A 72089-nucleotide genomic window follows, 5' to 3' on the forward strand; every position below is an offset into this window, starting at 1 on the left:
GCACCTTTTGAAGCATTGTACGGACAGAGATGTCGTAGCCCATTAAATTGGTCAGAAACAGGTGACAGTCGTATCTTCGGCCCAGACATGCTCAAGGAAGCTGAGGAGAAAGTTAAAAAAATCAGGGACCGACTCAAGACAGCTCAAAGTCGACAAAAGAGCTACTACGATCGAAAACATCGTGAGGTCAGCTTTGAACCCGGTGAATATGTATACCTACGAGTGTCTCCTATGAGGGGCCTGCAACGGTTCAAAATTAAAGGGAAGCTAGCCCCGAGATTTATTGGACCCTTCTGTATAGTCGCACGAAGAGGCACAGTAGCCTACCAGCTGGACCTACCCAAAGAGCTGTCAGACGTCCACGACGTGTTCCACGTCTCACAGTTGAGAAAATGTGTAAGCAACCCGGAAAAGCATGTATCTCATGAGAGCATTGATGTGCAACCAGACCTCACCTACAGAGAGCGGCCAGTAAAAATATTGGAAGAGTCTGAAAGGAGGACCCGTCAGAAAACAACTAAATTTTTCAAGGTTCAGTGGAGCAATCACACCGAGGATGAAGCAACATGGGAAAGAGAGGATTTTCTTCAGGCAGAGTACCCACATCTATTTGAGGATCCGCTGAAATCTCGGGGACGAGATTTTTCCTAAGGGGGTAGGTGTTGTGACACCCAAAAATTTTATTTCGCTTTATCAAACTTTTATTTGATTTGAGGGAGGTTATTTAAAATTTTCTTCTAAAGAACTGTCCCTCTCAAAAATTTTCTTTTATGACAAGTATTCTGTTTGGTTTCATCCAAGACTTGATCTTTGGTCTTGGAGGTTTTTCATCTTATGTTGGCTCAACACCAATGTTTTCCATTGGAAAAGTTTTTGAATTTTTTTTCTTTTTTTAAATAGCCCTATGGCATTTGGAGTGATCTTTTCCCTCTCAAAAATCTCCTCTTGCCATGACATGAGTGGAAATCCCCTCCCAAAAGCCATCTCCCATCTTTGTGTCAAGATATACTTCAAATCCAGCAAGTTGAACTTCCCCATGATTTTTCTTCCATTTATTTCTTATCAAAAATATTTTCTGCCTTCTACTTTGGCTCTTCGAGATTTACAAAGGAACTACCATTTCTCCTTTGAGTTTTGCCTCCAAACCATTTTCCCTGGCTAGTCCTTAGAGCCCTCAACCAAGATCCATGAAGATCCACTGGTCTCCAATTCAAATATTTCAAATTGTGCTTGCTGCAAGTTTGGACCACATTTGTCAAATTTGATGAAATTCATTTGTTTTCTCCTCCTAAAAATCTGAGAAAATTCAGGCAGCCTCTGGGTGCATCGAGAGGTCACCTCACCAAGTCCCAGCTCCAGAATTTTTTTTCCTCATGCCAAATCATTTTGTCGAACACCTGAAGAACACTGTTACTGTCAAGTTCAGAAGTTCAGAGATACAGTTTCAGTGAGCCGCTGTCGTTTTCTTCAGAACCTATCTCGATCTCGCCAGTAGCCGCGGTGGCGCCTTGCGCCCTGTGCTTCCTTCTTATCCCTGCGCCGCACGATCGCCTGGAAGCTTGCGGGCGTCGGCGACGAGCTGGTGGAGGTGCGCCACCCCGTGAGCGACGGCAGCAGCGCCCTTTGCGGCTGCCAGAGAGGCGCAGCGTTGGACGGCGCCGTCCAGCGCCGCCCAAGCCACCAGAGGCCACCGCGTGGCCTCCCTCTCACCTGTGCACGCTGCAGGTCCGTCTTCGTGAACTGGTGGGCGCGGAGCGCGCTCCCTGCTGCCGCCGTGCCCGTACGGCCGTTCCGTCGAGGGCCAGTGCATTACGCAAGCCGGACCGAGGTTTGAGCAGCAAAACGGCACCAGTGATCCTCCACGATGATGCCTAGCCACCTAAACACCCTGCCCAACCTCTGCCTCGCCGTAATTTCTCGCCGGCGTTATCCCGTTCACGGCCACCCCCCCCCGGATTGCCTATAAAAGGAGGTCCCGAGCTCGAACTCGAACCCGCACCACCTCTACACACCACTAGTACCACGCCAAGCCACTGGAAGAGCCCCGAGGGAGTCTTCTTCCCCAACTCCAGCCGCCTCGACCCGCTTTGGGACCCAGCTCGATTCACCCCCGTGCGTACACCCCTACCCCTCAACTCTTGCCAGCAGCCTCCTAGTGCATCCACATCTCTGACCCGCGCATCAATTTGGAGTTTGCAGCACCCACCGGAGCATTCCACCATCGCCCGAACCACCGTCCACCGGAGATAGTGTCGCCGTCGACGTGGTGCTCTCCGACGGCCAAGTCCACCGCCCACCGATGCGGAAGAACACCCTGAACCCGTAGGTACCCTCCGATCGCTCTGCCTCGCCGTGGTTCAACGCCGGCGACCACCGCAGCCTTCGGGCGCCGGCGAGCTCCGTTGGAAGTTTTGAACCTGACGGGTGCGACCCCCCCCCCCCCGTCAGCCTCTCTCCTTCCTCCTTCAAACCGTTTTCTGAAAGCGCCTTCGGGTGAAATGTGTTTTCTCTCTGGGCTGGCGTATTTCTTACCGAACCGTTTTCTGTTTTCTCAAACAAGTCCCTGGATCTTTTCTGTTTCATCACAGATTAGTCCTTGGACTAAAACCCTTATATCTTTTAAATAAAAGATGCTTTTGGATTGATTCTTTTTCTGTCAGTCTTATATTTTTGTCTAGTTTTTTATAGTATTTATTTGGAAAAAATTTGGAACACTTTTTATACACGCAACGGTTTTCATGTTAGTATACGGTTTCGTTATACCGTAGGTTCCGGAGGAGGTGACGGAGCCGCGAACTTCGCCAAGCTAGACTCCGACTTCTCCGAACCAGGCAAGCATGTTTGAACCTTTGATATGATGAGTGTTTTGCATGTTTGCTTGAATGGTTTGTGCATGTCATATGAGCATCGGTGAGTATTACGTTGCATGCAAGGCAACTAACCGTGTGCTTCGAAGTTACTGTGATCTTTGATGAGAGATGACCTGATCATGTGGTGACATGAAAGGTAGTAAGATGGTATTGTTGTAGCATGCCAGTCTTACGTCATCCGATAAACTCCGACGTTAACGTGGACTGAGCCACGTTACCGTTCTTCCCCTTTCGTGCTGCCACATGTTTTCTGCAAAGAATACGGTTTAGTAAGTTGCTAACCTCTTTCCTTGTACACACCAAATAGAGGGGCCGGGATGAGGGTTCCATGGCCCTAGATTAAAGCTACTCATCCGGTCAGGGGGCATGGGTGTTTCCGGTTGGGACCGAGAGGGGGGCACCCCTTAGAGCGCACGGTATAAATTTGATCCCATGCTACGCGAGGTTGTAGCCTCCCCGTCTCAAGGTTTTTCTTGAATGTTGCTTGGGGTGATTCATGGAAACGGAATGTTGAATGGGTGTGTACTGGTTAGACGTGTTTCTCCTAAAACACCGTAAACGGAACTAGTCCCTTGTGACTACTGAAATCCGTTGGCTGTGGTTAAATAGTACAAGCTCTGCAGAGTCAAATCCTTCCGAGTTAAGGATGAAGAGTAGTAACTCGAAATGGGAGTTGCATAATGAACAAAAACTAGTTAAGGATGAAGTGACGATGTGTATTGGAAGTGGTTCCAAGATTGATATGATCATCATCGGATACTCCCCTTACCTTCGGGATTAGTGTTGAACCTAAATAAATGTTATTTGGTGTTTGCGTTGAGCATAAATATGATTGGATCATGTTTATTACAATACGGTTATTGGTGTGTGCGTTGAGCATGAATATGATTGGATCATGTTTATCGCAATACGGTTATTCATTTAAACCGAAGAATAATTGTTGTTCTATTTACATGAATAAAACCTTCTATGGTCAGACACTCAATGGTTTATTGAATCTCGATCGTAGTGATACACATATTCATAATATTGATGCCAAAAGATGCAAAGTTGATAATGATAGTGCAATATATTTGTGGCACTGCCGTTTAGGTCATATTGGTGTAAAGCGCATGAAAAAACTCCATGCTGATGGGCTTTTGGAATCACTTGATGCTTACGAACCATGCCTTATGGGCAAGATGACTAAGACTCCGTTCTCCGGAACAATGGAGCGAGCAACTGACTTATTGGAAATAATACATACTGATGTATGCGATCCGATGAGTGTTGAGGCTCGCAGTGGGTATCGTTATTTTCTGACCTTCACAGATGATTTGAGCAGATATGGGTATATCTACTTAATGAAACAGAAGTCTGAAACATTTGAAAAGTTCATATAATTTCAGAGTGAAGTGGAAAATCATCGTAACAAGAAAATAAAGTTTCTACGATCTGATCGTGGAGAAGAGTATTTGAGTTACGAGTTTGGCCTTTAGTTAAAACATTGTGAAATAGTTTCGCTACTCGAGCCACTTGGAACACCACAGTGTAATGGTGTGTCCGAACATCGTAATCGTACTTTATTAGATATGGTGCGATATATGATGTCTCTTACCGATCTACCACTATCGTTTTGGGGTTATGCATTAGAGACAGCTGCATTCACGTTAAATAGGGTACCGTCTAAATCCGTTGAGACGACATCTTATGAACTGCGGTTCGGCAAGAAACCAAAGTTGTCGTTTCTTAAAGTTTGGGGTTGCGATGCTTATGTGAAAAAGTTTCATCTTGATAAGCTAAAACCCAAATCGGAGAAATGTGTCTTCATAGGATACCCAAAGGAGACAGTTGGGTACACCTTCTATCACAGATCCCGAAGGCAAGACATTCGTTGCTAAGAATGGATCCTTTCTAGAGAAGGAGTTTCTCTCGAAAGAAGTGAGTGGGAGGAAAGTAGAACTGGATGAGGTAATTGTACCTGCTCCCTTATTGGAAAGTAGTTCATCGCAGAAACCAGTTTCTGTGACGCCTATACCAATCAGTGAGGAAGTTAATGATGATGATCATGGAACTTCAGATCAAATTATTACTGAACCTCGTAGGTCAACCAGAGTAAGATCCGCACCAGAGTGGTACGGTAATCCTGTTCTGGAGGTTATGTTACTAGACCATGACGAACCTACGAACTATGAAGAAGCGATGGTGAGCCCAGATTCCGCAAAATGGCTTGAGGCCATGAAATCTGAGATGAGATCCATGTATGAGAACAAAGTATGGACTTTGATTGACTTGCGCAATGATCGGCGAGCCATTGATATTAAATGGATCTTCAAGAGGAAGACGGACTCTGGTAGTAGTGTTACTATCTACAAAGCTAGAATTGTCGCAAAAGGTTTTCGACAAGTTTAAGGTGTTGACTACGATGAGAGTTTCTCACTCGTATCTATGCTTAAGTCTGTCCGAATCATGTTAGCAATTGCCGCATTTTATGAAATCTAGCAAATGGATAAACAAAACTGCATTCCTTAATGGATTTATTAAAGAAGACTTGTATGTGATGCAACCAGAAGATTTTGTCAATCCTAAAGGTGCTAACAAAATATGCAAGCTCCATTGATCCATCTATGGACTGGTGCAAGCATCTCGGAGTTGGAATATACGCTTTGATAAGTTGATCAAAGGACATAGTTTTATACAGACTTGCGGTGAAGCCTGTATTTACAAGAAAGTGAGTGGGAGCACTACAGCATTTCTGATAAGTATATGTGAATGACATATTTTTGATCGGAAATAATGTAGAATTATTCTGCAAAGCATAAAGGAGTGTTTGAAAGAAGTTTTTCAAAGAAAGACCTCGGTGAAGCTGCTTACATATTGAGCATCAAGATCTATAGAGATAGCTCAAGACGCTTGATAAGTTTTTTCAATGAGTACATACCTTAACAAGATTTTGAAGTGGTTCAAAATGGAACAGTCAAAGTAAGAGTTTCTTGCCTGTGTTACAAGGTGTGAAATTGAGTAAGACTCAAAGCCCGACCACGGCAGAAGATAGAAAAAGAATGGAAGTCATTCCCTATGCCTCGGCCATAGGTTCTATAAAGTATGCCATGCTGTGTACCAGATCTATTGTATACCCTACACTGATTTTGGCAAGGGAGTACAATAGTGATCTAGGACTAGATCACTGGACAGCGGTCAAAATTATCCTTACTAGAATAAGGATATGTTTCTCGATTATGGAAGTGACAAAAGGTTCGTCGTAAAGGGTTACGTCAATGCAAGTTTTGACACTAATCTAGATGACTCTAAGTCTCGGTCTAGATACATATTGAAAGTGGGAGCAATTAGCTAGAGTACCTCCGTGCAGAGCATTGTAGACATAGAAATTTGCAAAATACTTACGGATCTGAATGTGACAGACCCGTTGACTAAAATTATCTCACAAGCAAAACATAATCACACCTTAGTACTCTTTGGGTGTTAATCACATAGCGATGTGAACTAGATTATTGACTCTAGTAAACCCTTTGGGTGTTGGTCACATGACGATGTGAACTATGGGTGTTAATCACATGGTGATGTGAACTATTGATGTTAAATCACATGGCGATGTGAACTAGATTATTGACTCTAGTGCAAGTGGGAGACTAAAGGAAATATGCCCTAGAGGAAATAATAAAGTTATTATTTATTTCCTTATATCATGATAAATGTTTATTATTCATGCTAGAATTGTATTAACCGGAAACATGATACATGTGTGAATACATAGACAAACAGAGTGTCACTAGTATCCCTATACTTGACTATCTCGTTGATCAAAGATGGTTATGTTTCCTAGACATGGACATGAGTTTTCATTTGATTAACGGGATCACATCATTAGGAGAATGATGTGATTTACTTGACCCATTCCGTTAGCTTAGCACTCGATCGTTTAGTATGTTGCTATTGCTTTCTTCATGACTTATACATGTTCCTACGACTATGAGATTATGCAACTCCCGTTTACCGGAGGAACACTTTGTGTGCTACCAAACGTCACAATGTAACTGGGTGATTATAAAGGTGCTCTACAGGTGTCTCCGAAGGTACTTGTTGGGTTGGCGTATTTCGATATTAGGATTTGTCACTCCGATTGTCGGAGAGGTATCTCTGGGCCCACTCGGTAATGCACATCACTATAAGCCTTGCAAGCATTGCATCTAATGAGCTAGTTGCGGGATGATGTATTACGGAACGAGTAAAGAGACTTGCCGGTAATGAGATTGAACTAGGTATCGAGATACCGACGATCGAATCTCGGGCAAGTAACATACCGATGACAAAGGGAACAACGTATGTTGTTATGCGTTCTGACCGATAAAGATCTTCGTAGAATATGTGGGAGCCAATATGAGCATCCAGGTTCCGCTATTGGTTATTGACCGGAGACGTGTCTCAGTCATGTCTACATAGTTCTCGAACCCGTAGGGTCCGCACGCTTAACGTTACGATGACAGTTATATTATGGGTTTTGATGTACCGAAGGAGTTCGGAGTCCCGGATGTGATCAGGAACTTGACGAGGAGTCTCGAAATGGTCGAGACGTAAAGATCGATATATTGGACGACTATATTCGGACATCGGAAAGGTTCCGAGTGATTGGGTATTTTTCGGAGTACTGGAGAGTTACGGGAATTCGTATTGGGCCTTAATGGGCCATACGGGAAAGGAGAGAAAGACCCCAAAGGGTGGCCGCACCCCTCCCCATGGACTAGTCCGAATTGGACTAGGGAGGGGGGCGCCCCCTTCCTTCTTTCTCCTTCTCACTTCCCTTCTCCTATTCCAACAAGGAAAGGAGGAGTCCTACTCCCGGTGGGAGTAGGACTCCCCCCTTGGCGCGCCCTCCTCCTTGGCCGGCCGCCTCCCCCTTGCTCCTTTATATAAGGGGGCAGGGGGCACCCCATAGACACACAATTGATCATTGATCTCTTAGCCGTGTGCGGTGCCCCCCTCCACCATATTACACCTCGATAATATCGTAGCGGTGCTTAGGCGAAGCCCTGCGTCGGTAGAACATCATCATTGTCACCACGCCGTCGTGCTGACGAAACTCTCCCTCAACATTCGGCTGGATCGGAGTTCGAGGGATGTCATCGAGCTGAACGTGTGCTGAACTCGGAGGTGCCGTGCGTTCGGTACTTGATCGGTCGGATCATGAAGATGTACGACTACATCAACCGCGTTGTGTTAACGCTTCCGCTTTCGGTCTACGAGGGTACGTGGACAACACTCTCCCCTCTCGTTGCTATGCATCACCATGATCTTGCGTGTGCGTAGGAATTTTTTTTGAAATTACTACGTTCCCCAACAGAGGACGCCCATGCCAAAGCCCTGAGTGCAGTCGGGCCCAAGCGCCTCATCTACGCTTGGCGGTACGTGGACCGGGTGCACGCTTCCAGCAAGGACGAGTACCTGTTGGCGCCAGATCACCACACCGGTGAGATCGCGCTCGCCCACCGGCAAGCCGCCAATCAGCACCTCGTGAGTTGCGAGGCTGAGGAAGAGGCGTTGTGTCGGCGCGCTGGGAAACGGCCGCGCACCAGGGCACTCGTGGCGCGCCGCAAGCGCTCCTGCGAGTGCCGTGGCTTTTAGTAGGAGTATAATTTTTGTTTCGTAAGGCGATCTCATTAGTTTTGGGACGCAAATGATAAATCTCGAACGTTCAGGAATTATTAGCGTCCTTAATTAAGTATGTAAAAGGGAAAGTTTGGAAACCTTGTGTATTCGTACGCATTTTGTAAGTACGTGCATATAGCACAAACTTTACTATATACTATCGCACTACACGTCTCTCTCTATATATGCTTGCAGACTGTGCTACTCCCTCCGTCCAGGTCAATAAGTCATCTTTGGTTGTGCACCGTGACCAAGAAGGTGGGAAGACTTATACACCTATACGGAGGGAGTACTACTATTACTTATGTACGTGCAAATGCACGTTTTAACATTACAATGCGGTTTTTGTAAAAGTAGAAAAACAGCACTAGTCAAGCTTGTGAAACGATTCAATGCAAAACAAATACAAAAATGCTCATTTGATTGTTTTCTTTTATCTTCCTTCTCTGTGGTTATTTCTCTGTCGTACTTTGTACGGAGTATCTCACTGGTCGGAAAGGCATGCAAATTCCCAAACCGCTTCCTACACCCTGTATCAAATTTTTTTCCTAACAACTTGTGACGTGCAATTGGAATTCCAACTTGAGTACTACTACTAGTAGGAGTACCAGGGGCCAGTTCTTTTAGGCTTCTAGATTAGTAATCCCATAACTACTACGTCCGTCCTGGTTTATTGGTCCCCATTGTAATCTGTGTCAAATTTTGATCATAAATTTAACTAATGAAATGTTAGTGCATGTCACATGCACTAAAATTTTATAAGTTAAATCTTTGGTCAAAATTTAGCACAAATTACAATGGTGAGGAATAAACCAGGACGGAGGTACTACTAGTAGTAGTTTAGAAGCTCAAATAAATGAGTGAGGCGCCTTAATGTTACTCTCCACTTTGACTAGTCTTATGGGAAAGCTGGGGAAGCCGCTAAAAGAACTGGCCCTATGAGTAGTAACTAGGGATACTAGGAGTAGTAGCTAGGGATCGAGTGTGCGAGATGAACCAGAGAAAGTAAATGCAGAGAGATGAAATGCAAAAAAGACGGAGGGATGTGATGGTTGCTTGTCCGTTTATTTTACGAGGCCACTTATTGCTGGGAGTGGTTGGCTTTTGTGATATGACGGCTTTACTGCCGCGCCACAAGCGGGGTGAGACTCCTGTGCAGCGCCGCCCTCTACACTAGTACTACTACATCGGTCGTGGTTTATCCCCCATTTAATTTGACTGGAGATTTAACTGCCAAAATGTTAGTGCATATCAACAAAAACAATATAGTTGGATTCGTATTTGAACATAGTTTTCAATGATATAATTTTAGGTGACATGCATCATCATTTATCGTACTATATATAATGTTAGTTCAATTTTTGGTCGTACTAATCTATAGTAAGGTGCCCATGCGTTGCATGGAAGAGTGAAATGCATTGATCGGGGAGTTGTTTATTTTGACAAAGGATGTGGGGGTCATCTCATGTGTAACGAGTATCGATAGGTTTGTTCGGATATTATTTCATCTCTAGAGCTCACAAACATCCGGGTGAAATAGATAAGAAAAAGTATCTTTTGCAAACAAAAGCGTTCAACTGTTCAACCTGCATCCAAAACTTGTGAAGAAATAACTCTTATTGTGCTTTGCAAGAAATGATCTTCAAGAATTTGTTTTTGAGTATCCATTGTTATACATGTTGGCTATAGATGACATGGCACTTTCTTATAGTCAACAGTTGACTATACTATTTAAGTATTAACCATGCCCTTATACACCTAGATGGAGGGATTAAATCAGGATGACTTGGAAGGGGGCAGAGGATATGTAAGAAATGGTTCATCATAAGTCTTTCACCAGTACTGTAGTAAAAATTCATACATGGAAGATTCTAGACTAAACCATAAATGGATACACTTTTATTCATGCGTGATACTCCAATAGAGCAAGATCATGCATGGAAGTCTCCACATGCTTAGGCAGCGGATTACATTGAGCGAAGACTAATGATCAACATTTAACTTGATAATGCAGATGTGCAGGTGAACCTCCTTGGAGTCCCCATGCACATTGTTGGGGGTCAAATAATACCGTGTGTCTTCCATGTCCACATCGGCGGGAAGGTCCCAGCTCGGCAGAGTCCAAGTCAGCTTGATGTAGCCAGTGTCGCCGCCCACGTACCTCCGAGGGGTAGTAATAGTGAGCACGCACCCGTACATCGGCCTCGTGTCAGTGTCAGTGTCAGCGGCGTCGCCCCTGCCGCAAACTACAGAGATGTGGCGGCGGCCTGCACGGGCCTCGCCGGTGCCCACGATCAAGAGGAAGACGCTGCCGTCCTCCTCCGAGACTAGCAGGCGGCGCTGATCCTCCAGCGACTCCGGCACGATGAACGGGTAGCACGTCTGCGTCAGGTGATGCACGATGTCCGCCGGCGAGCCCCAAAATGGCACCGGGCACTCATAGCAGTAGACAAAGGGCTCCTTGGAGGCATCGACCAGGCCGTCCATGAAATGGGAGTGGCTGTAGGGGACGTTCCGCCAGTTGAATATATGAGCAAGTTACTACGAGATTTAGTCCGAATAGGCACAAAATAAATCATGAGGGCTATAACAGAGATTAAACTAATCATGCAGACTAGCATAGTAGATGAACAGATCGAATCTAGGACACAGACTAGAAACATGAATTCTACCACGATTTCAAACAGGAAGGACAGAAACACATATGGTGCAACGGGAGCAGCACCATTGGCGTTGAGGTTGTCTCCCATGTCGTTGAGGAAGAGGTTGCCGAGGTCGGGGAAAAGTCATCGTCGGTGAAGTCGTCGCTGCTAGCAGTCACGAGCGTGCGCTCCCCAAATTTCAACAGCGCCCGCCGAATGGAGCGCAGGAGGGAGTGGCTGTAGGGGATGTTGCGGCCGCCGAATGGAGCGCAGGAGTAGCCCACGAAGCAATAGATGGTGCTCCTCCCTAGTCTCTATTCTTATCTCTATCTCTACTACTCTTCTTTGTTTTTTATAATATACTAGTTGTAGTTGTCAAATCGAATAGTATTGCGCCGTCCACTGCACGCCCGGCTGAACACGCCTCCTCGCCTCCATCAAACCCATCCGTTAAACCCGCATGCAAACCGAGAAACCTACTCCGGCCCGCGGGAGGAAATTTGCCGGTTGCCGTTGGAGAATAATAGAGTCACGTCCAATCCATTTGAGTTAATTGCGTGTATGATTCTCCCTCTATAAAAAGTTAAGTGCATCCTTAATCTTGTATTCTAAGTACTCTGTGGGTTCCACTGTCAGTACAGTGTACATGACTTGCAGGCTGGCTACAGATTCATACAGAAAGTTAAAAAGAAACAAATCCATGACTTGCAGGATTGGAGTTAGCACCGATGGCGGTTCATAGTCGATCCACGCTCGGGCATTGAAGTTTGTAACTATTTTAGATTAGAACATACTACTCCGCCGGTGCTAGTAGTAGAGCAGAGTCCTACTCTACTACTACTCTACTCAAGCAAGTTAGGGCATAGTAGCAGGTACTGTAGGGAGTACTAGTACTGTGATCACTCAAGCAAGTTGTCTGACTTTGATATGACCCTACACTGCTGGTATGTGTCTCGTAAGTCAAGTGGCATGCTGTAGTCATCATCACCTGTCCACTTCCCGCAGCACATATTCGCTTCTCCATCTTTGTCCGCTCTTCCATCCCCGCGCCTCCCCCCTCGTCCAACCTTCCATCCCCGCTAAGGCGCCTCCCCCCTCATCCGAAACCCAAGCACTAACAATGGCAGAACCAAGCAGCGTCCGCCGAAAGAGTGGCTGGAATTCGCTCCCCACAGAGGTAATCAAGCTCATTGTTTCGCATGTGGACAATCTCAGTACCATGCCGCTCGCCGCATGCTCGTCGGGGCTGTACCGTTTACTCAAAGCCCTCAAGACAGAGCTTTTTAAGCCAGCTCCTTGCTTGTGGATGCCGCCTGATCTTCAGAAACGGCGTGTCACGTAGCATAACGATCGTAGGGTGGCGAGCATCAACCCCCTTGACTGCGATCCGATCCCCGTCACCCTCAACTACGTTAACGGTGTGTACTGGGTCGGCATGAACACGTCTTGGATGGTGCTCGTCGACGGTCGCGACAGCTGGATGCTCGTGGAGGTCTACACCCAGCGATTGATCCCCCTTCCTTCGATTAACACTGCACTGCTTTGGCACCGCGGCCTGGAATACTCGGAATCTTACAGTAGCCAACATGATACCAAGTTTTATTTCCTCAAGGTTGTAATCTGCCAAGTGCCCACAAGATCTGCGAATTATAAAGACTTCAGGCTAATTGCGTTCTTCAACCGCGGTCTCGCCTATCTGACAGGTCACTGCGGTAAGTGGATAAATCTGCACGTCCATCGCAGGATCATACATCTCCCATGGTTCTATGATGCCATTGAACACAAGGGCTTCATTTACGCTATCGACTCCTTCTATGGCTGGACGTATTGCTGGCCTACTCCAGTCATCGCTACAAACGGCTGTTACAACAGTATGTTACTTTCCTATGATATCATGATGGCTTGCTTATATTACTGTCAACATTTACTGAAAAGATATTCATGCTCATAACATGTTGTTCTTAAGATTGACTACATCAAGAGCCCTTTTTTATTTGACTCCAACTTTTTTTAGGGTTATTTGACTCCAACTTGATATGATGTTGTAGGCCGCCTGGTGTCCCTACCCTTCCTAATCCCAGAACCTTTCAAAGAAAAGTGGCATGGCAGTTGCAGGTGGTTCCTGGCTCGATTAGACGATATCAATCGTTCGCACGTATCGGACGTGTTGTTTTACGGAATACAATCACAGTCACTGCAAGGTCTTTGAGCAGGATCCCAGCTTCTCTGGGCCTTCAGGAATTTTTGACTGGAGGTTGGTAAGTAGCGTTGGTACACGCTCTCTGTTTGTCGGACTGAATTATCCGATTAACCAGGAGATAACAGACGACAAGGATCATGATGGTAGCACAGTTTCGTTCATCAGGCAAAACTGTGTGTACATAGCGTACCATGCGTCTTTGCATGCACCATACCCTGATATGTGCCGCCACGCTCTGCCGCCCAAAGTAGGAGAGAGGGTCGCAAGTATCAGACTTCGACCTACTGGCTGGAGTTTCCCCCGTCAGGCACCCATCTGGTTCAAGCCGTCAGCCAATCTCCACAGCTTAATAAATAGTAACGTCTAACTGAGCTAGTTAGTTAGATGCGTACACTTGGTGTAATAGGATCTTTATTTAGTTTGATGCATACACTTGTTCTTTTTTGGTAGCCCTTTTGTAATGATGACTGATGTTTGGTTTGGAAGAGAGAGTTGCGTCTTCACTCTTCTGGCCTGCTTACTGCTTCTGTTGCACCCCCAGCCCTAGTTACTGCTGCTGCTATTTTCAATGTACAATCAGTAGTATATTTCGTCTGTTGGTTGAATAAATGTGTTGTTAGAATGACAAACACAATGTTTTGGAAGTCGTTGCACGGTTCGATCCTTTAGTGCCCCGTACTGTACGTAGCGCATACTATTTTTCGTACGGAACACATTTTCCACTTGTTGATAACATGCAGCCCACTGATGAAGGCCCAATAGAGAAGCCCATAATTAACTAGAAGGGAGGCTCTCACATGAATCTAGCCCTGGTACATGCTCATGGTCCCCTAAACATAAATAAGTAAATAAATAAAGCTAAATGCTCATGCACCAGTTCTTTAAATTCACGATTTAACAGGAGGATATTATTTCCTATGATAGTGTCATTACATTCAGTCGATATTATTATTCGGCAAAGATAGCGACCAGTCTTCTTTCTCCCAGCATTTTCTTCCTGGAACCAGCGAACCCATGCAAATCGTAGTCAGCGTCATAAATAGATCTGGTCCATTTTTATTTTTCAATAAGAATGTCCAACCCAGCCCAGCACATTGGCGACAGCACTTTATCTTCCGCCTTGGTGCGCTCGCCGCGGTGCCGCCGTCCGGCCCTGTCAACATATTTTTTTTCAAAACGGTCCCTGTCAACATAGTGAATCGGGAGAGGACTGTAGTTGTGAGTATGACAGTATGTACCCACCAGGTCCACTCCCGAACACAAGCAAGCGCCTCTTTTACTACTCAGATGAACCCCTCATTTTTTACTCTAATCCACCCTGCTGATATCTGGGACCCACATCATTTTCAACGTATAGTCAATTAACGACAGAATTGCACAACTTTTTTTAGTACTAATTCGGAGGAGCAGGCTATAAACTGGGTTGTGCGGTCTCTGTGGCCCGTCTAACAACATGACCAGCCCAGCAGTTTTTTCTTTGGGAAAATTGGTAGCCCAGTATTTCTTTTTGAAGAATACCCAAGCTAGGCCTATTTGTTTTCTCCAACTTACTGGGCTGCAAATCTTTCAAGACGAGGAGGGATGCATTTCGGCCTGGCCAAAGAGTATGGTCAGTGTCTGTTAAAAGTAATATCCAAAGGGGTTGAAAATTCCAAAAAAATTATTGCAAATGGGATATTAGTTTCTTTTTTTGTTTTTGTTCTTCACTGATATCTTATACGTATTTCATTGGATTTAACATGACATAGTACTAATTTATTTTTAATTTTGTTTTAGTATGGCTACTAATTTTTGGATTAAGAATATTTTATTCCCTAGAAAAAATTTGCGAATTTTCAAAATTTCCCACACATTTAGTTAATTTTTTTAACCCTGGTACTGACCAGAAAATGGGCAGCAATTCTAAAAATGGAAAACGGGCTGCAATAAATTTCATATGAATTAGAAAATGAGTAAAAATTATAAAAATAATAGCAAATGGGCTATACACGCCACAGATTTCGAGGCTGACTTGTTTATGCAAGGCTTTGTCAGTCAACACACGATTCTAGCAGCAGTGACTGTTGGATGTCCATCCAACGGCCGACGTGCTTCTTCAATCTCTGATCTTCCTGCTCCATCCGCCTAAACTAGCGCCGGCAGGACTGCCTGCTCCCTCCTCTTGTGGCCCGCTGTGATGCCGCGCAGGCTTCCCCGGCCCACCCTACTCCCTCCGCTGGCCTCGCCGCACGCAATCAACTTCCTCCTTATTACGTGAAAAAAATGATTCCTCCCACTGACACCTGGGGCGCACCGGTTGGGAGGCTGACCTGTGGGCCTACTAAGTTGACGCGTACGCAGGGCTTGTCAACTTAGTCAACAAACGATTCTAGCAGCAGTAACCGCTGGATTTGAATCGAACGGTCCTGCTGCTTCTTCAATCGCTGCTCTTCTTGCACCAGCCGCCCAAACCAGTGTCGGCGAGACCGCCTGCTCCTGCCTCCAGTGGCCGGCTGTGCTGCCGTTGAGGCCTCATCGCCCCCAACTACTCCCACCGCTAGCCAGGCCCTGCGGCGACGGCAGCCTCACACCGCAGCCGAACCAGTGAACCCTCGTACTCCTCTCCGCGTGGGCATCCACTGCCGCGTCTTCCCTGGCTCCACGTCGTCCCCTTCCTAGGCCTCGCCGTCGTCCACCGCCTTGGTGCTCTCGGCGCGGCGTGGTCAATGTGGTCAACGACCGACTTCCATCGGAAGAGTACTGTACGTGGAGAGGCTGACAGCTAGGTCCACGGCCGCAGCTGGGTCCACGGCCACAGCCCAGTTTTTTTGTGATTTGCCAAGTAAGTCGCTTTGTCAGGCCTGTTGGGCTGCAAATCTTTCAAGACGAGCAGAGCTTTCATTCGGCTGGCCGAGAAAATGGCCTATCAGTAATGAGAAATGGGCTGTATATTTTTAAAACACATCAAACCGGCAATTAGTTTCAAATTTCTTTTTTCATTTTGAGATTTTAAATTGCATTGATTTTTATGCGTGGACAATTTGTTGGATTTTATATTGATATATATTTATTTTTAAAATCAGTTTGAATGTGACTCAAAATTTCGGGATTAAAAACAGTTCGGACCGCACCGAAATATGCAAAATTTTGTATAATTTTTTAACCGTGGCCACAATATGGGATGTAATGCTAACAAAAAGAATATGGGCTCCAAAAAAACAATAAGAATTAGCAAATGGGCTATAAATTATTAGAAATAATGGCAGATGGGTTGCATGATGTTTTCCACAGATTTGAGGCTTTCCTAAAAAAGGTTGACGCACAAGCAGTGACTGTTGGATGTCCATACAACGGCCGTCGTGCGTCTTCAATCTCCGCTCTTCCTGCTCCAGCCGCTCAAACAAGCGCCGGCGGGACTGCCTACTCTCTTCTCCCCGCGGCCGGCTGTGCTGCCGCGCAGGTCTCACCGCCCCACCGTACTCCCATCGTTGGCCTAGCCATCCCTCTACTCACCCACACCTGCTGTTATTCTCCGGCGACGGCAGACGAACCAGTAAACCCTCGTACAGTCGTACTCCCCTCCGTGTGGGAAACAACTGCCGAGTCTTCCCTAGCTACGTGTCTTTCCCTTCCTAGGCCTTGCCGTCGTCCACCGCCCTGGTGCTCTCGGCGCGGCCTGGTCAACGTGGTCAACCACCGACATGCATCTGAAGTGGACTGTACGTGGAGAGGCTGACAGCTGGGTCCACGGCCGCACGCAAGGAAATACCTCCTTATTACGTGCAAAATAATGATTCCTCCACCTGACATCTGGGACCCACCGAAAGGGCCTCTGTATTTCGTGAAAAAAACGTTACCGCCGCTGACAGCTCGGACCCACCAGCTATATCTTCGCACGTAAGGAAGTGCCTCCTTATTACGCACAAAAAAAATGAATACTCCCCCTGCTAGCTGGGACCTAGTATAGTGGGAGGCTGACTTGTGGGCCTACTAAGTTGACGGGGATAAGGGCTTTGTCAACTTAGTCAATATGCACGATTATAGCTCTAGTGACCGTACGATGTCCATCCAACGGCCGTAGTGCTTCTTCAACCTCTGGTCTTCTTGCTCCAGCCACCCAAACCAGCGCCGGTCATGCCTCGTGCTCCTGCCTCCCGTGGCCGGCTGCGATGCCGCGAAGGCCTCGCTGCCCCCTACTACTCCCACTGCTGGCTAGGCCATCCCTCTACTCACCTGCACCTCTTGTTATTCTGCGGCGACGGCTGCCTCACACCGCAGCCGAACCAGTGAACCCTCGTACTCCTCTCTGCGTGGGCATCCACTGCCACGTCTTCCCTGGCTCCGCGTCGTCCCCTTCCTAGGCCTCGCCGTCGTCCACCACCTTGGTGCTCTCGGCGCTGTGTGGTCAATGTGGTGAACGACCGACTTCCCTCGGAAGAGTACCGTACGTGGAGAGGCTGACAGCTGGGTCCACGGCCATAGCAAGGAACTGCCTCCTTATTACGCGCAAAATAATTATTCCTCCACCTGACGGCGGGGACCCACCGGACAGGCCACCATATTTCACGAAAAAAACGTTTGCCCCTGACTGTTGGGACCCACCAGCTACATCTTTGCACGCAAGGAAGTGCGTCCGGGCAAAAAAAAACGATTCGCCCCCTGACTACTGGGACCCACCAGCTACATCTTCGCAGGCAAGGAAGTGCCTGACAGTCGGGACCCACCTGGTCGAAGCGTACGTAGCGTTGTCATTCTGGTCGCGAATACATACTGGTCGATGTAGAGGTACGCACGTGTCGTAGTAGAGGTGTGCATGTAGCATGTACACGTACGTACAACGGCCAGTGTGCAAGAAAGAAAATACGGCCACGTACGTACATACGAGCAGGGTCTCGAACGCCTACTCGCGCATACGTACGGCCAGGGCTCGTGTACATGGCTGGGTCGGAACAGAGAAACTGCGTCATCGTCGTGTTCATGGGGAGGCAACGGAATGCGTCGTGTTCATCGGGAGGCAACAGAACGTGTGGGAGCCAACCGGCTTGCACGAAACAACCGATGGAAACGAGGCCTGGCATACCGCAGAACGGAGGAAACGGCCTTGTGTTCGACCAGCCACGGTCGAAACGGGATCCTATTCATCGGGAGGGGTCTGGCGTACCGCAAAACGAAGGAAACGGACCTCCTACGGTCGAAACGGGGGTCCTGTTGATCGGGAGGGGTGTGGCGTACCGCAAAATGGAGGAAACGGACTTGTGTTGGAGCGCTACGGTCGAAACGGGGGTCCTGTTCATCGGGAGGGGTGTGGCGTACCGCAAAACGGGACTCCACGGGATACTGTTCATCTCCACCGTCGACCCCCTCGACGGGATACTGTTCATCCATCGTCGACCTCCTCCAGCCTCCACCTGCGACTGTTCATCCACGGGCTCCTGTTCATCCAGCCTCCACCGCGCGCTACTCCACCGGCTACTGTTCAACCAGCCCTCTCCACGGGCTCCTGTTCAACCATCCCTCCACGGGTTACTGTTCATCCACCCCTCCACCGTGTACTGTTCATCCAGCCCTCTACGGGGTGGTCTTGTTCATCCAGCCCCAACCGGCTCGATCGATCGGGGTCCTGTTCATCCAGAGGCAACACCACGGGGTCCTGTTCATCCACCCCCACCGGGAACTGTTCGTCCAAACCCCCCTCCCCCCCAGCAACGCTCACTGTTCATCCAGAGGCAACACCACGGGGTCCTGTTCATCCACCCCCACCGGGAACCGTTCATCCAAACCCCCCCAGCAACGCTCACTGTTCATCCAGAGGCAGCATCGATCGGCTTCAGTTAGCAGCAGTAGCGAAGGAATCGCTCGATCGGGTTCAGTTAATAGCCATCGATTGATCGCTCGGCTTCAGTAACGCGTAGCCTGCAGTGCAATCGCTCGGGTTCAGTTAGAGCCCAACGCCTCGCACCCACGCGCGTGCGTGTACGAGAGAAACGCGCATCGCTCGGCCCCGACCACCCACCGTAACCGGGAACACCCCGATATTTTCCTCGCCCTCGCTTCTACCACGGTTTTTTCCGTCATGGACGGCCCAAAGAATGTCATGCAGCTGCGTCTCCGGCCCGCCCAGGACGAAAAGCCCATTTTCTGTCATGATATTTTGTCATAGAAGTAGGACCCCACCACATCTATGATGATACCGGGTTTTGTCACAATTATCTTCATAGAAGTGTCATAAGTATGACAGAAAAAAATTTCGTTCGGCCCAAAATGTCACGGATGTGTATTTTTTTTGTAGTGTTCACAGATGATTTGAGTAGGTATGGGTATATCTACTTGATGAAACACAAGTATGAAACATTTGAAAAGTTCAAAGTATTTCAGAGTGAAGTGGAGAATAAATTTAACAAGAAAATAAAGTTTCTACGATCTTATCGCGGAGGCGAATATTTGAGTTACGATTTTGGCCTTCATTTAAAACAATGTGGAATTGTTTCACAACTCACACCACCTGGAACACCACAGCGTAATGGTGTGTCCGAATGTCGTAACCGTAATTTATTAGATATGGTGTGTTCTATGATGTCTCTTACCGATTTACCACTATCGTTTTGGGGTTATGCATTAGAGATAGCCGCATTAACGTTAAATAGGGCACCGTCTAGATCCGTTGAGATGACACCGTATGAACTGTGGTTTGGTAAGAAACCTAACCGGTTGTTTCTTAAAGTTTGGGGATGCGACTCTTATGTCAAAAGGCTTCAGCCTGATAAGCTCGAACCGAAATCGGAGAAGTGTGTCTTCATAGGATACCCTAAAGAAATTATTGGGTACACCTTCTACCATAGATCCGAAAGCAAGATCTTTTTTGCTAAGAATGGGTCCTTTCTAGAGAAGGTGTTTCTCTCGAAAAAAGTGAGTGGGAGGAAAGTAGAACTTGATGAGGTAATTGTACCTTCTCTCGAATTGGAAAGTAGCACATCAGAGAAAACCGTTCCCGTGATGCCTGCACCAACTAGAGAGGAAGCTAATGATAATGATCATGAAACTTCAGATCAAGTTACTACTGAACTTCATAGGTCAACCAGAACACGTCCCGCACCAAAGTGGTACGGTAATCCTGTTCTGGAAGTCATGTTATTAGACCAAGGCGAACCTACGAACTATGAAGAAGCTATGATGAGCCCAGATTCCGATAGATGGCTTGAGGCCATGAAATCTGAGATAGGATCCATGTATGAGAACAAAGTATGGACTTTGGTGGACTTGCCCAATGATCGGCAAGCCATAGAGAATAAATGGATCTTTAAGAAGAAGACTAACGTTGATGGTAATGTTACTGTCTACAAAGCTCAAGTTGACGTAAAAGGTTTTCGAAAAGTGCAAGGAGTTGACTACGATGAGACTTTCTCACACGTAGTGATGCTTAAGTCTGCCCGAATCATGTTAGCAATTGCCGCATTTTATAATTATGAAATTTGGCAAATGGACGTCAAAACTGCATTCCTAAATGGATTTCTTAAATAAGAGTTGTATATGATGCAACTAGAAGGTTTTGTCGATCCTAAAGGTGGTTACAAAGAGTGAAAGCTCTAGCGATCCATCTATGGACTGGTGCAAGCATCTAAGAGTTGGAATATACGCTTTGATGAGGTGATCAAAGCATATGGTTTTATACAGACTTACGGTGAAGCCTATATTTACAAGAAAGTGAATGGGAGCTCTGTAGCATTTCTAATTTTATATGTGGATGACATATTATTGATTGGAAATGATATAGAATTTCTAGATGGCATAAAAGGATACTTGAATAAGAATTTTTCAATGAAAGACATCGGTGAAGCCGCTTATATATTGGGCATCAAGATCTATAGGAATAGATCGAGACGCTTAATAGGACTTTCACAAAGCACATACCTTGACAAAGTTTTGAAGGAGTTCAAAATGGATCAGTCAAAGAAAGGGTTCTTGCCTATGTTACAAGGTGTGAAATTGAGTCAGACTCAAAGCCCGACCACTGCAGAAGATAGAGAGAAAATGAAAGGCATTCCCTATGCCTCAGCCATATGTTCTATCATGTATGCTATGCTGTGTGCCAGACCTAATGTGTGCCTTGTCATAAGTTTGGCAGGGAGGTACCAAAGTAATCTAGGGAGTGTATCACTGGACAGCGGTCAAGAACATCTTGAAGTACCTAAAAAGGACTAAGGATATGTTTCTCGTTTATGGAGGTGACGAAGAGCTCGTCATAAAAGGTTACGTTGGTGCTAGCTTCGACACTGATCCAGATGACTCTAAGTCACAAACCGGATACATATTTATATTGAATGGTGGATCTGTCAGTTGGTGCAGTTCCAAGCAAAGCGTCGTGGCAGGATCTACGTGTGAAGCGGAGTACATAGCTGCTTCGGAAGCAACACATGAAGGAGTCTGGATTAAGGAGTTCATATCCGATCCGGGTGTAATACCCAGTGCATCGGGTCCAATGAAAATCTTTTGTGACAACACTGGAGCAATTGCCTTGGCGAAGGAATCCAGGTTTCACAAGAGAACCAAACACATCAAGAGACGCTTCAACTCCATTCATGAAAAGGTCAAGGATGGAGACATAGAGATTTGCAAAATACATACGGGTCTAAATGTAGCAGACCGGTTGACTAAGCCTCTTCAGCGAGCAAAACTTGATCAGCACCAAGACTCCATGGGTGCTAGATTCATTACAATGTAATCTAGATTATTGACTCTAGTGCATACATGAAGGAAATATGCCCTAGAGGCAATAATAAAGTTGTTATTTTATATTTCCTAATTAATGATAAAGGTTTATTATTCATGCTAGAATTGTATTGATTGAAAACTTAAATACATGTGCGAATACATAAACAAATACCGTGTCCCTAGTAAGCTTCTACTAGACTAGCTCATTGATCAAAGATGGTTAAGGTTTCCTAACCATAGACATGTGTTGTCATTTGATAATGGGAGCACATCATTAGGAGAATGATGTGATGGACAAGACCCATCTGTTAGCTTAGCATATGATCGTTCAGTTTATTGCTACTCCTTTCTTGAATGTCAAATACATGTTCCTTCGACCATGAGATCATGCAACTCTCGAATACCGGAGGAATACCTTGTGTGCTATCAAACGTCACAACGTAACTGGGTGATCATAAAGATGCTCTACAGGTATCTCCGAAGGTGTTTGTTGAGTTGGCATGGATCGAGATTGGGATTTGTCACTCCGAGTATCGGAGAGGTATCTCTTGGCCCTCTCGGTAATACACATCATAATACACTTGCAAGCAAATGACTAAGGAGTTAGTTACGAGATGATGTATTACAGAACGAGTAAAGAGACTTGCCGGTAACGAGATTGAACTAGGTATGAAGATACAGACGATCGGATCTCGGGCAAGTAACATACCGACAGACAAAGGGAATTGCGTATGTTGTCATAACGGTGCGACCGATAAAGATCTTCATAGAATATGTAGGAACCAATATGGGCATCCAGGTTCCGTTATTGGTTATTGACCGAAGAGGTGTCTCGGTCATGTCTACATAGTTCTCGAACCCGTAGGGTCCGCACACTTACCGTTCGTTGACAATATAGTGTTATATGAGTTATATGATTTGGTGAACGAATGTTGTTCGGAGTCCCGGATGAGATCACAGACATGACGAGGAGCTCTGGAATGGTCCGGAGGTAAAGATTGATATATAGGACGATGATATTCGGACACCGGAAGAGTTTCAGAGTGCACCGGGTAGTCATCGGATTGTCGGAAGGGGTACGGGCACCCCCGGGAGGTATATGGGCCAAAAGAGGGGAGCACACCAGCCCACAAGGGGCTGGCGCGCCCCTTCTATGGCAGCCGGCCTTGGGGAGAAAAGGAAAGGGGGATTCGGCCCCCCCTTGCCTTCCTCTCCTCCCCTTTCCCTTTTCCCCCGGAGCAAATAAGGAAGGGGGCGGCTAGGGCAGGAGCCCAAGTAGGATTCAGACCTACTTGGGACGCCTCATGGATGCTCCCCTCTCCCCCCAACCTATATATATGTGGGAGGGGGCGCCACACAAGACCACGACAATCTCTTAGCCGTGTGCGGCGCCCCTCTCCACAGTTTCATCCCTCGGTTATATTTTCGTAGTGCTTAGGCGAAGCCCTGCGGAGGTAGCATCACCACCACCGTCACCACACCGTCGTGCTGCCGGAACTCATCCACTACTTCACCGTCTTGCTGGATCAAGAAGGCAAGGACGTCAACGAGCTGAACGTGTGCTGAACGCGGAGGTGTCGCACGTTCGGTACTTGATCGGTTGGATCGCGAAGAAGTTCGACTACATCAACCGCGTTACTAAACGCTTCCACTTACAGTCTACGAGGCTACGTAGACACACTCACCCCTTCGTTGCTATGCATCTCCATGGATAGATCTTGCGTGTGCGTAGATTTTTTTTTCATGCAACGTTTCCCAACAATACAAGGTTAGATCCGATCTTTACCAACTCAGAGTTGCAGCACAAAAATAGTTTTTGTAGATAGTTCTTGATGTCCCTAGAACCGTCCCATGAACAATCTGTCGAACAATTATTGGAACGAAGATTAAAAGCATGATCACTCTACGGACTGCACGCTTACGAGATCAACGATCCAGCATCGCTTCACCGTCCAGAGCTAGAGGAGGGAGGAGCAGCCTTTCGGCGGAACAACTTTTTTGGACAACTAGAGGGAAAGAGGGAGCGATCTTTTTGCGTGGGAACTTGTGTGCAAAAGAGGGGCGCTCCCCTTGGGTATATATAGGTATAAGGGGAGGGGCGACTTGGAGGGGAGTCCTTTCCCTTGTGGTGGCGCACCAAGGGGTGGGGCCCACCCCCAAACCCTAGCCGCACCAAACTAGCTGGGGCACCAAGGTTAAGGGGTCCGCCCCCTAGGATTAAATATGTGCTCTGGGCCTACCCCTATAGGCAATTCACGGAGCCCTCCTACGTAATTATACACCTACCAGAACTTTTCCTCCTTCCAGGGAATATTCGGTTTTCTCTGAAGGCTTCTAGTTTCTCCGAAACACTTCTGGTTCTCTCTCGAAACAATTTTTGTTATCTCCAAAACCTTTTCGTCGATATTGTCCTAAGATCCTAACTCAGTTAGCACTCAACAGATCGAAAATCCTTAAGCGTGTGTCCCTGCAGGTTCGATGAAATATAGACATGACCAAAACACATCTTGTTCAATGATCAATAGCGGCACCATGGACATCCACATCGACCGCTATACTCAATGAATGATTATTGAATGAACTTGCAGCAATAGAATGTTATTCTTTTTGCTTTGCGATACTTTACAAAACCCGAGGTGAGATATATCGGCATCCCTATGAGAACTTGATTAACATATGGTCAACATTTTTCCAATACATATTTAACATTTTTTAAATGCTTGGTTAATATTTTTAAAATACTTGTTCAACATTTTTCAAATGCATGATTAACATTTTTTATATAAATGATCAAAGAAATTCATGATTTTCTAATACATTGTCAAAAAAATTATATACACATTACATTGTTCAAATGTTTGATCAACAATTTTCAAATACTAGTTCAACATTTTTCTCAAATTATTGATTAACATTTTTATATACATGATAAAAAAATCATCATTTTTTTAATACCTAGTCAACATTTTTTTATAGACATTTAACATTTTTCAAATGCTTGATCAACATTTTTCAAATATTTGCTCATCATTTTTTCAAATGCTTGTTTAACATGTTTATATAAATGATAAAAATAATTGATCATTGTATCAATACATGGTCAACATTTTTTATATACACATTTAAAATTTTAAAAAAACTCGATCAACATTTTTTCAAATGATTGACTAACATTTGCATATACATGATAAAAAAATCATCATTTTTTTAATATATGGTCAACATTTTTTCTATACACATTAAAAAAAATTCAAATGCTTGATCAACATTTTTCAAAAACTTGTTCAACATCTTTCCCAAATGCTTGATTAACATATTTATATACATGATCAAAAAAATTCATCATTTTTTTAGTACCTTGTCAACAATTTTCCTATAGACATTTAAATTTTTTCAAATGCTTGATCAACCTTTTTCAAATACTTCTTCAACGTTTTTTCCAAATGCTTGATTAACATATTTATATAAATGATAAAACTAAATCATCATTTTATTAATACATGGTCAACATTTTTCTATATACATTTAAAAAATTTCAAAAAATTGATCAACATTTTTCAAATGATTGACTAACATTTTTATATACATGATAAAAAATCATCATTTTTTTAATACACGGTCAACATCTTTTACATACACATTTAAAAAATTCAAATGCTTGACCAAAAATTTTCAAATACTTGTTCAACATTTTTACCAAATGCTTGATTTTTATATACATTGTCAAAAATTTCATCACCTTTTTAAAACCTTGTCAACATTTTTTCTATAGACATTTAACATTTTTCAAATGCTTGATCAACATTTTTCAAATACTTGTTCAACATTTTATCAAATGGTTGATTAACATATTTATATAAATGATAATAATAATTCATCATTTTGTTAACACATGGTCAACATTTTTTTATACACATTTAACATTTTTCAAACACTTGATCAACATTTTTTTCCAATGATTGACTAACATGTTTATGTACATGATAAAAAATTCCTCATTTTTTAATACATGGTCAACATTTATATATACACATTTAGAAAATTTTAAATGCTTGATCAACATTTTTCAAATACTTGTCCAACATTTTCCCCACATGCTTGATTAACATTTTTATATACATGATCAAAAAATTCATCATTTTTTTAATACCTATTCAACATTCTTTCTATAGACATTTAACATTTTTCAAATGCTTGATCAACATTTTTCAAATAATTGTTCAACATTTTATCAAATTCTTGATTAACATAATTATATAAATGATAATAATAATTCATCATTTTATTAACACACGGTCAAAACTTTTTCTATCCACATTTAGCATTTTTCAAAAACTTGATCAACATTTTTTCAAATGATTGACTAACATATTTATATACATGATAAAAAAATCATCATTTTTTAATACATTGTCAACATTTTTTCTATACACATTTAAGAAAATTCAAATGTTTGATCAACATTTTTCAAATACTTGGTGAAAAAAATTTCTTATGCTGGATTGTATTTTAAAATCGTCACCCATAATTTATACACATTTTTTAATTCATTTTTCATACATGTGATAAACATTTTCTCTATACACATTCAACATTTTTCAAATGCTTGGTCAACTTTTATTCAAATATTTTTATAGAGTCTTTTTTGGTAATATATATATTTGAAATATTTTAAAGTATACAAACCAAAAAGTAAAGAAAAAACAAAATAGAAAAGGTAAAAGAAAAAAGAAAAAAGGACGATGTGGCTCCTGCGCTCCAAGGTCGGCCCATATAGGTCTAACCTTCAGCGAGGTTCCTACCCTCTCGTTGAAGGCGAGACATAGTCGCGCCCAGGAGGCCATGCCTCAAGGGCGCGTTTCCTATCGCTAATACTGGGCAGGCCCAAGTAGCTTCATGCATGTTAGTTTGGTTTACTTCGCTATATTTTAATTGGTTTGTACCTTTTAGTTTGTTCGTAATTTAGAAAATATTTTAGATATCGAGAAAGCTAACTTCCTGTCGGTTGGACGTTAGCGACAGGTCCGAACGCCTCTCCGGATCCCCGTTTTTCTCTTGCAGGTATGGTAATCCCGATTTTTCCTTCCCATCCAGTTTTGCTCTCAGTTCTCTTTCAAAATAGAAGAAAAAATAGTTGTTATTACTAGGATTTGAACCCAGGTCATCAAAGATAAGATGACCCTTTTTTTGCAAGGTAATACGTGTCTCATTCATATCATAAAAAATAAAGTACAAGTCACGTAAGGACCGACATGACAAAACTGAAAAGATAGTAGAACATCTCTAAGCTTGACACCAACGCCCGTCACCTGCCTTCGGTACCACCACAGCAGCCACCGAAGAAAAGAATGACGGATCACCTCCACACCTGAGCTCGACACGGCTCCATCACTGATATACAGCTTTGCGGACCTCCAAGGTGGCTCACCAAAAGTGAAGCCATTGCCGTTCAATGAATCAGACCGGGGAAACACCCCGGACACGCCATCGAACTCCAGATCTGGCACCCCACCATGACTAAGACGCCGAAGGAGGAAACCATACCTGCCATCCACGAACCACGAACCCAACACACGTTCCATCTTCCAGATGTCGTCGATGCAGACCACAATCTGCATCCGCTCCTGGACTACCTCCCAAACTCCACGCCGATGTTGGAGCAAACGTCGTCGCCACGACGGAGCCCGAGGACACAGGTCCACCATGAGGATGCCACCGTCGCCATGCCATCTTTTAACGGTTGAGTTTCTTCCCTTAGGTGCAAATGCACCAAACAAACAATAAAATTCAAATCTAGACAACATTGTTGCTTGCCATGTCATTCGAACATGGATGATGTAGTAGTTTTTTGAGGGAATGGATGATGTAGTAGTTAATTTAACTAGGCAACCATGTCATTGATGGCTCCTTTTTCTGAAGAAATAAAAGGCAATATGCATTTCATATCTACACAACCCATATTTTTTTAATTAAAACATGCCCAGTAACTTCTATTTAAATCGCATGATCATTTTATGCACTAACCTGATAATTTAGGTACAAACACCACGGCAACTTTGACCAAGTGAAAAATTTGTTGAAAAAATACACCCGATAACGCCTGTTTAAATAACATGATAATATACGCCTCCAGACCTGATAACATACATACAAATACCACGCTAACCTCAACAAGGTGATTTTTATTGTTGTTGAAAACATACCCTGGTAACTTCTTGTGTAAATAGCATTATCATTTAAGCATTGTAGACCTGATAACTTAGGCACAAACTCGAGATAACTTCGGCTAGGTGAAAAAATTGTTGAAAACATACACCTAATAACTTATGTGTAAAAAGCATGATAAAATACACATCGACACCTGATAACTTACATACAAATACCACGGTAACCTCAACAAGATGATTTTTTGCTGTTGAAACTATACCCCCGGTAAATTGTTTTGTAAATAGCATGATAATTTAAGCACCGTAGCTCTGATAACTTAGGTAGAAACACCCACGACAACTTTGGCCTGGGTAAATTTTTATTGGAAACATACCCCGACCACTTATGTGTAAATAGATTATAATATAGACACTACAAACATGATAACTTACGTACAAACACCATGATAACTTTAAACCGGAGAAAATAATGGTTGTTGAAACCATACCCCTGGTAACTTTGACGGAAATAACATCGTAATATATGCACCATAGCCCTAATAACTCAGGTACAAACATCCTGGTAACTTTTTAACCCGAGGTAAAAAGTTATTGAAAACATGACCCCCTAACTTCTGTGTAAATAGCATGGTAATATATGAATCGCATACTTGACTTACACACAAGCTCTATGTTAACTCTTGACCGGGGGAAAACATTATTCAAAACATACGCACGATAAATTCTATATAAATAGCATGGTAACATACGCACAATAGAGCCGATAACTCATGCACAAATAACAATAACTTTGATGATAACTTTCGTGTAAGTAGCATGGTACTATACGCACCGTATACGTGATAACTCACACACAAACACTGCAGTAACTTTGACCAGGTATGGGGGAGGGGCGGAAGTTGTATGAAAACATACCTCCCTACCCGATATGTTCCGTGTAAATAGCATGATAATATTGACACCGTAAACTTGATAACTCACGTATAAATATCGTGATAACTTTAACCATCGGAGGAGGAAGTTTTAAACATACTCTCGATAACTTATGTGTAAATAGCATGGTAATATACGGACAACAGGCAAGATAACTCACGCACAAATACCGCGATAGGTTTGTCTAGGGAAAAAAAGTTGTTGGAAATATACCACGGTAACACATGTGTATATAGCATGACAATATACACACATCAGAGCTGATAACTTAATTAGCTTTTCTTTCTTCCGCTTGAAGGAAAAATAGACGCCCTCGCAGCCAGGAGTCTCCACCGCTGCCGCCCTTCGGCGGCTCCCCTCCGCCTGTGGCCTCGGTCGTCGGTGGTGAGGGGGGTCGCCGGATCCACGCGTGTGGATCTTTTTTAGTCTCGTAGTTTAGATTTCTAGGTTGTTCATCGTCTTGGCTTCGGCGGCGGCGATGGCGGCGCTGAATAAAATTTCTTCAGATCCTACTCCGGTGAGGCGATCGGTCTTATGGTTGGTGTAAGTGCATCTAGTGCCACCCCTAGTTGCTTTTGGAGTATTGACGAGAAACCTGGTTGAGGGACTAATGTGTTTGTGAGAATTGCAGGATAACACAGGTAGTAGTCCCTCATTGATTCGGTTTACCTACCAGAGAGGACCCCTAAAAATGTGTGAAGACATTGAAGACAATGGTGGTATGTGAAGATAATCACAACGAAGATTATGACCCGAGAAGACATTCACGTGAAGACTATGGAGTGCGAAGACATAGCTGTTTCGTAGTTTCCTTTTCTTCTTTGTTGAGTCATAGGAACCACCGTACTGTTAAGTGGGGTCCAAGTGAACAAAGTCAGAGTGACTTAAGTGATGCTCAACCAAATCCTATGTCTTCGAGCGAAGACAATGAGAGCAAATCTTATCCAGAGCTGGATGAGTCAGCTTTACTTGTAGCCCAAGTTAAGCTGCCGCGTGTGTTTGAAAATCTGACCGTTGGAACACGTGTCAGTTCCTTCGTGACCTAGGGTCATTTCGGACAAATCCGGTCGGGTTTCCTAGTGGCTATAAATAGCCCACCCCCTACACCATAAATTGGTGGCTGCTCAGAGTTAGTGCACGGCTTTTGTCGTTTGAGAGCAACCCAGCTCCAAAGCATTTGAGAGAGATCCTTGCGAGGACAAAGCCCAAAACACCCAGACGCGGTCTTCTGAGTTAAATCTTAGCCTCCCTAACCAGACGTACAGTTGTCAATAGCAACTGTAACTGGTCCAACAATTCTCTGTCCTCACCAAGCAACTGGTTCTATCTTCTCCCTCTCTTTACTTACTGTTTGTCTTCGTGAAGTTATTGCCTGCTTGAATTACCTGTTTGACTTCACTGTGTGACGACTATTGTTGTTTGGCTTCATACTATCTTCCATCCTGATCCATACTGCCTAGCTGCCATTAGTCTTCGTGATTTCACTTCATTGTATACTTGAGTATGGCTTGCCTAGTGTAGTCTACCTTCCGCTGCATGTTAATAGGTTCATTTCTATCGTTTGTCTTCGAAACTTCCATGTTTTGAAGACTTTCATAAAAATCGCCTATTCACCCCCCCTCTAGTCGATAACTAGCACTTTCAGTTGGAGATGGATTTGGAAATCAATCTATTCAAGCAAGGATGGCGTGGCGGCGACGACATCCTCGTGGTGGACCTGTGTCCTCGGGCTCCTCCGTTACACGACGTTTGCTCCAGCGCTGGCGCGGAGCTTGGGAGGTAGTCCTGGAGCGGATGCAGATTGTGGAAGCCAATGTTGCACCTGAAACCATTGTGCAGCTTCAAGCCCATGTCAATGCCGATGCTCCAGTACCACCTCCAAGGCCTCACACAATTGAGCTGGCATTTGATCGCGGCCAACCTGTCATGGTTCGTTGGCCTATTCCAGTTCCTCCTCCTGCTCCCGGACCTCAATTCGACTATCATGTGGAGCATAGGCCTCCAGTCCAGAAGCCAAAGCCCAGGCTGCCTAGGTTTCCAGGTACAGCAACTTCACCAGGATCGTTTAATGTGAATGGTTTCATTGCACACAACACCTTTGACAGCGACAAGAACCCATACTTGAAACCAATAATTTCATCTGATCGGTTCTAGAGCTATCAGCAACGCAGTTACTATTCATGTGTTCTTTATGATCAAGGGCGCATCTTTCCCCATATGCGTCTAGACTGCGAAGCTGTTGCTGGCCTGCCCTGCTTGGAAGAAGCACTCAATTGCTTCAGAGATGCTGGCCTTCTCCAATTTGTGACTGATAAAGAGCACTGGAACAAAGAGCTTTTACTACAATTCTATGTCACCCTCCACATTCGCGGCTACAACCGGGATCCAAAGACATGGATCCTTGAGTGGATGACAGGCAATGTACACCACGAAGCCAAAGCTCTTGATATTATTGAGCTGACTGCCTTGCCCACTCCAGGTGAACTATATGAACCTGGTTGTCAGCTTCACCGCAATGCTTTGGAGAGCATCTTCCAGAAGCCTGAGCCAAACATGAGCCAAATGCTGGCCATAATGAAGCCACTGCCACGCGACACTGAATATCCAAGGGAATTCTTTGTTGAAGACCTAGAGTATCTGCCCCACACTATTTATCATATCATCAGGCGAACTCTATGGCCTGTCAAGGGACATTCTCCTGCAGCGAAGCTTGAAGGTGCAATGAAGACATTGGTTATCTATATCTTCAATGGCATCAGCTTCAATGCCCAAGACTTCTTCATCAGGCAATTGGCTGCATCTGGCTCTGATCTGTTTGGATTGAAGTTTTATGCTCTGTGGGTAATGCACCTTATCAAGCTTCATTCAGCTGTCAACTATCAGCCTTCTGCGCGCAATTATCTCATATTCTTGCCAGAGGTTGATCTGTCTGTCGAAGCCATCTACCCAGAACCTACCAAGGAGCCAATTTATCTTCACAACGTCGATCACCAAAGCTTCACTCAACCCATTGAAGGCGTTCTGGATGCTACTCGTGTTTATCCTTTGGCTGGCAATACACGTGCACCTCATCGTGCCCATACTGAAGCCACTGAAAGCACAATTGCTCAAAGGCCTCGGAAGCGTTCTCGTGTTCTCAACGACCGAGAGCTTCTTGTCGCCCTGCATCAAAAGCAGGATAAGCATCACGACTGGCCGAAGTGTCAGATGCAAAGCCTCTTGGTGGATGTTAATCGCATTCGCAACCTTGCCACCAAGAATGCATTTGTCACTCATGAAAGCTGTCGGAGGTCATGGAAGAGTCTGACATTGCTCAGTGCTGAAGCTGATCTTCAAGACGATAGCTTCACAAACAGATTCAAGTTTGATACCACTCCTCCCAGAAACGTTGTCTTGCGTTGGACTCCCTCACTTGAAGACTCTGAATATTCTTCTTCAGCTGCAACTGTCACTGCCAGAGTCATTGATGATGAAGATGATGCTACTTCGCCAACTACAACGTTGCCGCATCTCAACACTGGACCAAGTACCTCTGCACCACCGAACCTCAACGACAACCCTGCTGCTTCACCTACTTCTCAAGGGAATGAGTAGAGGCTCTATGTCTTCAAACCTTTTTGGTCCTTACTGACAAAAGGGGGAGAAGCATATGAGTTGATAGTCTTCAAGCGGGTCCATATGGGTGGTTGCTATAATTTTGCCAAGTGCTTACAACTCTCGCTTTTTATACTTTTGGTTCTTTGAGTTGTAACACTTAAACTTAATGCTCGTCTGCTACCTTTTTTGTCAACTATGTGATGCGATGATAAATTCCGCATGTGCGACGATAAATTCTGCACGAAGTCATTTTGCGGACGTCCATTTTTCATTATGCATGTCATTATCTTCGTTACATCTTTTCACGCATGATGAATTGTCTTCATAAGTTGAAGAGGATCTCCACAAGTACAACCTGCCATGTGCACTAGCATTCCAGAGCAAAATACTTATATGCACATCTTCAGGGGGGGCCTTTTTGCTACTTATGAAGACAATACCTCAATCCTTTACAATTTCACATACTTTTATCCCCGTTGAAAACTTCAACCAGTTTGTCATCAATCACCAAAAAGAGGGAGATTGTAACTGCATCTAGTGCCACCCCTAGTTGGTTTTGGAGTATTAACAACAAACCTGGTTGAGGGACTAATGTGTTGGTGAGAATTGCAGGATAACACAGGTAGTAGTCCCTCATTGATTCGGTTTACCTACCGGAGATGGCCCCTAAAAATGTGTGAAGACATTGAAGACAATGGTGGTATGTGAAGATAACCACAACGAAGATTATGACTCGAGCACACATTCATGTGAAGACATAGCTGTTTTGTAGTTTCCTTTTCTTCTTTGTCGAGTCATAGGAACCACTGTACTGTTAAGTGGGGTCCAAGTGAACAAAGTCAGAGTGACATAAGTGATGCTCAACCAAATCCTATGTCTTCGAGCGAAGACAATGAGAGCAAATCTTATCCAGAGCTGGATGAGTCAGCTTTACTTGTAGCCCAAGTTAAGCTGCCGCGTGTATTTGAAATCTGACCGTTGGAACACGTGTCAGTTCCTTAGTGACCCAGGGTCATTTCGAACAAATCAGGTCGGGTTGCCTAGTGGTTATAAATAGTCCACCCCCTACACCATAAATTGGTGGCTGCTCAGAGTTAGTGCACGACTTTTGTCGTTTGAGAGCAACCCGCCTCCGAAGCATTTATGAGAGAGATCCTTGCGAGGACAAAGCCCAAAACACCCAGAGCCCAAAGAGTGTTAGGCATCACTAAAGTCTTTCTGTCTGCGTGACCTGAAGACTTGTTACACTTGAGGACTGTGAATCCTCCAGACGGTTAGGTGTCGCGTTCTGAGCATCCAAGAGTCATTGTGGATTGCCGGTGAACGAAGTCTGTGAAGGTTTGGAAGTCTACCTTGAAGACTTACCAGAGTGATTGGGCGAGGACTAAGTGTCCTTAGCTCAAGGGAAATAAGGTGAAGATGCAGTCTTCTAAGTTAAATCTCAGCCTCCCTAACCAGACGTACAGTTGTCACAGCAACTGGAACTGGTCCAACAATTCTCTGTCCTCACCAAGCAACTGGTTCTATCTTCTTCCTCTCTTTACTTACTGTTTGTCTTCGTGAAGTTATTGCCTGCTTGAATTACCTGTTTGACTTCACTGTGTGACGACTATTGTTGTTTGGCTTGAGACTATCTTCCATCCTGATCCATACTACCTAGCTGCCATTAGTCTTCGTGATTTCACTTCATTGTATACTTGACTATGGCTTGCCTAGTGTAGTCTACCTTCCGCTGCATGTTAATAGGTTAATTTCTATCGTTTGTCTTTGAAACTTCCATGGTTTGAAGACTTCCATAAAAATCGCCTATTCTCCCCCCTCTAGTCGATAACTAGCACTTTCAATTGGTATCAGAGCAAGGTACTCCCTTTTTCTGTGTGATTCGGTTTAACCACCTTGAGTTTTAGCTATGTCGACTGCAGGGATAATCAAAGTCTCCGCTGCGTGCCCTGTCTTTGATGGCACTGATTACCCCTACTGGAAGAATAAGATGTGCATGCATCTTGAAGCCATTGATGTCGATCTGTGGTATGTCGTCAAGAACGGTGTTCCCAAGACTGGTGAAGGTGTCACCCCTGCTGATGTCAAGAAGTTCATTCAACTTGATTCTACTACCAAGAACATCATCTGTGGTCATTTGACCAAAGGACAGTATGGCTGTGTGAGTGCTCTGGAAACGTCAAAGCTAGTCTGGGACTGGCTCTCCAAGGTCAACGAAGGCGTCTCAACCCAGAGAGATCAAAGGATCAGTGTCCTTCGCAACCTCTTCAACCGCTTCAAGAGAAATGACAATGAGAATCTCCAGCTCACGTTTGATCGCGTCACTGATATCACCAATGAGCTTCATGCTCTCGGTGCCACTGAGATCACCAAGCATGAAATCGTCAAGACACTCCTGAGATCACTTGACAGCTCGTTTGACACCCTGGCCCTTATGATTCAAGAACGCCCTGACTTCAGGACACTCGATCCGTCTGACATACTTGAGAGGCTCAACACACATGAGTTTCAGCTATCTGAGAAAAGAGACATCTATGGTCCCAACTATGGCCGAACTCGCGCTTTGAAGGCAAAGGTTGTTTCCTCATCTGAAGAAGAATCTGACTGCAATTCTGGTGATCCTGAAGACATTGGAAAGGAGCTTGATATGCTTGTGAAGAAGTTCCAGAAATTCACTAAGAAGAAAGGCTTGAGAAAGTCTTCACGATCCAGCTCAAGAAATGATGAAGCTTCTACTCATGACCACAAGAAGAGAACATGCCACAAGTGCAAGAAATCTGGTCACTACATCTCTGAGTGTCCGCAGTGGGACAATGAAAACAAGAAGAAGAAGAAGAAGAAGAAGAAGAGCAAGGAATATGATTCTGATGACAAGAAGAAGAAGAAATCCTCAAAGTCTTCTTCCAAGTCTTCATCGAAGTCTTCATCACACAAGAAGAGCTCATCTGGCAAGGCTCGTGCTTTTTTTTGGCAAGGAGATGGATTCAGAGGAGGATTCTGCGTCTGAGGTGGCAGAGGTGGAGTCTGAGGAGGAGTCCGACTCTGGCGTTGCAAGTCTGGCTCTAGCCACAGCCTACGTTGCCAAGTCCATCTTCAACACTGAAGACAATGGATCTGTCATCAACGCTGATACTAATGACAAGGACGACTCTGCTCCCACCTACTGCTTCATGGCACGTGGTGCCAAGGTAAACTCACGCGACGCTTACTTTCAAACATCAAGTGAAGATGACTCTGATTGTGAATCCAAACCTAGCTACAAAACACTTGCTAAAATTGCAACTGAACAACAGAAAGCTATGGAACATATTCAAAAGCTGTTAGACAAAAGCGATGACCTGTTGGACGTGGAAATGACCCGATCTCAGTCCTTAATTGAAGACATAAAAAATCTTCATGTTAAGTACAAGAAACTTGGAAGTCGTCATGAAACGCTCTCAACAACTCATGAAAAGATTTCCTATGATTATCTTCAAAGGAAGCAAGGACTCGAGAAATTGAGAGCATTTCATGAAGACCTTCAAAAAGAGAACGAGTCACTTCGCTCTCAACAGATCAGTCTCGCTCAGGAAGGATTTGAACCACCATGTCTAAAATGCCTTGAGCGTGATAACGCTACTTCTGTTGCTGAATGTTCTACTGCTGCTACTGTTGCAATATCTTCAACTGCTGATGTGGTAACTAACCCCTCTGCTGAGGATACCACTACTATTGCTGATGAGAATGCTAGGTTGAAGACATTGCTTGAGACGGGAATGTACAAAAGTCTCAAAGGGCATCAGACACTGTGCGATGTCCTCAAAAAGCAGATTCTGAACCGAAACCCTAGGAAATAGGGTGTTGGGTTTGAGAGGAAAATGAATGTTGATGGCTCTTACTGGAAGCCTGAGCAGTACCCCAAAACCACATGGGTTGCTGCAAAGGGACGTTCAGTGGACCCATCCACCTTATCTGGCTTCACTTGTGCTAACACAATTGTCATTGATGAATCCTTTGATGCAAACTATAAACTGTTTAATAATCAGACTGGTGAAGTGTTTGCCAGGTATATTGGTACTAACTGCAGGAATGGACCGCCTGTGAAGAAGATTTGGGTACCCAAAAGTTGTCTTGAGAATCTTCCTGTGAATGTCATCATGACACCACAAGGGAAGAAGACAAATACCAGACCAAAGGCTTCATATGGCCCAAAGGCTTCATACAGACAGAGGACTCACCCGAGTCACCCTAACGCCAATGTTTTGCAGGGAAATCATACTCAGATGTATGAATATGAGCGTGTTTCTTCAAACCTCTATGTTCATAAAACTAAGAACTTTTCTGCTTATTCATATGAGTATTATTATCCTCCTGCAAGGCTATTTGCTAGGGCTCCAAAGCCAAAGTTCTCAGATGTTGCACTTAGACTCATTGCTTCGAAGCCACCCCTGAAAATGTGGGTGGTTAAGAAAACTTAACTCTCTTTTGCAGGGAAAGGTCTCCAGCCAGAAATCAAAGGCGTCCGATGCTATTGTTGGGAACCTAAAACATCTTGTGGGGCGCAAGATAAAATGCCCAAATGGTCTTACTATGTATTTTGTTCCTGAATCGCTTGCCAATCATCCTATCAGTCCTAACCTTGATCTGAGCTTTGATAATCCTCTTGTCCGTCAAATGTTTATGCTTCACAGTACTCTTGGTGAAGCCTATCCCCCTAACTGTACTGTAGGGTATGACACCACATGCTTCAGAATGGATTATGGACAGTGGATGCACTAATCACATGACTGGTGATCGAAGTCTTCTCATGGACTCAACCTTACGTCCATCTGACAAGAGTCACACCACATTTGCTGACACTGGTAAAAGCAAGGTATTGGGTCTAGGTAGAGTTGTAATCTCAAAGGATCAGCACATGGATAAAATGATGCTTGCTAAATCCCTTGGTTTCAACTTAATGTCTGTCTCAATGCTTTGTGACTTGAACATGATTGTGATATTTGGAAAATATCGTTGCCTTGTTCTAATGGAATCTAACAAGTCTCTAGTCTTTGAAGGGTATCGGAAAGATGATTTGTACATGGTAGATATCTCAGCAGGACCACAGTTGGCCGTATGTCTTCTAGCAAAAGCTTTAGAGTGCTGGCTCTGGCGTCGGAGGCTAGGGCATGCTAGCATGAGGAACCTGTACACTCTCGTGAAGAAGAAACACGTCGTAGGCATCGAGGGCCTCAAGTTCAAGAAAGATCATCTGTGTGGTGCCTATGAAGCTAGAAAGATGACTAGGGCCAAGCATCCCTCGAAGACAATCATGACGACATCTCAACCCTTCGAGTTGCTACACATGGACTTATTTGGCCCTACTCACTACTCTACTCTTACTACCACTGCTTGCCTCTATGGTTTTGTCATTGTTGACGATTATTCAAGATATACATGGGTGCATATAATTCTCTACAAGAATAAAGTGCAGGATGTCTTCAGACGCTTCGCCAATCGTGCCATGACAAACTATGGCGTCAAGATCAAGCATATCAGAAGTGACAACGGCACACAGTTCAATAACACCGGCCTCGACCTTTACCTGGATACATTGGGCATCACTCATGAGTTCTCAGCTCCATACACACCGCAGCAGAATGGCATCATGGAGCGCAAGAACAGAACACTCATTGAGATGGCTCGGATGATGCTTGATGAATACAAGACTCCAAGAAAGTTCTGGCCTGAAGCCATTGATACTGCATGCCATGTCATCAACCGTGTTTATCTTCACAAGCTTCTGAAGAAGACTTCCTATGAGCTCCTAACTGGTAAGAAGCCAAATGTAAGCTACTTCAGAGTATTTGGTGCTAGGTGCTGGATCAAGGATCCACATCACACTTCAAAATTTGCACCAAAAGCACATGAAGGTTTTATGCTTGGTTACGGAAAGGACTCCCACTCCTACAGAGTCTTCAACCTCTTTCACTACAAGGTGGTTGAAACTGTAGATGTGCGGTTCGATGAGACTAACGGCTCACAAAGAGAGCACCTGCCAAATGTGCTAGATGAGGTTCCTCCCAGTGAATCAATCAAGCTTATGGGTACTAGAGAAATCATACCTTCTAAGGCACAGGCTGAAGAGAAACTTCTCATTTCTACGCCCAATCAACCTGAAGACAATGCTCAGCCTGAAGCCAATCCTCCAAATGAAGACAATGATCAGCAGGAGCAAAATTTTCGTCCAGTTCATCCTCTTGTTGCAAATGAAGTATAGATTGAGAAGATAATTGATAGCATCAATGCACCAGGTCCACTCACTCGTCCAAGAGCAACACAGGTAGCAAATTTCTGTGGGCACTTTGCATTTGTCTCAATCTCTGAACCCAAGAAAGTTGCTGAAGCCTTCATGGAACCTGAATGGATTCAAGCTATGCAAGAAGAGCTTCAACAGTTCAAGCTGAACAATGTGTGGGAATTAGTCAAGCGTCTTGACCCTCGCAAGCACAACATAATAGGCACCAAATGGATATATCGCAACAAGCAAGATGAGCATGGTCAGAGTTGTCAGAAACAAGGCTCGTCTCGTTGCTCAAGGATACACTCAAGTGGAAGGGATTGACTTCGATGAAACATTTGCTCCGGTGGCTAGGCTTGAAGCCACTGGCCACTGCTCCTCCTGCACCAACTGTGCATTCTGAAGATCTTTCTCACATCTCCAAGACCGAGAAGAAGAAGAAGCCCATCCAGATTTCTGGTCAAGCACTGACCCCAGCTGCCGTTCTGAGGAATGAGAACGAAGCCATTGATTTGTCAAGTGACAAAGATCTTGGCGACGATGCTCTCGAGCTACTGATAAAGAGCAAGCAAGAGGCGGAAATCTTCAATGATTTGCCCCTCTTGGACGTGGACATATTGAATAACTTCATTGATGAGTGGTTTGAAAATCCGAACCTCAGCATCGATGATCTTCAGCTTCCAATTGGCATCAGTGTCTCCTCCCACGAAGCCATTGCAAATGAGTTGGCTCTGGCTCAGAAGATTGTTGAACTCAAGAACAAAATTGACTTTGAGAAGGCTCAGTTCAAGAAGCACATGGCCAAGCTCAGCGTGGTTGATGTTCAAAACTTCAAGCAGATGCTACATGACCTCAAAGAGCAGTTTCAACAGAAACGCGAAGCAGCAAAAGGATCAAGAGAACGTATGAAGCTCTCCGCTGCCAAATGTGTTCAAGCTCATAATGAGGCTGAGAAGCGCAAGGCTCTTGGGCATCCAGGCATTGACCCCAAGATGGCTGCCAAGAAGAAGAAGCCTGTTGTGGCCCCAGCTGAAGCATCCAGGCGGGAAGAACCTCGCATTGTCTTCCCCACCAGCATGACAGGCATGAAGCCTAAGGTCCCCACAGTAGCTTCGAAACTTAAGAAAACAAGGGCAGCCGAAGCCCAAAAGTGCAAGAACAAGAACACCACTGACGATGATCCACCGACCAAGAAGAGGAAGACAAAGAAGAAAGATCGGGCTGCTCCCACAGAGCCTCTTGTTGTCGAGCCCATCTCTGTTGCTCGTCCTGCATCTGCACACCAAGAGGGTCGTTTAATAGTTCACAAGCCTGCTACCACAGAGGCTCCTGAAGCTGAAGGAGATCCAGCTGTTGACCACACCGTAGCTGAAGACATGGGTCCCCAAGACAATGTAGGTGATGATGAAGTCCTTCCTCAAATTGAGCAACAAATGGTATCATCGCCTGTTCTCACGAACAGCAAACTCATCGGCATTGGTCGTCCTGTGATGCCAATTGCTCAGGATGACTCATGGGCTAATCACCCTCAAGACTCCCCCCGTCAAGAAGAATCACCAAGTACTCCCCCACCTCAAGTCACCACTCCGGTGCTTGATGATGACAACTTTGTGGCCCAGCCAACTCCCTCTCCAAAAGCGTCGCCCGCATTTCGTCGGCTTCGCAAAGGACCAAGGCCACAAGTCAGTCTGTCGAGCGTTCCAGAAGGAGATGAGCACCACAACTCAGTGGCACGGCAGGTGTTTCCTGAAGCCACACCAACTATGAACGTCTCAGAATCTGAAGCCAATGCTACACCTGAAGCCAATGTTGCACCTGAAACCATTGTGCAGCTTCAAGCCCATGTCAATGCCGACGCTCCAGTACCACCTCCAAGGCCTCACACAATTGAGCTCGCATTTGATCGCGGCCAACCTGTCATGGTTCGTTGGCCTATTCTGGTACCTCCTCCTGCTCCCGGACCTCAATTCGACTATCATGTGGAGCACAGGCCTCCGGTCCATAAGCCAAAGCTCAGGCTGCCTAGGTTTCTAGGTACAGCAACTTCACCAGGATCGTTTAATATGAATGGTTCATTGCACACAACACCTTTGACAGCGACAAGAACCCATACTCGAAACCAAGAATTTCAACTGATCGGTTCTGGAGCTATCAGCAATGCAGTTACTATTCATGTGTTCTTTATGATCAAGGGCGCATCTTTCCCCATGTGCGTCTAGACTGCGAAGCTATTGCTGGCCTGCCCTGCTTGGAAGAAGCACTCGATTGCTTCAAAGATGCTGGCCTTCTCCAATTTGTGACTGATAAAGAGCACTGTAACGAAGAGCTTCTGCTACAATTCTATGCCACCCTCCACATTCGCGGCTACAACCGGGATCCAAAGACATGGATCCTTGAGTAGATGACAGGCAATGTACACCACGAAGCCAAAGCTCTTGATATTATTGAGCTCACTGCCTTGCCACTCCAGGTGAACTATATGAACCTGGTTGTTAGCTTCACCGCAATGCTTTGGAGAGCATCTTCTAGAAGCCTGAGCCAAACATGAGCCAAATGCTGAGCATAATGAAGCCACTGCCACGCGACGCTGAATATCCAAGGGAATTCTTTGTTGAAGACCTAGATTATCTGCCCCGCACTATTTATCATATCATCAGGCGAACTCTATGGCCTGTCAAGGGACATTCTCCTGCAGCGAAGCTTGAAGGTACAATGAAGACATTGGTTTTCTATATCTTAAATGGCATCAGCTTCAATGCTCAAGACTTCTTCATCAGGCAATTGGCTACATCTGGCTCTGATCTGTTTGTATTGAAGTTTTATGCTCTGTGGGTAATGCGCCTTATCAAGCTTCATTCAGCTGTCAACTATCAGCCTTCTGCGCGCCAGAGGTTGATCTGTCTATCAAAGCCATCTACCCAGAACCTGCCAAGGAGCCAATTTATCTTCACAACGCCGATCATCAAAGCTGCACTCAACCCATTGAAGGCGTTCTAGCTGCTACATGTGTTTATCCTTTGGCTGGCAAAACACGTGCACCTCATCGTGCCCATACTGAAGCCACTGAAAGCACAATTGCTCAAAGGCCTCGGAAGCGTTCTCGTGTTCTCAATGACCGAGAGCTTCTCGTCGCCCTGCATCAAAAGCAGGATAAGCATCACGACTGGCTGAAGCATCTGATGCAAAGCCACTTGGTGGATGTAATCGCATTCGCAACCTTACCACCAAGAATGCATTTGTCACTCATGAAACCTGTCGGAGGTCATGGAAGAGTCTGACATTGCTGAGTGCTGAAGCTGATCTTCAAGATGATGGCTTCACACAGAGATTCAAGTTTGATACCACTCCTCCCAGAAACGCTGTCTTGCGTCGGACTCCCTCACTTGAAGACTCTGACTATTCTTCTTCAGCTGCAACTATCATTGCCAGAGTCATTGATGATGAAGATGATGTTACTTCGCCAACTACAACGTTGCCGCATCTCGACACTGCACCAAGTACCTCTGCACCACCGAACCTCAACGACAACCCTGCTGCTTCACCTACTCCTCAAGGGAACGGGTAGAGGCTCTATGTCTTCAAACCTTTTTGGTCCTTACTGACAAAAGGGGGAGAAGCATATGAGTTGATAGTCTTCAAGCGGGTCCATGTGGTTCTTTGAGTTGTAACACTTAAACTTGATGGTCGTCTGCTACCTTTTCTGTCAACTATGTGATGCGATGATAAATTCCGCATGTGCGACGATAAATTCCGCACGAAGTCATTTTGCAGACGTCCATTTTTCATTATGCATGTCATTATCTTCGTTATATCTTTTCACACATGATGAATTGTCTTCATAAGTTGAAGAGGATCTCCACAAGTACAACCTGCCATGTGCATTAGCATTCCAGAGCAAAATACTTATATGCACATCTTCAGGGGGGCCTTTTTGCTACTTATGAAGACAATACCTCAATCCTTTACAATTTCACATACTTTTATCCCCATTGAAAACTTCAACCAGTTTGTCATCAATCACCAAAAAGCGGGAGATTGTAAGTGCATCTAGTGCCACCCCTAGTTGGTTTTGGAGTATTGACGACAAACCTGGTTGAGGGACTAATGTGTTTGTGATAATTGCAGGATAACACAGATAGTAGTCCCTCATTGATTCGGTTTACCTACCGGAGATGAACCGTAAAAATGTGTGAAGACATTGAAGACAATGGTGGTATGTGAAGATAATCACAACGAAGATTATGACTCAAGCAGACATTCAGGTGAAGACTATGGAGTGCGAAGACATAGTTGTTTCGTAGTTTCCTTTTCTTCTTTGTTGAGTCATAGGAACCACCGTACTGTTAAATGGGGTCCAAGTGAACAAAGTCAGAGTGACTTAAGTGATGCTCAACCAAATCCTATGTCTTCGAGCGAAGACAATGTGAGCAAATCTTATCCATAGCTGGATGAGTCAGCTTTACTTGTAGCCCAAGTTAAGCTGTCGCGTGTGTTTGAAATCTGACCGTTGGAACACGTGTCAGTTCCTTTGTGACCCAGGGTAATTTCAGACAAATCAGGTCAGGTTGCCTAGTGGCTATAAATAGCCCACCCCCTACACCATAAATTGGTGGCTGCTCAGAGTTAGTGCACGACTTTTGTCGTTTGAGAGCAACCCACCTCCGAAGCATTTGAGAGAGAAATCCTTGCAAGGAAAAAGCCCAAAACACCCAGAGCCCAAAGAGTGTTAGGCATCATTGAAGTCTTTCTGTCTGCGTGACCTGAAGACTTGTTACACTTGAGGACTGTGAATCCTCCAGCCGGTTATGCGTCGCGTTCTGAGCATCCAAGAGTCATTGTGGATTGCCGGTGAACGAAGTCTGTGAAGGTTTGGAAGTCTACCTTGAAGACTTACCAGAGTGATTGGACGAGGACTAAGTGTCCTTAGCTTAAGGGGAATAAGGTGAAGACACGGTCTTCTGAGTTAAATCTCAGCGTCCCTAACCAGACGTACAGTTGTCACAGCAACTGGAACTAGTCCAACAATTCTTTGTCCTCACCAAGCAACTGATTCTATCTTCTCCCTCTCTTTACTTACTGTTTGTCTTCGTGAAGTTATTGCCTGCTTGAATTACTTGTTTGACTTCACTGTGTGACGACTATTGTTGTTTGGCTTCATACTATCTTCCATCCTGATCCATACTGCCTAGCTGCCATTAGTCTTCGTGATTTCACTTCATTGTATACTTGACTATCGCTTGCCTAGTGTAGTCTATCTTCCGCTGCATGTTAATAGGTTCATTTCTATCGTTTGTCTTTGAAACTTCCATGTTTTGAAGACTTCCATAAAAATCGCCTATTCACCCCCCTCTAGTCGATAACTAGCACTTTCAGTTGGGGATGGATTTGGAAATCAATCTATTCAAGCAAGGATGGCGTGGCGGCGGCGACATCCTCGTGGTGGACCTGTGTCCTCGGGCTCCGCCGTTGCACGGCGTTTGCTCCAGCGCCGGCGCGGAGCTTGGGAGGTAGTCCTGGAGCGGATGCAGATTGTGGTCTACATCGGCTGCATCTGGAAGATGGTGGATCATGTGCTGGGTTCGTGGTTCGTGCATGGCAGGTGTGGTTTTCTCTTCTGGCGTCTTAGTCATGTGGGGGTGCTAGATCTGGAGTTCGATGGCGTGTCCAGGGTGTTGCCCCGGTCTGATTCGTTCAACGGTAATGGTTTCGCTTTTGGTGAGCCACTTTGGAGGTCCGCAAATCTGCATATCAGCGATGGAGCCGCTTAGAGCTCGGGTGTGAAGGTGATCCGTCATTTTTTCCTTTGGTGGCTGCTATGGTGGTTCGAGAGGCAGGTGACGGGCACTGGTGTCAAGTTCAGAGGTTTCTTCGGCCTAGATTATAATTTTACTTCTTGGCTGTTATTCCTTTGTGCAAAGGCTAGCGTTTTGCTGTCTTTTCATTTTTGCCAGGTTGGTTTGTACGTGGCTTGTACTATGATCCTTATGATATAAAAGACAGATGTATTACCATGCAAAAAAAACTTAATTAGCCCAGGCCTGGTAACTATTTGCACACAAAAAAATTATTAGAACATATCAACATGAGATCTAATTTCATAGGTCTCGCCATGGTGGAATTTTTAGGTGAAAACAATTTTGATCGGACCGACGGTTTGAGCTATAAAACATTTGGAAGTTTTGGAATATGGGAGAATCTAGGATGATACCAATTTCCCCCCTCTAATGCATGCATGCATGTGCATGTCAAAAGAATGTTGGAGGAATCATTTTTATGCTCCGGTAATTTTTTGTGTAATCAATATGATAACTTATCTCAACTCGCATGATAACTTGCTAGCACACACGTGGTAACTTTTTACCAAAAAAGAATTGTCGAAACATACCAACAATTGATCTAATTTCGAAGGTCTCGTCGCGACCAATCTTTTATGTGAAAACAACTTTTAATCGGAGCGACGGTTTGAACTACAAAGCATTTTAAAGGATCAAAATAAAGAGAAACTTTTGCTAACATCATCCTGATTTTTATTAGTTTCAAGTATATGCCAACCGCGCTGCATGCAGATGCGCTAGGGATTGCATGCGTTTTTATTAGCGATGGATGATTAATTAGGTTAGGATAGTTCGGATTTGTTGTTTATATTCCGACTAGTCGGAAGTTAGTCCACTCGTATACCTTGTATATGTAGGACTAATTTTCTGTACTCCCATCTTTAATATACCTCGTATATGTATTGATTATACCTCTTTATCATTCTCAATATACTTCATTAAATATTCTAAGATATCTAAATACGAGTTTTGTTGAAAAATATCATTTGCGACGTACTTTTTGTAATATACTTTTTCACGTACAAACAAATCAGTATATATGTAAACCTTCGAAAATATGAGACACACATGATTTTTTTCATGAAACTCATTTTGGGGTATCTAGTAATTATTAATTAAGTATATTAAAAATAATAAGAGGTATAAAAGATTCATCTATGTGGTATATGAGTAGCGGGAGTACGTACTCACAGGAGTACACAACCATTTTCCAAAATCAGGTTTTCAACTTTTATAAGTAAATTTAAATTTGGGAGTATGTATATATAAATATAAAATAATATATATAAATTATTGATATATTAATTTTAGCGTAGTTTATAAAATATTGATAGCATTCTAAATGTTTTCTGGCGACTTCTTAAAATGTTCACGTGCTTCCAAAAAATGTACATGACATTCTTCAAAAATAATTATACAATGTACAATAATGTTCATGTAATTACAAAAACTATTTTTTATCACTCAAAAAATGTTCACATGTTTCAATAATATTTTTGTTACATTAAAAAAATTATAAATGTGAGAAAACGTTGGTGTAGTTTAAAATAATATTGATTTCATCCAATAAAATGTCTGTGAGAACCAAAAAATGTTCACGGCTTTACGAAAATGTACGTGGTATTACTAAAAATGTTTTAAATGATGCAAAAATATTAGTTTAACTCAAAATTAATATTTCATACCATTAAAGAAAATATATGTTAGATTAAAAAATTGTTCACATGTTTAAAAAAATGTATTCGTGACATTGAAAAATGGTTATACAATGTGAAAAAATGTTCGTGTAGTATAAAAATGATTTCGTATCATTCAGAAGAAAATTCCACGTGTAATTGAATATCTTAGCACCCAAAGAAAACAAAAAACTGATGAAAAACCAATAGAAAAACACATAGAAACGAAAGAAAAACCACACGAAAGGTTCTAAAGCAAGTTCGTATATTTTTTCCTAAAACCGCTACAGTTTCTGTAGTGTTGGACCTGTGCTTTCATGGAGCGCAAGAGGCGAGACCTTAAGATCTCTCGGTATAAGTGAGAAATAGCCGTGGCAAAGAATAGAGCCATACGTCCTAACTAGGCCGGCATACGACACACTCGGCTGTGCGAATGGGAACCAATTGGAAGCACTGAGCGTTGTATAGGACGATCTCTCACCCATTGGGGTCCTTTAAACTTGTGGTTGGTTTTCATACTTGGACCACTTGCTGGACTTGGTTGTGTTAAACATTGGATTATACACCCATGCTATGTCACGTACGCATATAGGCCACCTCCGGTGCTAGGATAGTTAGAGGAGATCTCTTTGTTTTATTTCATGTTTATCTCTTGATGTAATCCTCTCCATCCCCGTGTATCTCTCTGGTGGTTCCAACTACCTCAATGTATGCCTCCTGCGAGAGCTGGCCTCGCCCATATCAATATATATATACGCGTGCTCCCATGTTACGGGAGTTGAGACGCTTCTACAAAACCTAACATGGTATACAGAGCCTTCCTCTTCCCTCTCGTCTAGCTCCCGCCATCAACCTCCACCAACGCATCCAACCTCATCTCGCCATGTCTTCCTCCAGTTCAACCCTCTCCTCCGCTGGCCTAAACAACACCATCTCAGAACCCCTACTCGCACGAACTATGTTCTGTGGCGAGCTCAAGCCCGATCTCATATTATAGGAGCGGGTCTCCTAGGATACCTAGATCAGACAATCCCAGAACCACCAGCCACCATCACCTCAAAGAACGCTGAAGGAAAAGATCAGATCGTTCCAAACCCAACCTACTCCGCCTGGTTGATCCAGGATCAGCAGCTTGAAGCCTATCTGCTTCGCAATCTCTCGAAATAAGTTCTGGTACAAGTGGCCTCCCTAGAAAAATCCCACGCCATTTGGACTGCCCTCGCAAACATGTTTGTTGCCCAGTCCAGGTCGCGTGCCAACAACTGCCACGCCGCCCTCTCCAATGCCCAAAAGGGTTCTCAATCTGCTGCTGGTTACTTCAGTCAGATGCGTGCACTCGCAGATGAACTGGCCATGGCTGGAAAGCCTCTTCTCGAGGGAGAGGTGATCTCCTTCCTCATTGCTGGCCTTGATATGGACTACCAACCCCTCATATCTACTCTTGACGTCCGCACTGAGCCCCTCTCCGTCGACGATCTGTTCGGCATGGTGTCGAACTTCGATCAAAGAGTGGAGATGTTCCACGGCTCTGGATCGGGCACCTTCAAGTCATCCGCAAATGCCACCGCTCGAGGACGTGGTGGGCCTCCCAAGGGTAACCGCGGCTTCCCCAAGGGTGGCGGCAACAATGGCAGCAACAACGGCGGCTTCAACAACGGCGGCTACCGTGGCGGCGGCGGCGGCCATGGAAACAGCGGTGGCACAACAACTGTTGGGGAACGCAGTAATTTCAAAAAAATTCCTACGATCACGCAAGATCTATCTAGGAGAAGCATAGCAACGAGTGGGGAGAGTGTGTCCACGTACCCTCGTAGACCGAAAGCGGAAGCGTTTTATCAACGTGGTTGATGTAGTCGTACGTCTTCACGATCCGACCGATCCTAGCACCGAACGTACGGCACCTCCGTGTTCAGCACATGTTCAGCTCGATGACGTCCCTCATACTCTTGATACAGTTGAGGCCGAGGGAGAGTTTTGTCAGCACGACGCGTGGCGATGGTGATGATGAAGTTACCGGCGCAGCTTCGCCTAAGCACCACGACGACATGACTGAGGTGTGTAACTGTGGAGGGGGGCACCGCACACGGCTAAAAGATCAACTTGTGTGTTCTAGGGTGCCCCCCTCCCCACGTATATAAAGGAGGGAGGGAGGAGGAGGCCGGCCAAGGGTGGCGCGCCCAGGGGTGGAGTCCTACTCCAAGTAGGATTCGCCCCCCCTTTCCTATTCCTACAAGGAGAAGGGGGGAAGGAGGAGGAGGAGAAGAAGGAAAGGGGGGCCACCCCCCAACCCTAGTCCAATTCGGATTGGACTTGGGGGGGCGCGCGCCTCCACCTCCTCTCTTCCACTAGGGCCCATGAAGGCCCATTATCCCCCCGGGGGGTTCCGGTAACCTCCCGGTACTCTGGGAAATGCCCGAACCTATCCGAAACCATTCTGGTGTCCAAACATAACCTTCCAATATATCAATCTTTATGTCTTGACCATTTCGAGACTCCTCGTTATGTCCGTGATCTCATCCGGGACTCCGAACAAACTTCGGTCATCAAAACACATAACTCATAATACAAATTGTCATCGAACGTTAAGCGTGCGGACCCTACGGGTTCGAGAACTATGTAGACATGACCGAGACACATCTCTAGTCAATAACCAATAGCGAAACCTGGATGCTCATATTGGCTCCTACATATTCTGTGAAGATCTTTATCGGTCAAACCGCATAACAACATACATTGTTCCCTTTGTCATCGGTATGTTACTTGCCCGAGATTCGATCGACGGTATCATCATACCTAGTTCAATCTCGTTACCGGCAAGTCTCTTTACTCGTTCCGTAATGCATCATCCCGCAACTAAATCATTAGTCACATTGCTTGCAAGGCTTATAGTGATGTGTATTACGGAGAGGGCCCAGAGATACCTCACCGAAACACGAAGTGACAAATCCTAATCTCGATCTATGCCAACTCAACAAACACCATCGGAGATACCTGTAGAGCATCTTTATAATCACCCAGTTACGTTGTGACATTTGATAGCACACTAAGTGTTCCTCCGGTATTCGGGAGTTGCATAATCTCATAGTCATAGGAACATGTACAAGTCATGAAGAAAGCAATAGCAACAAACTAAATGATCATAGTGCTAAGCTAACGGGTGGGTCTTGGCCATCACATCATTCTCTAATGATGTGATCCCGTTCATCAAATGACAACGCATGTCTATGGCTAGGAAACTTAACCATCTTTGATTAACGAGCTAGTCAAGTAGAGGCATACTAGGGACACTCTGTTTGTCTATGTATTCACACATGTATTAAGTTTCCGGTTAATACAATTCTAGCATGAATAATAAACATTTATCATGATATAAGGAAATATAAATAACAACTTTATTATTGCCTCTAGGGCATATTTCCTTCAGTCTCCCACTTGCACTAGAGTCAATAATCTAGATTACAAAGTAATGATTCTAAGACCCATGGAGTCTTGGTGCTGATCATGTTTTGCTCGTGAGAGAGGCTTAGTCAACGGTTCTGCAATATTCAGATCCGTATGTATCTTGCAAATCTCTATGTCCCCTTCCGACACTTGATGACGGATGGAATTGAAGCGTCTCTTGATATGCTTGGTTCTCTTGTGAAATCTGGATCCTTCGCCAAGGCTATTGCTCCAGTATTGTCACAAAAGATTTTCATTGGACGCGAAGCACTAGGTATGACACCTAGATCGGATATGAACTCCTTCATCCAGAATCCTTCATTTGCTGCTTCTGAAGTAGCTATGTAGTCCGCTTCACACGTAGATCCCGCCACGACACTTTGCTTAGAAATGCACCAACTAACAGCTCCACCGTTCAATATAAACACGTATCCGGTTTGTGACTTAGAGTCATCCGGGTCAGTGTCAAAGCTTGCATCGACGTAACCATTTACGACGAGCTCTTTGTCACCTCCATAAACGAGAAACATATCCTTAGTCCTCTTCAGGTATTTCAGGATCTTCTTGACCGCTGTCCAGTTATCCACTCCTGGCTGACTTTGGTAACTCCCTACTATACTAATAGCAAGGCACACATCAGGTCTGGCAGACAGCATTGCATACATGATAGAACCTATGGCTGAAGCATAGGGAATGACTTTCAGTTTCTCTCTATCTTCTACAGTGGTCGGGCATTGAGTCTGACTCAACTTCACACCTTGTAACACAGGCAAGAACCCTTTCTTTGCTTGATCCATTTTGAACTTCTTCAAAACATTATCAAGGTATGTGCTTTGTGAAAGTCCAATTAAGCTTCTTCATCTATCTCTATAGATCTTGATGCCCAATATGTAAGCAGCTTCACCGAGGTCTTTCATAGAAATACTTTTATTCAAGTATCCCTTTATGCTATCCAGAAATTCTATATCATTTCCAATCAACAATATGTCATCCACATATAAGATTAGAAATGCTACAGAGCTCCCACTCATTTTCTTGTAAATCAGGCTTCTCCAAAAGTCTGTATAAAACCATATGCTTTGATCACACTATCAAAACATTTATTCCAACTCCGAGAGGCTTGCACCAGTCCATAAATGGATCGCTAGAGCTTGCACACTTTGTTAGCATCCTTCGGATCGATAAAACCTTCTGGTTACATCATATACAACTCTTCTTCCAGAAATCCATTCAGGAATGCAGTTTTGACATCCATTTGCCAAATTTCATAATCATAAAATGCGGCAATTGCTAACATGATTCCGACAGACTTAAGCAACGCTACGGGTGAGAAAGTCTCATCGTAGTCAACTCCTTGAACTTGCCGAATACCTTTCGCAACAAGTCGAGCTTTGTAGACAGTAACATTACCGTCAGCGTCAGTCTTCTTCTTGAAGATCCATTTATTCTCTATGGCTTGCCGATCATCGGGCAAGTCAACCAAAGTCCATACTTTGTTCTCATACATGGATCCCATCTCAGATTTGGTGGCTTCAAGCCATTTCACGGAATCTGGGCTCATCATCGCTTCCTCATAGTTCGTAGGTTCGTCATGGTCAAGTAACATGACCTCCAGAATAGGATTACCGTACCACTCTGGTGCGGATCTTACTCTGGTTGACCTATGAGGTTCGGTAGTAACTTCATCTGAAGTTTCATGATCACTATCATTAGCTTCCTCACTAATTGGTGTAGGAATCACTGGAACTGATTTGTGTGATGAACTGCTTTCCAATTCGGGAGCATGTACAATTACCTCATCAAGTTCTACTTTCCTCCCAGTCACTTCTTTTGAGAGAAACTCCTTCTCTAGAAAGGATCCATTCTTAGCAACGAATATCTTGCCTTCGGATCTGTGATAGAAGGTGTACCCAACAGTCTCCTTTGGGTATCCTATGAAGACACATTTTTCTGATTTGGGTTCGAGCTTATCAGGTTGAAGCTTTTTCACATAAGCATCGCAGCCCCAAAATTTAAGAAACGACAACTTGGGTTTCTTGCCAAACCACAGTTCATAAGGTGTCATCTCAACGGATTTAGATGGTGCCCTATTTAATGTGAATGCAGTCGTCTCTAAAGCATAACCCCAAAATGATAGCGGTAAATCAGTAAGAGACATCATAGATCGCACCATAACTAATAAAGTGCGGTTATGACGTTCGGACACACCATTATGCTGTGGTGTTCTAGGTGGCGTGGGTTGCGAAACTATTCCACATTGTTTCAAATGAAGACCAAACTCGTAACTCAAATATTCACCTCCGCGATCAGATCGTAGAAATTTTATTTTCTTGTTACGATGATTTTCCACTTCACTCTGAAATTCTTTGAACTTTTCAAATGTTTCAGATTTATGTTTCATCAAGTAGATATACCCATATTTGCTCAAATCATCTGTGAAGGTCAGAAAATAATGACACCCGCCACGAGCCTCAACACTCATCGGATCGCATACATCAGTATGTATTATTTCAATCGCTCCATAGTTTCGGAGAACGGAGTCTTAGTCATCTTGCCCATGAGGCATGGTTCGCAAGCATCAAGTGATTCATAATCAAGTGATTCCAAAAGCCCATCAGCATGGAGTTTCTTCATGCGCTTTACACCAATATGACCTAAACGGTAGTGCCACAAATAAGTTGCACTATCATTATTAAACTTATATCTTTTGGCTTCAATACTATGAATATGTGTGTCACTACTATCGAGATTCAACAAAAATAGGCCACTCATCAAGGGTGCATGACCATAAAAGATATTACTCATATAAATAGAACAACCATTATTCTCTGATTTAAATGAATAACCGTCTCGCATCAAACAAGATCCAGATATAATGTTCATGCTTACCGCTGGCACCAAATAACAATTATTCTGGTCTAAAACTAATCCCGAAGGTAGATGTAGAGGTAGCGTGCCGACGGCGATCACATCGACTTTGGAACCATTTCCCACGCGCATCGTCACCTCGTCCTTAGCCAATCTTCGCTTAATCCGTAGCCCCTGTTTTGAGTTGCAAATATGAGCAACAGAACCAGTATCAAATACCCAGGCACTACTACGAGCATTAGTAAGGTACACATCAATAACATGTATATCAAATATACCTTTCACTTTGCCATCCTTCTTATCCGCCAAATACTTGGGGCAGTTCCGCTTCCAGTGACCAGTCCCTTTGCAGTAGAAGCACTCAGTCTCAGGTTAGGTCCAGACTTGGGCTTCTTCACTTGAGCAGCAACTTACTTGCCATTCTTCTTGAAGTTCCCCTTCTTCCCTTTACCCTTTTTTCTTGAAAGTAGTGGTCTTGTTAACCATCAACACTTGATGCTCCTTCTCGATTTCTACCTCCGCAGCCTTTAGCATTGCGAAGAGCTCGGTAATTGTCTTGTTCATCCCTTGCATATTATAGTTCATCACAAAGCTCTTGTAGCTTGGTGGCAGTTATTGAAGAACTCTGTCAATGACACTATCATCAGGAAGATTAACTCCCAGTTGAGTCAAGTGGTTGTGGTACCCAGAAATTCTGAGTATATGTTCACTGACAGAACTATTCTCCTCCATCTTGCAGCTGTAGAACTTATTGGAGACTTCATATCTCTCATCCGGGCATTTTCTTGAAATATTAACTTCAACTCCTGGAACATCTCATATGCTCCATGACGTTCAAAACATCGTTGAAGTCCCGGTTCTAAGCCATAAAGCATGGCACACTGAACTATCGAGTAGTCATCAGCTTTGCTCTGCCAGACGTTCATAACGTCCAGAGTTGCTCCTGCAGTGGGTCTTGCACCTAGCGGTGCTTCCAGGATGTAATTCTTCTGTGCAGCAATGAGGATAATCCTCAAGTTATGGACCCAATCCGTATAGTTGCTACCATCATCTTTCAACTTAGCTTTCTCTAGGAATGCATTAAAATTCAAAGGAACAGTAGCATGGGCCATTGATCTACAACAACATAGACATGCAAAAATACTATCAGGTACTAAGTTCATGATAAATTAAAGTTCAATTAATCATATTAATTAAGAACCCCCACTTAGATAGACATCTCTCTAGTCATCTAAATGATCACGTGATCCATATCAACTAAACCATGTCCGATCATCACGTGAGATGGAGTAGCTTTCAATGGTGAACATCACTATGTTGATCATATCTACTATATGATTCACGCTCGACCTTTCGGCCTAAGTGTTCCGAGGCCATATCTGTATATGCTAGGCTCGTCACGTTTAACCCGAGTATTCTGCGTGTGCAAAAATGGCTTGCACCCGTTGTATGTGAACGTAGAGCTTATCACACCCGATCATCACGTGGTGTCTCGGCACGACGAACTGTAGCAACGGTGCATACTCAGGGAGAACACTTGTACCTTGAAATTTAGTGAGAGATCATCTTATAATGCTACCGCCGTACTAAGCAAAATAAGATGCATAAAGGATAAACATCACATGCAATCAATATAAGTGATATGATATGGTCATCATCATCTTGTGCCTTTGATCTCCATCTCCAAAGCACCGTCATGATCACCATCGTCACCGGCTTGACACCTTGATCTCCATCGTAGCATCGTTGTCGTCTCGCCAACTATTGCTTCTACGACTATCGCTACCGCTTAGTGATAAAGTAAAGCAATTACATGGCGATTGCATTTCATACAATAAAGCGACAACCATATGGCTCCTGCCAGTTGCCGATAACTTTTACAAAACATGATCATCTCATGCAACAATTTATATATCATCACGTGTTGACCATATCACATCACAACAAGCCCTGCAAAAACAAGTTAGACGTCCTCTACTTTGTTGTTGCAAGTTTTACGTGGCTGCTACGGGTTTCTAGCAAGAACCGTTCTTACCTATGCATCAAAATCACAACGATTTTTCGTCAAGTGTGCTGTTTTAACCTTCAACAAGGACCGGGCGTAGTCAAATTCGATTCAACTAAAGTTGGAGAAACATACACCCACTAGCCACCTGTGTGCGTAGCACGTCGGTAGAACCAGTCTCATGAACGCGGTCATGTAATGTCAGTCTGGGCCGCTTCATCCAACAATATCGCCAAATCAAAGTATGACATGCTGGTAAGCAGTATGACTATTATCGCCCACAACTCTTTGTGTTCTACTCGTGCATATAACATCTACGCATAGACCTGGCTCGGATGCCACTGTTGGGGAACGCAATAATTTCAAAAAAATTCCTACGATCACGTAAGATCTATCTAGGAGAAGCATAGCAACGAGTGGGGAGAGTGTGTCCACATACCCTCGTAGACCGAAAGCGGAAGCGTTTTATCAACGTGGTTCATGTAGTCGTACGTCTTCATGATCCGACCGATCCTAGCACCGAACGTACGACACCTCCGTGTTCAGCACACATTCAGCTCGATGACTTCCCTCGTACTCTTGATCCAGTTGAGGCTGAGGGAGAGTTTCGTCAGCACGACGGCGTGGCGACGGTGATGATGAAGTTACCGGCGCAGGGCTTCGCCTAAGCACTACGACGATATGAACGGTGTGTGTAACTGTGGAGGGGGGCACCGAACACGGCTAAAAGATCAACTTGTGTGTTCTAGGGTGCCCCCCTCCCCACGTATATAAAGGAGGGAGGGAGGAGGAGGCCGGCCAAGGGTGGCGCGCCCAAGGGGGGAGTCCTACTCCAAGTAGGATCCCCCCCTTTTCCTATTCCTACAAGGAGAAGGGGGGAAGGAGGAGGAGGAGAAGAAGGAAAGGGGGCTGCCCCCCAACCCTAGTCCAATTCGGATTGGGCTTGGGGGGGCGCACGCCTCCACCTCCTCTCTTCCACTAGGGCCCATGAAGGCCCATTATCCCCCCGGGGGGTTCCGGTAACCTCCCGGTACTCCGGAAAATGCCCGAACCTATCCGAAACCATTCCGGTCTCCAAACATAACCGTCCAATATATAAATCTTTATGTCTCGACCATTTCGAGACTCCTCGTCATGTCCGTGATCTCATTCGGGACTCCTAACAAACTTTGGTCATCAAAACACATAACTCATAATACAAATCGTCATCGAACATTAAGCGTGCGGACCCTACGAGTTCGAGAACTATGTAGACATGATCGAGACACATCTCATATTGGCTCCTACATGTTCTATGAAGATCTTTATCGGTCAAACCGCATAACAACATATGTTGTTCCCTTTGTCATCGGTATGTTACTTGCCCGAGATTCGATCGTCGGTATCATCATACCTAGTTCAATCTCGTTACCGGCAAGTCTCTTTACTCGTTCTGTAATGCATCATCCCGCAACTAACTCATTAGTCACATTGCTTGCAAGGCTTATAGTGATGTGCATTACCGAGAGGGCCTAGAGATACCTCTCCGAAACACGGAGTGACAAATCCTAATCTCGATCTATGCCAACTCAACAAACACCATCGGAGACACCTGTAGAGCATCTTTATAATCACCCAGACGTTTGATGTTGCATAATCTCATAGTCATAGGAACATGTATAAGTCATGAAGAAAGCAATAACAACAAACTAAACTGTCATAGTGCTAAGCTAACGGATGGGTCCTGTCCATCACATCATTCTCTAATGATGTGATCCCATTCATCAAATGACAACACATGTCTATGGCTAGGAAACTTAACCATCTTTGATTAACGAGCTAGTCAAGTAGAGGCATACTAGGGACACTCTGTTTGTCTATGTATTCACACATGTACTAAGTTTCCGATTAATACAATTCTAGCATGAATAATAAACATTTATCATGATATAAGGAAATATAAATAACAACTTTATTATTGCCTCTAGGACATATTTCCTTCAACAACTACAACAACAATCATGGTGGCGGCGGCTACAATAACAACGGCCAGCCGCGCCCCTACTACAACAACAACCAAGGTCGTCATTTTGTCGGGTATGAGGAATATGAGAACAAATGTCAGATTTGCAAAAAACTAACCACATCGTAAAAGAGTGCAAATGGCGCTATGCAGAGGATAACTCCCAGAGGAAACGAGTTGCGGCTGCAGCGGATACCTCCTACGGAGTTGGCTCCAACTGGTACCTTGATTCAGGCGCCAACGAGAACATCACCTCTTATCTTGAGAAGCTGACCATGCATGAAAGATACCACGGCAAGGAGCAAATCAACACAGCAGAAAACGCTGCAGATATGATGATAAGTCATGTTGGTCAGTCTATTGGTAAAACCCCACATTGTGATATTCATCTCAAAGATGTCTTACATGTTCCAAGTGCATCCAAAATCTTCTTTCCGTTCATCGTATCACACTTGATAATGGTGTCTTTATTGAATTTCACCCATTTTTCTTTTTGATCAAGGACCAGGCACGAGGAGGGTCCTCTATCGCGGTAGATGCGTGCACGGTCTCTATCCGTCGATTCCCAAGTTTTCCAAGTTCAATAACCAAGTTCATGGAGCCTTCAAAGTCTCTTCAGAAGGATGGCACAATCGTTTAGGCCACCCATCTTTTTCCATTGTTTTTCAAATTCTTAGTAAACATAAGCCACCATTTGTTGGTGAGCATGATCGTGAAACTATTTGTTATGCTTGTCAAAGGGCAAAAAGTCACCAATTGCCCTATTCTATTTCTACTAGTGTGTCCACAAAACCCTTGCAACTCATTTTTTCTGATGTATGGGGTCCAACCCCCTCCTCTGTTGGTAGACACAAATACTACGTGAGCTTTATTGATGATTATAGCAAGTATACGTGGATCTATTTGCTTAAGAAACGTTCCAATGTTTTCCAAGTATTTCACAACTTCTAATCCCTAGTTGAGAGAAAATTTGATAGCAAAATTATTGCCATGCAATCAGACTGGGGTGGTGAGTATGAAAAACTGAACTCCTTTATCAGAAAATAGGGATCTCTCATCATGTATCCTGCCCCACGCTCACCAGCAAAATGGCTCCGCAGAACATAAACACAGACACATTGTTGATGTGGGTTTTTCACTTCTTGCTGCCGCCTCCATGCCCTTGAAGTTTTGGGATGAGGCATTCCTAACCGCCCTTCACCTTATAAATCTCCTACCTAGTTGAGTTATCAACAATGAAACCCCAACTAAGCGCCTCTTTCACAACAAGCCAGATTATACTTCTCTCCGTGTTTTTGGGTGTGCCTGTTGGCCTAATCTCCGTCCTTATAATACTCACAAACTTAGCTTCAGATCCAAATAGTGCATTTTTCTTGGCTATAGTGCCCAACACAAGGGAGTAAAATGTCTTGATGTGGCCACGGGACGTGTATACATCTCCCGTGATGTTGTTTTCGATGAAACAAAATTCCCTTTTGAGTCCCTTCATCCAAATGCCGGTGCCCTTCTCAATCAAGAAATACTCCTTCTTCCACCTTCCCTTTCCAGCGTTGATCACGGGGGTGAACACAATAGTACTGATCAACCTTTGACTACTCATCATGTTTTGCCTGAGTTTATTGCTGCAGATTCATCCTCAGGAGCAAATTTGGGTCCAAATGGGCATCATTTTATGTGCCCCCAGTAGGAGACACCGAAACACGAGGCGGATCCGCCTCGGGATCGCTTCTGCAGGCAGCAAACCGATCTGCTTCGGGATCTAGTGCTGCAACACCTAACTCTGCCTCGGTGCCTGCGCACCCGGTGGTGGACATCAGCGTCACGGGCGGATGCATGCAATCCTCCATCCCACGCCAACCAGAGGAGAACACGTGGAGGGGACCAGCAGCAGATTCGCCCGGCCCCGCATTGCCTGGTCCTGCATCGCCTGGCCCCGCCAGGGCAAATCGGTTGCCCAATCCGCGGTCGCCTGCGCCAGTGACAGGATCCCCCTCGGGATTGGGGTCGCCAGCACCTGACGCTAATGCAGGAGGATCTCCACCTCCTGGATCGCCCGTGCAACTGCAGCCTGTGGCCTCTCATGTGGCACCACGCACCAGACTTCAAAGGGGAGTTACCACTCGCATGAATTACAAAAAGTTCTCTAAATTTGGCATGCTATGTACTACTGGTGAACCTAACAACTTGAAGGAAGCTCTTGATGACCCAGGTGGGAACGGGCAATGGAAGAAGAGTTCAAGGCTTTGGAGAAAAACAAGACGTGGCATCTTGTTCCCCCTCGGGAAGGCAGAAACTTGATTGACTGCAAATGGGTGTACTGAATCAAGAAGAAATCTGATGGCACAGTAGATAGTTATAAAGCAAGACTTGTAGCCAAGGGTTTCAAGCAAAGGTATGGCATAGACTACGAGGACACGTTTAGTCCAGTTGTTAAAGCTGCAACGATACTCCTTGTACTGTCAATTGTTGTGTCTAGGGGATGGAGCCTTCGACAGCTAGACGTGCAGAACACGTTTCTTCATGGTGTTCTGGAAGAGGAAGTTTACATGAAACAACCTCCTGGGTTTGAAGATAAAGATGCACCTTTCCATGTGTGTGAGCTTGATAAGGCCCTGTATGGATTAAAACAAGCACCTAGAGCATGGTACTCACGGTTAAGTATGAAATTGCAAGCACTTGGTTTTATTCCATCAAAGTCCGACACCTCCTTGTTCATCTACAATAAGCATCAAACCTTCATATTTGTCCTCATATATGTTGATGATATTATTGTCACCAGTTCTTCAAATGGAGCAGTGTCAGCTTTACTCAGAGACTTAGGGGCAGAATTTGTTCTCAAGGATTTGGGAGTCTTGCATTTCTTTCTAGGCATTGAGGTAAACAAAATCAGTAATGGTGTTCACTTGTCACAAGCAAAATATGCAACAGATTTGTTGAGCAGAATTGGCATGGAAAATTGCAAACCCTCACCAACACCTTTGTCTAGTTCAGAAACTTTGTCTTTAATAGATGGAGAACCTTTGACTCAAGAGGACATTACTGGGTACAAAAGCTTGGTTGGTGGTCTTCAGTACTTAACTCTTACCAGACCAGATATCTCTTTTGCAGGTAACAAGGTGTGTCAGTTTCTCCATGCACCTACCACAACCCATTGGACAGCAGTCAAAAGAATTTTGAGGTACATAAAGAATACTTTAACCACAGGTCTTACATTTCGACAGTATCTTCCACACTTGTGAGTGCTTTCTCAGATGTAGACTGGGCTGGTTGTTTGGATGATAGAAGGTCTACAGGGGTTTTTGCTATATTTTATGGTCCTAACCTAATTTCATGGTGTGCCAAGAAACAAGCCACTGTTTCCAGGTCAAGTACAGAAGCAGAATATAAAGCTTTAGCAAATGCCACAGCAGAAGTCATCTGGGTTCAATCTATGCTTAAAGAACTTGGAGTACCTCAAGTTCAACCTCCTTGTGTTTTGGTGTGATAATCTTGGTGCCACTTATTTATCTGCTAACCCAGTCTTTCATGCCAGAACCAAACATATTGAGATAGATTTTCACTTTGTGAGAGAACGAGTTGCAAATAAACAACTTGATGTTCGGTTTATTCCTTCCAAAGATCAGCTTGCAGATGGCTTTACAAAGGCCTTACCAACTAGAAGCTTTGAAGAATTCAGACGTAATCTCAACTTGAGGCAGTTGTGATTAAGTGGGAGTGTTAAACATTGGATTATACACCCATGCTATGTCACGTACACATATAGGCCACCTCCGGTGCTAGGGTAGTTAGAGGAGATCTCCTTGTTTTATTTCATGTTTATCTCTTGATGTAATCCTCTCTATCCCCGTGTATCTCTCTGGTGGTTCGAACTACCTCAATGTATGCCTCCTGCGAGAGCTGGCCTCGCCCATATATATACGCGGGCTCCCATGTTACGGAAGTTGAGACGCTTCTACAAAACCTAACAGGCTGTTTAGTCCCCCTATCCGATACACCGGTTTTCCTGCCAGGGCTATGTATCACTGATACAGATTTTTAATAGGGCTCGCCTACAGGGCAGCGTCATCGTGTCGTCCCAGTATTATAGCATTGGTTTGACTATTTTGCATTGGTTTGTTCAGTTTTTCACTTTTTCTTAGGGTTTTTTGGTTGTTGTTTCTGTTTTTTTGCTTTCTTTGTTTCTTTCTCGGTTTTCGTTGGTTTTCTTTGGTTTATACCTTGTACCGCTGTTTTCTTCCGTGTGACTTAGGGATTTCTTTTTCATTTTTTGCAATACATGTCTACCTTTTCTTCCACACACATTGTACATTTTTTGAATGGAATGTAATCCCGCGAGGAGGAGTTTCATCACCTTAGGGTGATCCGCCTAGCGAACAAACAAATATAAATTTTTTATACATCTTTAACTTATTCGAAATAAATGATTAACTGTTTAAAATTTATGTTTATGGTATCTACATTTTTCATGTACATCACGAACTTTTTTATCCATTTAAATTTTCAGAAATATGTGATTAATTTTTTATAAAACAATGCTTTTGATGTCTACTTTTTTAATACACATTTTACATTTGTTGTATACCTATGAAACATTATTCTCATACAAGTCTAACATTTTTCAAATACACAAATTAACATTTATTAAACTATATATCTTTGATGCTTACTTTTCTCATATAGATTATACATATTTTTCTATCCATAACTAACATTTTTTATACATGCATAACATTTTTGAAATACAATGGTTACCATTGTTTTGAATGCATGTTTTTATATATGCTTTTTCATATATATTGTACATTTTTAGTATACATAATAACTTTTTTGATACAAGTTTTAGATTTTTCAATTACAATGATTAACATTTTTTTCAAATACGTGTTTTCACATGTACTTTTCGTAAACACCCTACATTTTTCTTATACATACGAAACATTTATTTTATATACGTTTAACATTTTTCCAATACATGTTTAATAGTTTTTCAAACAAATGTTTTCAATCTTTTTTAATACGCGTTGAAACATTTTCTTCAAATGCTATCAATATTTTTTTAACGCTGCACAAACATTTTCCAAAACATAAATACTTGTTTGTGAATATATGTATTTTAGATTTTTTAAAACATAAATAAAAGTAGAAAAAATGAAAAAAGAGAGAGAAAAATGAAACAGAATGAAGAAATGTACAAACCTGCTATTAGGCAAACCCACTGGGGCTTTCCTTCAGGCGATGTTGGCTTCCGTCTCGCTGTAAGGGACACATAGCTGCGCCCCTGTTTTTTTCCTGCTGGAGGCAGGTCGCTGCCAATCATTATAGCCAACACGGAAAGGTACGGTTCTGTACCATTCAACACCAGTGTAAAGGTACAATTCATTTCTTAAAATGTCACAAACATGTTTTTGAAACGAGTGAATATTTTCCTGAATGTCAGGAATATTTGTTTGAATGGCACGAAAACATTTTTTAAAGTACATGAGCATTTTTTTGCATTGTATAATTTATTTGAAAAATGTTACAAACATAATTTTGAAACACGTGAACATTTTCTAAATGTCATGAACTTTTTGGTTGAATCCATCAATATTTCTTTAAATGTTGCGCAATTATTTTCTTTACAATGCATGAAGTTTTTTAAACACGTGATGAACATATTTTAATATTCAAGTAAAATATTTTCCATTTCGGAAATATAAATAATATAAAAAATGAAGGAAAAACAGTAGAACAAGACTTGTGTTTGTGACCCAGAGCTCCTCCTGCACCGGGCTGGCTCATTGGGTAGGGCCAGAGGTGAGCTGTTCTTTCCTGTAGCTACGGGCGAGCGAAAAAGACCAAAATTACTAATTCAGGGGTACCTCTTGCAAATGTCACTCCCGCTTTCTCAAGGGTTGACAAGTGGCACATTTGCAATGTGTGCCACTTGTCGCAATCTGGGAGTTTTTTCATTTTTCTCAGATTCATGTATTCAAAACGTTTTATCTTTTTAAATCGTGCGTCCAATTCTCGTACTATTTTCACCATTGGATTTCTTGTGTCGGGATCTTTGAAACTAGATCCCATGTTTATAGGTTTTGACAAACTTTTTTTCATGAGAAAACCAGAAGAACAAAAAACACGTTTTTTTCTCACCTTTTCCCTTTATGGAAGAAACAGATGTGCCTCTCGTGGAAGCAAATTTGTACTTCCACGATAAGCAAATCTGTGCCTTACATGAAAGGAATACAAACACAATATTTTTTCTTTTCGGAGATGCACAACTTTGCCTCCCACGGAAGCAGATCTGTGCCTCCAGTGGCGGAAACAAATCTGCGCCTCCAATGGAAGCAAACAAAAACACGTCTTTCATGCATTTTTTCTTTTTTCAATTTTTTCTTGAAAACCTAGAAAAACAGAAAAGCCAAAAAAAATCCGAAAACCAAAACTCTGTGTCTCTATTTCGTGTTGCTGGAGGCCGGTCCTTAACGATCATTATTGGACTAGAGCCAACACGAAAAAGGCACGGCTCTGTTCCGTTCAACAACAGAAAAAGGCACGATTCTGTTTTCCGGTTGCTCACAAAAGAGAGGCAACAAAAGGAAATGCATGTGGTTCATGAAGCTCGGCTAATCTTCCATGCACGCACGCAGTCAGAAGTGATCATACTGTCACTCACTGGCAGACAGACGAGGGTACGTAGCAGCCAGCCAAAGCTATCGACATCTCTCCCTGACTGCAAAAATGATGCGGCGCGGCAGCGAGGAGGATTAGACGATGATGAGCACGCCATGATACGCGGGGTCGTCCACTGCATGCATGCAAATCCCTTTTGCTCCCACTGCTCTCGTCCTCCCCTGTCTCGATCGCCTCATTCGTTGTAACCTTCTGCTCGGCGTCTTCCCGTGCATACATAATCCCTGTCATGTCTCTCTGTCTATCTATCTTGGATCTGCTTTGACGCTAACGAGAGAGAGAAAAGGTTGCGTCCCTCCCTTGTTGCTGCTCAGCGTGCTCTCTGCCACCGATAAGTAAATGGCGAAAAGCTAGCAGAGGAAGGACGCACATATAGTAGTACGTACCGACGGGCAAACTCCAAGAAGGCATGGTCAAACGCAAGCTAGCCTGGGCCTGATGGGGCCGCGATGACATGCACACACTAGGTCATGCATGAATGCATGAGGAATTGATCGATCATAATGTAGCAAGCATCTGGTGTTGGCACTGTCTACTTCAATGCCGCCCATCTCCACCCTCCTTCCCCACCTTCATTCATTTCGTTGTGCCAGACGGACAGGCAGACTGCCATCTCTCTCTCTCTGGCCGGCCATGGCCATGGAGAAAAAGTGGGAGGTTTGGGGGAGGCAGAAGGCATTTCGCAGAGCGGTGACAGAGGACAAGACACGCGCAGAGAGGGAAGTGAGTGATGAATGAGAGCGAGCCGAGCAGGCCTCCCAAAAATGCCGTTGTGCAGGAGATATTCAATGCGCTCCTTACACACACATATTCATTCATTCATACTAGCTCTACAAATAATATCCCCTGCATTCATGGCGCCGCACCAGCACAAGCTAGCTCCTTCTCTCTCCAGCCACAGCTCTAGCACGCTCGTCTCTCCAGTCCAGTCTCCACGCCCAGCCCGGGAGCCAGCCACCCAGAGGCCGGCCGTATGCATACGCACACATCTACGCGCGTGCATCACCCACACAACACAAGGATACATAAATGCGAGCGCTACCCCGCGCTATGGCCCTCTACTCTACATGCATCATGGATCGACGGATCGGGGGTCCTCGATCTATCCCCGTGTCTCTGCTGTGTCGCCGTATGTCCACGCGCCGGTTTAATGCTCCCAACTAACCCAGCTGCAATCAGGATAGATACATATAGGCCTCGCGATCGATCCCCAGCCAAGTGATGACCGGCCCCGGTCGATTCATCATCGGACCACACCAACCGTGAATGAAACCAGACGCTAACCTAATTTTGCTACGCAGCCAGCACCCCTAATTCTTTGCGGGGCACAGCAAGCAGAGCGCGGCCTGGCTAGCGGCAATGAGAGCGCAGTGCGGCCGGGAAAGATTTGACTTGCAGGGCAGCAGGGTTCATTGACGGTGCCAACATTCTAAGGACGCGGCGCCAAGTTCGAGGGGCTCTGCTGCACGCAGCAACCCGGCCGGCCAGGTCGCGTCAAATCAGATCAGACGGGCCGGCAACGTAGTAGTAGTACCAGCTACCCTACGCGCGCGGGGCTGCGATTAGACAGGGTATATACGACGATGATTGAGATGAATCTCTTCTCCCTTGCCTGCCCATCGATCGACGCTCGACGGGCACGTGGAGAAAACGGTGCACGCAGAACATACAGACGGTGAGAAGATTACCTGCTGAGCTTGCTCGACTGCACTTGCAAATCATGGAAAGATATTACTCTGCAAACACGGGTACTACTTCTTGATTAACTTGTGATCTGCAACCGGGCATTCTTGTGTGTGTGGGTGGAGAAACAGAGATGAAGAATGGCACACACAAATGAGATTCACACATGTAGTACTACTAGGAAAGCAAACGCACGGTCAACACCACCACTAGCTAGCTAGCTAGGGGGCCTTTCGCGCAGATAGACAACTGTTTGATTTCATGCATGCACGCACACTGCAGCACTTCTCACCAGCTTTCCGTCTGGGTTCGCAATTCAGCTTCGCCCAGCTGCTCCGCGCACTGTTCTGGTGCGCATGCATGCATGACACAGTGCGGTCGATGTGCTTTCAGCCGTTCATGCATGCATTGTCCGGCTTAGCTAAGCTAAAGCTACCCTCTAGCGATTCTCCGGATGGAACATGCACGGCATTTAGTGTCAATGCCATTTCGCCTGGTGTTTTCCACACTTGGGAATCTCACGTGGAGTAAAATTCTTCCTTGAGAAGTCGAGGCTAGCTTATTTAGTGTCAATGGCATTTCGCCTTGTGTTTTCCACACTTGGGAATATCATGTAGAGTAAAATTCTTCCTTGACGCTCCTGAAGGTGGTGTTATCCGCCTTCAGTATGCAGATGATACCATTATTATGTTAAAGAGGTCGAAACTTGATATTATCAACCTCAAGTTCCTTCTCTCTTTTGAGGCCATGTCCAGTCTTAAGATTAATTTCAATAAGAGTGAAGTAGTGGTGATGGAGTATGCTGATTGCAGACAATCTTAATTACAGGTGGCCCTCCTTCGCCATTGTATATTTGGGGATGTCACTATTTGACTTGAAGATCTCCGTCCAGGACTTTGTCACGCTTGTGGAACAGGTTGCATCTTGGTCGAGCAATGGTGTGAAAGACTCACTTCTAAGGGCAGTAAATCCGTACTTAGTGACTCATGTCTCTCTAGCCTTCCATGTATATGATGGGGTTATATTTTTTGCAAGAAGGTGTGCATAACTCCTTTGACAAGGACCTACCGTGTTTCTTTTGGCAGGCGGTGGATGGGCACCAGAAAAATAAATATGGTAAGGTGGGCAGATATCCGCTTGCTTAAGGACTTGGGGGGTCTAGGTATTCTTCTGCCCCGTCACATGAATGTGGTCCTTGCGCATAGATGGGTTTGCCGGATCCTCAGGAGGATGAAGGCTTGTGGCTGCAGATTATTAAAGTGTAATATCACAGTAATGCAGGAACCCTTATAGGATTTCGTTATTAGTGTCACGCAGTGGAAACGACACACCACCCCTAACTAGCCAAATATCAGCGGCATGTGCTCTAAGACCGAACATCACTAACAAAATGAATATCAGCGGCGTGCGGCTCCCTCGAACAACACTAGTGCATCCCCCACCCGATGAGTGCCCACCATATATTATTAGTGACGTGTGGCAAAATAGCACGCCACTAGTGGTAGTGGCTATTAGCAGCGCGCAGCTCTCGCGGACAGCACTAGTGCATCTCTTGCGGACACCACTAGTGCAGCCCCCACCCGACATATACAATTAGTAGCGTGTGGGGAAACTACACGCCATTGATAGTAGTGGCTAATAGCGGCATGTATATCTGAGCTCAGTTGTTGACTCGAGCTCTCTTCTTTTGTTCCCCCCATTTCTATTCTTCCTTCCCCTCTCACTTCGTTGTCTTCTTCCTCTCCTCATCCATTCTTTCCCTCCACTCTCTCTCCACTTCCTTCCTCCACATGGCTAGAGATCTCACTAGCTAGATTTTCCTCTTTGATTTCTTTCTATTCTTCCTCCACCCTCACTATATTTCCCCTTGCCCCTTAGTTTTGTCTTTCCCTTTTTCTTCTCTTTACCACCGGTGCCCTTATGTGGCTCGGAATGGAGCCACTAAAGCTTAGAGATGTGGTAGGAGCACCGCACACTAGCCAACACTGGTCGAGGGCGTTAGAATCGGCCTTCTTCACGGCCGTCGTGTGATACGTTCATTTTGCATCATGTTTTCCTACTGTTATTTAATGTTTTTGATCAATATAATAATTTGAGGTGCCATTCTAATGCCTCTTCTCTCTTAATTTGCAAGATTTATACGAAGAGGGAGATTGCTGGCAGCTGGAATTCTGGACCTGACAAAGCCATGTCAGATATACCTATTCTGCACATCTCCAAATGAGCTGAAATTTCATGAAGAATTATTTTGGAATAAATAAAAAAATTGGTGAACAGAAATACCAGAGGGGGCCACCCAGGTGCCCACGAGGCACCAGGGCGCGCCCACCCCCTGGGGCGCCCTGGTGGCTCGTGGGGCCCCTGGCCAGCCTCTGGTGCCCATCTTCTGGTATATAAGCCCATTTGCCCTAGAAAAAAAGGAGAGGACTTTTGGGATGAAGCGCCGCCGTCTCGAGGCGGAACCTGGGTAGGAGCAATTTTGCTCTCCGGCGGAGCGATTCCGCCGGGGATACTTCCCTCCGGGAGGGGGAAATCGAAGCCATCGTCATCACCAACAACCCTCTCATCGTGGGAGGACCAATCTTCATCAACATCTTCACCAACACCATCTCATCTCAAACCCCAGTTCGTCTCTTGTATTCAATCTTTGTATCAAAACCTTAGATTGGTACCAGTGGGTTGCTAGTAGTGTTGATTACATCTTGTAGTTGATGCTAGTTGGTTTATTTGGTGGAAGATTAAATATTGAGATCCTTGATGCTATTTCATACCCCTCTGATCTTGAACATGAACATGATTTGTGAGTAGTTACTTTTGTTCTTGAGGACATGGGAGAAGTCTTGTCATAAGTAATCATGTGAATTTGGTATTCGTTCGATATTTTGATGATATGTATGTTGTTGTTTCCCTTAGTGGTCTTATGTGAACGTCGACTACATGACACTTCAACATCTTTGGGCCTAAGGGAATGCAGAGTACTAATTAGATGATGGGTTGCTAGAGTGACAGAAGCTTAAACCCTAGTTTATGCGCTATTCTGTAAGGGGCTGATTTAGATCCATATGTTTCATGCTATGGTTAGATTTATGTTAATTCTTCTTTCGTAGTTGAGGATGCTTGCAAGAGGGGTTAATCATATGTGGGAGGCTTGTTCAAGTAAGAATAGCACCCAAACACCGGTCCACCCACATATCAAATTATCTAAGTAACGAACGCATACCAAACAAACATGATGAAAGTGACTAGATAAAATTCCCGTGTGTCCTCAAGAATGTTTTGCTTATTATAAGAGACCGTTTCATCCTATCCTTTGCTGCAAAAAGGATTGGGCTACCTTGCTACACTTTTGTGACCATTCTTACTTATTGCCCGTTACAAATTATCTTGCTATCAAACTAATTGTTACCGATAATTTTAGTGCTTGTAAAAAATACCTTGCTGAAAACCGCTTGTCATTCCCTTTTGTTCCTCGTTGGGTTCGACACTCTTACTTATCGAAAGGACTACGATCGATCCCCTATACTTGTGGGTTATCAAGACTCTTTTCTGGCGTCGTTGCCGGGGAGGGAAGCGCCTTTGGTGCGTGGAATTTGGCAAGGAAACATTTATATTACATGCTAAAATTTACTGTCACTTGTTACTATGGAAAAATTCCTTTGAGGGATTTGTTCGGGGTATCTTCACCTCGAACGGAAGCACAAAGAGTTTCTCCTCAACCTACTGCACCTAATTAAAATATTTCTTATGAGATTCCTTCCATTATGATAGAGAAATTGCTAGCTAATCCTTATGCAGGAGATGGAACAGTACACCCCGATATGCACCTAATCTATGTGGATGAAGTTTGTGGATTATTTAAGCTTGCAGGTTTATCCGAAGATGGAGTTAAGAAGAAGGTATTGCCTTTATCTTTGGGGGGAAAGACATTTCCATGGTATAAGCTATGTGATGATATTGGAATGTGGGATTGGAACCGACTGAAATTGGAATTTCATCAAAAGTTTCATCCTATTCATCTGGTTCATCGTGATCGGAATTATATATATAATTTTTGGCCTCGTGAAGGAGAAAGCATTGCTCAAGCTGGGGGGAGGCTTAAGTACATGATGTACACATGCCCCAATCATGAGCTCTCAAAAAAATTATCTTACAGAATTTTTATGCTCGGCTTTCTCATGATGATCAAACCATGCTTGATTCTTGTTCAACTGGTTCCTTCATGAAGAAAACTATTGAATTTGTATGGGATCTTCTGGAAAGCATTAAACGCAACTCTGAAGATTGGGAACTCGAAAAAGTTAAAGTGTCAAGTATAATACTTAAGTTTGATTGTGTTAAATCTTTTATGGATACCGATGCTTTTCATAACTGGTTCCTTTTGTGAATCATTTGCTACTCATGTTGATCTCCCTAAGGAGAAATGGTTTAAATATCACCCACCTATTAAAGACAAGATTGAGGAACCCATTATAGCTAAAGATGAAACTATCATTTACAATGTTGATCCAATTGTGCCTACCACTTATATTGAGAAACCACCTTTTCCTGTTAGGATAAAGGAACATGCTAAAGTTTCAACTATGGTTAACAAAAGAAATATTAGAGCACATAGAGCCTATGAACAAATTAAAGTTGAACCTAATGTTGCTATGGTCAAAGATCTCTTGGTCGATAATATTGATGGGCATGTTATTTATTTCTGTAGTGAATCTACTAGGATAGCTAAACCCAATCCTAAAGATAAGAATAAGCATGTTGTTGGCATGCCTGTTGTCTCACTCAAAATAGGAGATTATTGTTAACATGGCTTATGTGATTTGGGTGCTAGTGGAGTGCCATCCCATTTACCTTATATCAAGAGATTATGAATGAGATTGCACCTGTTGAGATAGAAGACATTGATTTTACTATTAAACTTGCAAATAGAGATACTATTTCACCGCTTGGGATTGTTAGAGATGTTGAGGTCTTGTGTGGAAAAATAAAATACCCTACTGATTTTCTAGTTCTTGGTTCTCCACAAGATGATTTTTGCCTATTATATTTGGTAGACCCTTTTTGAATACAGTTGATGCTAAGATTGATTGTAATAAAGAGACTGTAAGTGTCAACTTTGGTGATGTATCTCATGAGTTTAATTTCTCTAAATTCCATAGACAACCTCATGATAAAGAATTACCTAGTAAAGATGAAATTATTAGTCTTGCTTCTATTGTTGTATCTCCTATTGATCTGTTAGAACAATATTCGCTAGACCATGGAAATGATATGCAAATGAATGAAAGAAATGAAATAGATAAGATGTTCTTTGATCAACCACCTATCCTTAAACACAATTTGCATGTTGAAACTCTTGGAGGTCCTCCTCCACCTAAGGTTGATCCTGTATTTGAATTGAAACAATTTCCTGATACATTGAAATATGCTTATCTTGATGAAAATAAGATATACCCTGTTATTATTAGTGCTAACTGTTAGAGCATGAAGAAAAAAGATTACTTAAAACTCTGAGGAAGCACCGTGTCGCTAGTGGATATACTTTTGATGATCTTAAGGGCATTAATCCCACTCTGTGTCAGTAGAAATTAATATGGAACCCGATGCTAAGCCCGTTGTCAATCATCAACGACGGTTAAATCCTAAGATGAAGGATTTGGTAAGAACTGAAATATTAAAGCTTCTGGAAGCAGGTATAATCTATCCCATAGATAATAGTAGATGGGTAAGTCTTGTTCATTGTGTTCCTAAGAAAGGAGGTATAACCATTGTTCCCAATGATAAAAATGAACTCATTCCACAAAGAACTGTAACTGGTTATAGGATAGTAATTGATCTCAAAAAATTAAACAAAGCTACTAGAAAAGATCATTACCCTTTACCTTTTATAGATCAAATGTTAGAAAGACTATCTAAGCACACACACTTTTGTTTTCTTGATGGATATTCTGGTTTCTCTCAGATACCTGTATCACAAGAAGATCAAGAGAAAACTACTTTTACTTGCCCTTTTGGAACTTATGCTTATAGATGTATGCCTTTTGGTTTATGTAGTGCACCTGCTACCTTTCGAAGATGTATGACTGCTATATTCCCTGATTTTTGTAAAAAAATTATTGAGGTTTTCATGCATGATTTTTTCATTTACGAGACTTCTTTTGATGATTGCTTGAGCAACCTTGATCGAGTTTTACAGAGATGTGAACAAACTAATATTGTCTTGAATTGTGAGAAGTACCAATTTATGGTGAATGAAGGTATTGTATTGGGGCATAAAATTTCCGAACGATGTATTGAAGTAGATAAAGCTAAGGTTGATGAAATTGAGAAAATGCCATGTCCTAAAGATATTAAAGGTATAAGAAGTATCCTTGGTCATGCTGGTTTCTATAGGAGATTTATTAAAGACTTCTCTAAAATTTCTAGGCCTCTTACTAATCTCTTGCAAAAAGATGGTCCATTTGTTTTTTATGATGATTGTGTAGAAGCCTTTGAAACACTTAAGAAAGCCTTAACCTCTGCACCTATTGTTCAACCACCAATTGGAACTTACCATTTGAAATTATGTGTGATGCTAGTGACTATGTTGCTGGTGTTGTTCTAGGACAAAGAGTTGATAAGAAAGTAAATGTTATCCATTATGCTAGTAAAACTCTAGACACTGCTCAAACAAATTATGCTACTACTGAGAAAGAATTTTTAGCAGTTGTGTTTGCATGCGATAAATTCAGATCTTACATTGTTGACTCTAAAATAATTGTTCACACCGATCATGTTGCTATTAAATATCTTATGGAAAAGAAAGATGCTAAACCTAGACTCATTAGGTGGGTTCTATTGCTACAAGAATTTGATTTGCATATTACTGATAGGAAGGGAGCTGAGAACCCCGTAGCTGATAACTTTTCT

This window comes from Triticum aestivum, chromosome 1D (genome assembly GCF_018294505.1).
Source record: "Triticum aestivum cultivar Chinese Spring chromosome 1D, IWGSC CS RefSeq v2.1, whole genome shotgun sequence".
Taxonomy (NCBI): domain Eukaryota; kingdom Viridiplantae; phylum Streptophyta; class Magnoliopsida; order Poales; family Poaceae; genus Triticum; species Triticum aestivum.